Genomic DNA, 72089 nt, shown 5'->3' with positions numbered 1-72089 from the left:
CAACCTGCTCCTGAATGACTACTTGATAAATAACAAAATTAAGGCAGAAATAAATAAGTTTTTTGAAACCAATTAGAACAAAGACACAATGTATGAGAATATCTGAGATACAGCTAAAGCAGTGTTTAGAGGGAAATTTAGAGCAGTAAATGCCCAGAGGGGAAAGCAGAAAAAGATCTGAAATCAACACCCTAACATCACAATTAGAAGAACAACAAGAAAAACAAATTCAAAAGCTAGCAGAAGACAAGAAATAACTAAAATCAGAGCAGAATTGAAGGAGATAGATACACAAAAAACCCTTCAAAAAATCAAGGAATCAAGAAGCTGGTGTTTTGAAAAAATTAAAAAAATAGATACACTGCTAATCAGACTAATAAAGAAAAAAAGAGAGAAGAATCAAATAGACACAATAAAAAATCATAAAACGGATGTCACTACTGATCCCACAGAAATATAAAACTACCATCAGAGAATACTATCAACATCTCTATGCAAATAAACTAGAAAATCTAGGAGAAATGGATGAATTCTTGGACACATACGCCCTCCCAAGACTAAGCCAGCATGAAGTCAAATCCCTGAATAGACAAATAACAAGTTCTGGAATTGAGGCAGTAATTAATAGCCTACCAATAAAAAACCCCAAAACCAGATGGATTCACAGCTGAATTCTACCAGAGGTACAAAAAGGAGCTGGTATCATTCCTTCTGAAACTATTCCAGACAATAGAAAAGGAGAGACTACTCCCTAACTAATTTAATGAGGCCAGCATCATCCCCATACCATAACCTGGCAGAGGCAAAACAAAAAATAAAATTTCAGGCCAATACCCCTGATGAACATCGATGTAAAAATCCTCAATAAAATACTGGCAAACCGAATCCAGCAACACATCAAAAAGCTTATTCACCACAATCAAGTTGGCTTCATCCCTGGGATGCAAGGATGGTTAAACATACACAAATCAGTAAACATAATCCACTACATAAGCAGAATCAATGACAAAAAAGACGTAATTATCTCAATAGATGCAGAAAAGTCCTTTGATAAAATTCAACACAACTTCATGCTAAAAACTCAATAAATGAGGTATTGATGAAAAATATTTCAAAATAATAAGAGCTATTTATGACAAACCCACAGCCAATATCATACTGAATGGGCAAAAACTGGAAGAATTCCCTTTGAAAACTGGCACAAAACAAGGAAGCCTTCTCTCACCACTCCTATTCAACATAATATTGGAAATTCTGACTAAGGCAATTAGGCAAGAGAAAGAAATAAAGAGTATTCAAATAGGAAGAGACGAAGTCAAATTGTCTCACTTTGCAGATGACATGATTGTATATTTAGAAAACCCCATTGCCTCAGCCCAAAATCTTCCAAAGCTGATAAGCAACTTCATCAAAGTCACAGGATACAAAATCAATGTGCAAAAATCACAGGAATTCCTAAACACAAATAATAGAAAAACAGAGAGCCAAATCATGAGTTACCTCCCATTCAAAATTGCTACAAAGAGAATAAAATACCTAGGAATATAACTTACAAGGGATGTAAAGGACGTCTTCAAGGAGAACTACAAACGACTGCTCAAGGAAATAAAAGATGACACAAACAAATGGGAAAACATTCCATGCTCATGGATAAGAAGAATCAGTATCGTGAAAATGGCCATACTATCCAAAGTAATTTATAGATTCAGTGCTATCCCCATCAAGCTACCATTGACTTTCTTCACAGAATTAGAAAAAAACTACCTTAAGTTACATATGGAATCAAAAAGGAGCCCATATAGCCAAGAAAACCATAAACGAAAAAAACGAAGCTGAAGACATTATGCTACCTGACCTCAAACTATAATAGAAGGCTACAGTAACCGAAACACCATGGTACTGGTACCAAAACAGATATATAGACCAATGGAACAGAACAGAGGCCTCAGAAATAGTGCCACACATACACAACAATCTGGTTTTTGACAAACCTGACTGAAACAATCAATAGGTAAAGGATTCCCTATTTAATGAATGGTGTTGGGAAAACTGGCTAGCCATATGCAAAACACAGAAACTGGACCTTTTCCTTGCACCTTATACAAAAATAAATTCAAGATGGATTAAAGACTTAGATGCAAGTCCTACAACCATAAAAACCCTAGAAGAAAACCTAGGCAATACCATTCAGAACATAAGCATGTGCAAAGACTTCATGATTAAAACACCAAAAGCAATGTCAACAAAGCCAAAATTGACAAATTGGAACTAATTAAACTAAAGAGCTTCAGCACAGCAAGAGAAACTACCATCAGAGTGAACAGGCAATTGGGTCTCGCTTGTTTATCTAAACTGTCACTTTGTGCTATTTAATTTGAGCATTTAGTCTGTTTACATTCAAGATTAATATTGATATGTATGCTTTGATTTGATTCTGTCATTGTGTTATGAACTAGTTATTATGAAGACTTGATCGTGTGGTTGCTTTATGCTGTCAGTGGTCTATGTATTGAAGTATGTTTATGTGGTGGTCAGTTATGGTTTTTTTCTTTCCATATTCAGCACTCCCTTAAGCACCTCTTTTAAGGAAGGTCTGTTGATAACAAATTTCCTTAACATTTGCATATCATAAAAGTATCATATTTCTCCTTTTTTAATGAAGATTAGTTGTGCTAATTGTTGGAATTTCTTTTTCTTTAAAGATGCTGAATTTGGTCCCCCAAGCTCTTCTGGATTGTAGAGTTACTGCTGAAAAATCCACTGTTATTCTGATGGGTTTCCCTTGGTAGGTGACATGTCCCTTCTTCTGGCTGTCTTTAACATTTTTTCTTTTATTTTGACCTTGTAAAACTTGATGGGTGTGTCTTGTGAATGGTCCTCTTGTATCTTCCAGGGGTTCTCATTTCTTGGATTTAAATATTGGCCTCTCTAGAAAGGTTGGAATCATTTCCAACGATGATAGCTTCAAATATGTTTTCCAAGTTGCTTGCTTTCTCTTCCTCTCTTTCAGGGATGCCAGCAAGTCATAGATTTAGTTTCTTTACATAATGCCATATTTTGTGGAAGGGATTGTTCATTCTTCTTTTCTTTTCTTTTTATTTATTTTAATAGTTTTTGAGGAACAGATGGTGTTTGGCTAAATGAATAAGTTCTTTAGTGGTGATTTCTGACATTTTGGTGTACCTATCACTCAAGCAGTGTACACTGTACCCAATGTGTAGTATTTTATTCCTCACGCCCCTCCTAACCTTCCCATCCAGGCTCCAGAGTTCATTATATCATTCTTATGCCTTTGTGTTCTCTTAGCTTATCTCCCACTTATTAGAGTACATATGATGTTAGATTTTCCATTCCCGAGTTAGAATAATGGTCTCCAACTCCAACCCCAACAAGGTTGCTGAAAATGCCATCACTTTGTTTCTTTTATGGCTGAATAGTATATTTATGTATATATATAGCTACCTTGGAATGTTTTAAAATGACATTTCTTCCTTTTGTCTCTTAGATTTTTGTATTGTATTCCTAATATTACTTCGGTTGGATTTTAATTTTATACTGAATATCAACTATCTTTGTTTCTATCCATATTCTGAATTACATCTTTGTCATTTCAACCATTTAACCCTGGTTAAGAATTATTTCTGGAAAACCAGTGCAGTCATTTGGAGGTAAGAAGCCACTATGGGTTTTTGAGTTGCCAGAGCTCTTGTGCTATATCTTTTTCATCTTTGTGGGTGTATGTTCCTTCAATCTTTGATGTTGCTCTACTTCGCATGGAGTTTTTTTCTTTTTCTTTTTTTCTGGTTTTTTTTTTTTTTTTTTTTTTTTTTTTTGCTTTTATCTTCTTTGATTCGTTGAGTTTGATTGTGGTAAAAACTTTGTTCAGTCAACTGGCTTTGATTCTGGAATATTTCAGATGGCTAAAACTCAGCTTAACACTCTTGGGATGTGTGTTTTAACTCTTGGGATTTAATACTTGGACCTCGTTTTTGTTCTCTGATCTCTTGTGCTGGAAGGGCCAAGGTGTCAAAGGGAAAGACATCAGCACTTCCATGGAGATACTGGCCAAAGAACTTCCTTGGGGAGGTAGCAGTGGGATCCATGCTTACCTGCACATACCAGCAGTCTCAGAAGTACAGCAGGGTGCAGGTGTGTGCTACACTCCTATGTTGGCTGGAGTGAGGCACTGCTGAGAGCTTTTGCTTTAGTTTTCAAAGGTTCTATACATTGGCAAAATATTTTGTTGTATTTGGGGCTACAATCCAGTAGGTGGTACTTAAGAGTGTTAGCCCGCATATAGGCTTTTGCTGTACTACATGGTTCTTTTGTGTTTTTTGCAGTTAGGAATACTGTTCTTTGGTGAGGACAGAGAAGACCCTATCAGCTAATACACTAATGGTTCATGAAGAATCCCCCTCCAATTACTGGTTTCATGCTCACATTTCTTTTGTTGGGTGTTCTCTCAGGAAGGGCCCACATTTGACAGACAGACCATATTCTTGCCAGGTCAGCCATGTGGAGGGAGGCACATCCTGCTTCTCTACCATTCTGTGAAACTGGGATTCTCAACTCTCTCTGTGGTCTGAGAATTAGGGTTTTTCCCTGCTTGGACATTGCCCAATCCAACAATTCTCACTTGGCTAGGAGATGTGAGGTTAAGTAGAGTCACCTAATCTAGTGTTCAAGTGTTTCTTAGAGGAGCATGTGGTTGTGTCAGCCCACAGAGGTCAGCCAGAAGTGAGACTACTGGGCCAGAAGCCCTAGCAGGTGTTGCCTATCTGGCTTCCAGAGGTGGATGTGGGTGGTATTACCCACCTTACTCTTAGAGTGTTTCCCAGAACAACAGGAAGATGCACCTGCTGTCTGAGTTTACACGTAAGTGGGACTACTGGCCCAAATGCTCTAGCAGGCATTTCCCACCTAGCTGCCAGTGATGGCGGTAGGTGGAGTCACCTACCCTGCTTTCTGTGTGCTTCCTGGAAAAACAGAAGGCTGTGCCCACAGGCCACATTCACACAGAAGTGGGACTGTTGTGCTGGAAGCTCTGGCAGGCATGACCTGCCTGGCTACCAGTGATGGAGGTGGGCAGAGCCACCCTCCTTGCCATCTAGGTGCTCCCCAATATAACAGGAGGCTGCACTTACTGGCTAAGTTTACACAAAGGCAAGACTGTTGGGCTGAAGCTTTTACAGGTGTTGCTCACCTGGCTACCAGTGCCAGAGCTGGGTGGGGCCAGTCACTCTGCCATATGGCTTCTTTCTGGGACAGCAGGAGGCTGTGCCCACCAGCTTAGTTCAGGCAGAAGTGTCACTACTGGGCTGGAAGTGCAAGCAGACATTGCCTAACTGGCTACCAGTGGTAGGAGTGGATGGGGTAACCTACTCTGCCATCCAGGTCCCTCTCAGGGCAACGGGATGGTGCAGTTGCTGTCTGACTTCAACCAGAAGCAGGACCACTAGACCACAAGCTTGTGCTGACACTTGTCTGATGAGGGGAGATGGAGTAATCTTACTGTTTCCTGGCACCATGACTGCAGCTTCCAATGGGACTATGGAACTGATACTGGTCTGTTCCAGGACCCAAGGCTTGTAGAGGTGCTCATGAACTTGAAAATTGCCTCAGCAAAATATCTGGGTGGCTTTCTGCCTCAGTTTAAAAGTGTAGTGGATAGATGTTGGATGGTCAGGAGGGATTTTCTTGTTTCCAGTCTTGCACAAGTCCTTATGGAAAGCATAAATTTTCCAGGGAGCTCTCACTCACCTTTTTTCACATTGGAATGCTTTACTTTGCTCTGTGATGAACCCAGACAGGCTAGTACCCAGCCTTGTTCCTCTCTTCTCTCTGTGTACCCCTGCTTCCTTGATGGATTCTGACCTAATTTCTTAGATGATTGGCATGCATCATCAGTGTTCACCAGTTCTTTCATTTTCTCTCTGGGATAACAGCACACATGAGGTGCTTCTAGTCCACCATCTTGACAAAACCTTCTGAATCTTGTTTCTTGATCCATTTAATTACTCTATGTTTCTTATTGGAACATTTAGTCCATTTACAGCCACAATAGTTATTTGTAGGTAATTACTTCCTACTCACATTTTGTAATTTGTTTTGTGTGTTTTGTGGATTCTTTATTGCCTTCTTTCTTGCTTGCTGTATTCTTGTGTAAATTCATATTCTTTAGTGGTATGCTTTGAATTATTTCTTTTGATATTTTTCACAACCACTATTGGTATTTGTTTATGCTTATCGTGAAGCTTATATAAAGCTTCTTGTACTTATAATAAGCTACTTTAAAACACTAACAAATTGACTTTAATCACTTAAAAAATTGCACTTTTAGACCTGCCCACCTTTTCATAATTTTAACATCAAAATTTGTGTCTTTTAAAATTCACATCCTTTAATCATCTATTGCTGCTATTATTTTAAAATAACTCTGTCTTAAAACTCATAATTTAGAGGTAAAATGACTTTACACACACCATTTCAGTGTTAGAGTAATCTGAACATGACTATGTATTACTTTATGTCATTTTTTTTTATAGTGAACTCCCAGCAGAAACCTTGCAGGAAAGAAGCAAATGAGATGATGTGTTTAAAATTCTCTTAGAAGAAAACACTGTCTACCAAGAATACTAGATCTCATAAAACAACCCTTCAAAAATGAATGATAACTTAAGAATCTTTCAGGTAAACAAACACTGAAGAAGGTATTCATGAATATAATTGATCTAGAATATGCAATATAAAGAACATCCATCAAGGCAAAATGTAACGATTGTGGACATCAATACTAAAACATACTGAAATATAAGGTGATCCAGAAAAGATAAATACAAGGACAAATATGTAGTAAACTATGCTTTAAAATTTTTGATACATGGATTTTTATTTAAAAACATTAGCGATAATAATTGGATATTATAGTAAATACAATATGTAAAGATTTAGTTTGTGGCATTGGTAACAAAAGTATTAGTTGCAAAGGAGTTCAAGATCTCTTTGTATGTGATCGATTTAAAATTGTTATCACATTAAGGGAATGCTAAACATTGAAGTATTTTGTAGAATTGCAATAGTAACCACAAAGAAAGTGTCTTCAGAATTCACAAAATAGAAATAAGAAAGAAATTAAAACATATTCCTATAAAATGAATGAAACACAAAACAAGGTAATAAAAGAGAAAATAAAAAAACATTACATTACTAAATAAACAGAAAATAGTTCACAAAATAGCAACAGTAAACCCTTCCTTATTAGTAAATAATTTACATATAAATTGAGTGAAATCTACAATCAAAAACATATATTGGGCTAATGTTTTAACAAACAGAATTCAAATACATGTTGCCTACAACAGATTTTCTCTCTAGATATATACACACTATATATAGAATATAACAAATGATAGCAAAGCCTATATATGTGAAACAAAGCCTATATGCACACACCGTAAATATATATATAATATATATACACACACATTATATATATATATATATGTGTGTGTGTGTTTTGTTATCATTTAAGTGTTCCTTCTTTAAAGTATTATCTTGAAACATAACCATTATTATAATAGTATTCAGATTTGGGGACTTTAGGAAGTAATTTAATGATGAGATGAGAGTTCTCATGAATCAGATTAGAGACCTTAAAAAAGTGCAGAAGGAACCTAGTGTTTCTTTCCTTTTCCTTCTCTACCTTTATTATATGAAGACACAGTGTTCATTCCCTCTGGAGGAGATACCAATGAAAGCCATATTGAAAGCAGAAAGTGGAGCTTTCAGGAGACACTAAATCTTCTGGAAACTTGATCTGGAACTTCTCAGCCTTCAAAGCTGTGACAAGTAAATTTTTATTGTTTGTAAATTATCTGGCCTGTAGTATTTTGTTGTTGCAGCACAAATGCATCAAGCAGGCTCAAACAACAAGGCTTTCCAAACTTCTGAAGGCCAGAATTCCAAGACTAAGGTATAAGCATCGTTGGTTTAATGTTGAAGTTATTTATCTTTATGACGTGTAGATTGCTGCTGTCTTCTCTCTACAGTTTTACATTGTATAACAGTCACATTTTATATCAAAGGAAACAGAGACTTAAAGTGAAAGCATGGAAAAAATTTTTGCATTCAAATGGAAACCAAAACACCGAAGCATAACTAAACGAATAACAGACAAAGTAGACTTATAGTAAAAACCTGTTTGAATAGACAATGAAGGGCACTATACAATGGTAAAAGTGTCAATTCACCAAGAAGATTTAGCAATTATAATGATTTATGAACCAAACTAGAGACCTCATAAATATATGAAAGAAACATTGACATAATAAAAAAGAAAAAGAGACAGAAATTAATTAATATTAAGATATATCAACATCTCTGATTTATTTATTAATTTTGGATTAGCCAATTCATAAACACAGATGGCTACTTTAATGACCTGTTGATTATAGAATGACCTTTGTGTGTTAAATGGTGCTGTCGGGGGCTCTTATTTGAGCACTAGTTATTGTTTATCTTGAGAACTCATATGCAATGGATTAGATCTGCTTCACTATACAAAATAATAATATTTATTCCTGTCTTTGCATTCCCTTAGCAGATTATCTGTGATGAACATCACATTCTGTTTTGATACCTATTCAGTTATAAAAGTTGTTTTCTTTTACTTCTACATTTGCAGAGAGGTTTTCTAGGTTTGGAGTAACTTTTATTTTTAATTATATTTACTCAACAGCATTTATGCCATAAAAAGGGAAAATTCAAACGTTTCTCATTTGATGTAGACAAATGTTTCTCATCTGATGTAGACATCTTAAGTGTTATATAGTGAATGTAATTTAAAACTGTATCTTATTCGTGTTTAATTCTTAGATCTTGCTCTTAGTAAAAATATTTTGCAGAAAAAAAAAAAAAGATATATCAACATCTCAATTCCCGTATTAGATAGGGCATAACAGATGAGTGAGAAAAGAGAAGACTTGAAATACAGTGTAAAATAATTGGACCTAATAAAAAGATACAGGAATGCTATCCTCCAATGTCTGAATATTTATTGTTCTCAAGTGCATATGATATATTCTCTGGATGACACCACGTTAGTGTATAAACAATTTTTAATAAATTCAAGATTATTGAAATTGTAGTATCTTTTTCTATTTCTCTGGAATAAAAAATGTATCAATACCAAAATTAACACTACAGAGTCCACAGATATGTGGAAAAAAGTCTAATTTAACCAATTAATTAATGAAGAAATTGCAATTAAGAAATATTATGAGACAAATCAAAATAAAAATATAACATACCAAAATATATGAGATGTAGCAAAAGCAGACCTTAAAAAGTTTATAGCTGCAAATGCTTACATTTAATAGAATAAAGCCTGCTGGGAGTGGTGGCTCACTCCTGTAGTCATAGCATATTGGAAGGCTAAGGTGTGCGAATAACTTAAGGCCAAAAATTCAAGACCAGCCTAGCCAGCATAGAGGAAACCCTTTCTTTACTAAAAAATACAAAAATTAGCCAGATGTGCACACCCGTAGTCCCAGCTACTCAGGAGGCTGAGGCACGAGAATTGCTTGAGCTTGGGAAGTGGAGGTTGCAGTGAGCTAAAATTGCACCACTGCACTGTAGCCTGGGCAACAGAGTGAGAAAAAACACCCTCAAACCTACAACTTTACACCTCAAATAACTGGAAAAAGAAGCAGAAATGGAATAAAAAAGAGCAGAGGAATTAAATAACAAATAATATACCAGTGATGAATAAAATAGAGAATAGAAAAACACTACCAAAACTCAATAAAACTAAAAGTTGATTTTAAAAATTTTGCAAAATTAGCAAACCACTGGCTATACTAATTAAGAAAAAAAAAGAAATAGAGTCCTCAAATAAGAAATAGAAACTAGGAAAAGAAAATATGGGTCATTGTTACCAATGCCACAGAACTAAAAACATAGTAAGTTAACATGAACATTTCTATTTAAAAAAAATTTATAACTTAGAAAATATAGATATACTTCTAAAAACACACAATCTACCAAGAATGAATTATGCACAAATAGAAAATCTGAATGGGCAAGTAAATATTTAAAATATACTGATTCAGTTATCAAAGAACTTTCAGCAAAGAAAAGCCAAAAACCACATGGTTTAACTGAATAATCCCACCAAAATTTAAAGAACTACCACAAACACCCCCAAACCTTTCAAAAAATTAGGGAAGGGAACATTTTTGAGCTTTGCTTTTGAGTCTAGCCAGCACTACATTAATATCAAAGGCAGAAAATAAAGCTACAAGAAAACTAGAGAAAAAATATTACTGATTACTATTAAGGCAAATATTCTCAATGAGATAGTAAAAAATTAATTTCACAGCACATTGGGAGGATTATACATTATGACCAAGTAGAATTTGTTACTAAAATGCACAGATAATTCAACATGTAAAAATCAACCTGATGTACCACATTAACAGAATGAGGGACAAAAAACAGATAATACTTTCAACAGATGTGTTACAAGCATGTGGTCTTATTTAACATCCTTTTGTAATTAAAAAATCACTCAGCAAACTGTGACTAGAAGTAAATTACATTAACATAATAAAGTTATATTAAAAGCTTATTGTTAATATACTCAATGGTGAAAGTCTGAAAGCTTTCCTTTAATATTTAGCTCCAGAACATGACCAACATACCTCCTGTCCTTTTTTAAGACAATTTTTTTAGACAATTTTTTTTTAACTTTAAGTTGTGTGATACAAGTGCTGAACATGCAGGTTTGTTACATAGTTATGCATGTGCTATGGTGGTTTGCTGCAACTATCAACCCAACATCTAGGTTTTAAGCCCTGCATGCATTACATATTTGTCCTAATGCTCTCCCTCCCCTTTCCCTCACCCGCAACAGGCCCTAGTGTGTGATGTTCCCCTCCTTGTGTCCATGTGTTCTCATTGTTCAATTCCCACTTATGAGTGAGAACATGCGATGTTTGGTTTTCTGATCATGTATTAGTTTGCTGAGAATGATGGTTTCCAGCTTTGTCCATGTCCCTGTAAAGGACATGAACGCATTCTTTTTTATGGCTGCATAGTATTCCATGGTGTATATGTGCCACATTTTCTTTATCCAGTCTATCATTGATGAGCATTTGGACTGGTTCCAAAGTTTGCTATTGTAAATAGTGCTGCAATAAACATAAGTGTGCATGTATCTTTATAATAGAATGATTTATAATCATTCGGGTTATACCCAGTAATGGGATTGCTGGGTCAAATGGTATTTTGGTTCTACTTCCTTGAGGAATCACCACACTGTCTTCAACCATGGGTGAATTAATTTACATTCCCACCAACAGTGTAAAAGCATTCCTATTTCTGCACATCCTTGCCAGAATTTGTCATTTACTGACTTTTTAATTATTGCCATTCTAACTGGAGTGAGATGGTATCTCATTGTGATTTTGATTTCCATTTCTCTAATGACCAGTGATGATGAGCATTTTTTCATATGTTTATTGGCCACATAAATAGCTTCTTTTGAGAAGTGTCTGTTCATATCCCTCACCCACTTTTTGATGGGGTTGTTTGTTTTTTTCTGGTAACTTTGCTTAAGTTCCTCGTAGATTCTGGTTATTAGACCATAGTTAGATGGATAGATTGCAAGAATTTTCTTCCATTCTGTAGATTGCCTGTGCATTCTGATGATAGTTTCTTTTGCTGTGCAGAAGCTCTTTAGTTTAATTGGATCCCATTTGTTAATTTTGGCTTTTGTTGCCATTGCTTTTGTTGCTTTAGTCATAAAGTCTTTGCCGATGCCTACGTCCTGAATGATATTGCCTTTTTCTTCCAGTGTTTTTATGGTTTTAGGTTTTATGTTTAAGTCTTTAATTCATCTTGAGTTAATTTTTTATAAGGTGTAAGGAAGGGGATCAGTTTCTGTTTGCAAATGGGTAGCCAGTTTTCCCAGCACCATTTATTAGATAGGAAATCCTTTCCCCATTACTTGTGTTTGTCAAGTTTGTCAAAGATCAGATGATGGTAGATGTGTAGCATCATTTCTGAGGCCTCTGTTCTGTTCTGTTGGTCTATATGTCTGTTTTGACACCAGTATCATGCTGTTTTGTTTACTGTAGCCTTGTAGTATAGTTTGAAGACAGGTAGTGTGATGTCTCCAGCTTTATTCTTTTTGCTATACCAGTTCCTTTTTGGTTTAATGTGAAATTTAAAGTAGATTTTTTGAGTTCTGTGAAGAAAGTCAATGGTAGCTTGATGGCAATAGGTTTGAATCTATAGATTACTTTGGGCAGTATGGCAATTTTCACAATATTGATTCTTCCTATCCATAAGCATGGAATTTTTTTCCATTTGTTTGTGTCCTGTCTAGTTTCCTTTAGCAGTGGCTTGTAGTTCTCCTTGGAGAGGTCCTTCATGTACCCTGTAAATTGTATTCCTAGGTATTTTATTTTCTTTGTACCAATTGTGATTGGGAGTTCACTTATTATTTGGATCTCTGCTTCTCTATTATTTGTGTATAAGAATGCTTGATTTTTGCACATTGATTTTGTGTCCTGAGAGTTTGATGAAGTTGTTTATGAGCATAAGGAGATTTGGGGCTGAGACGATGGGGTTTTCTAAATGTACAATCATGTCGTCTGCAAACGGAGACAATTTTACTTCCTCTCTTCTTATTTGAATATACTTTGTTTTCTTCTCCTGCCTGAGTGCTCTGGCTAGAACTTCCAATACTATGTTGAATAAGAGTGGTAAGAGAGGGGCATCCTTGTCTTGTGCTGGTTTTCAAAGGAAATGCTTCCAGTTTTTGTCCATTCTGTATGATATTCGCTATGACCTTGTCATAAATAGCTCTTATTACTGAGATATGTTCCATCAGTACTTAGTTTATTGAGAGTTTTTAGCATGAAGGGGTGTTGAATTTTATCATAGGCCTTTTTTGCATCTATAGAGATAATCATGTGGCTTTTGTCAGTAGTTCTGTTTATATATTAGTTTACATTTATTTATTTGTGTATGTTGAATCAGTCTTGCATCCCAGGGATGAAGTCGACTTGATCAAGGTGGATAAGCTTTTTGATGTGCTGCTGGATTTGGTTTGCCCGTATTTTATGGAGAATTTTCGCATTGATGTTCATCAGGGATATTGGCCGGCCTGAATTTTGTTGTTGTTGTTGTTGTTGTGTCTCTGCCAGGTTTTGGTATCAGGATGATACTGACCTCATAAAATAAGTTAGGGAGGAGTCCCTCGTTTTCTTTTGTTTGGAATAGTTTTAAAAGGAATGGTACCAGCTCTCATTGTATCTCTCATATAATTCAGCTGCAAATCCATCTGGTCCTGGGATTTTTTTCGTTGGTAAGCTATTAATCACTGCTTCAATTTCAGAACTTGTTATTAGTCTACTCAGGGATTCGACTTCTTCCTGTTTTAGTCTTGAGAGGGTGCACAGGAATTTATTTATTTATTCTGTATTTTTTAGTTTAGTTGTGTAAAGGTTTTTACAATATTCTCTGATGGTAGTTTGAATTTCTGTGTGATCAGTGGTGATATCCCCTTTATTATTTTTTATTGTGTCTATTTGATTCTTCTCTCTTTTCCTCTTTATTAGTCTGGCTAGTGGTGTATCTATTATGTTATTCTTTTCAAAAAACCAGCTCCAGGATTCATTAATTTTTTGAAGGGTTTTTCATGTCTCTATCTCCCTCAGTTCTGCTCTGACATTAGTTATATCTTGTCTTCTGATAGCTTTTGACTTTGTTTGCTCTTTCTGCTCTACTTCTTCTAATTGTGATGTTAGTGTGTGGATTTTAGATATTTTCCACTTTCCAAAGTGGGCATTTAGCGCTATAAATTTCCCTCTAAACACTACTTTAGTTGTGTCCCAGAGATTATTGTATGCTGTCTCTTTGTTCTCATTGGTTTCAAGAACTTTGTTTTTTTCCGCCTTAATTTAGTTATTTACCCAGTAGTCATTCAGGATCTTGTTGTTCGGTTTCCATGTAGTTGTGCAGTTTTGAGTTAGTTTATTAATCTTGAGTTCTAATTTGATTGCACTGTGGCCTGAGAAGCTGTTTGTTAGGATTTCTATTCTTTTGCATTTTCCAAGGAGTGTTTTACTTCCCATTATGTGGACAATTTTAGAATAAGTGCTATGTGGTGCTGATAATGTATATTGTGTGAATTGTGGTGGAGACTTCTGTAGATATCTATTAGGTCCGCTTGGTCCAGAACTGAGTTCAAGTCCTGAATATCCTTGTTAATTTTTTGTCTCATTGATCTGTCTAATATTGATAGTGGGGTGTTAAAGTCTTCTACTGTTATTGTGTGGGAGTCTAAGTCTCTTTGTAGGTCTCTCAGAACTTGTTTTTGAATCTGGGTGCTCCTGTATTGGGTGCACATATATTTAGAATAGTTAGCTCTTATCATTGCATTGATCCCTTTACCATTATGTAATGCCATTCATTTTTTTAAATCTTTGTTTGTTTAAAGTCTGTTTTATCATAGACTAGGATTGCAAGCCCTGTTTATTTTGCTTTCCATTTGCTTGGTAAGCACTCCTCCATTTCTTTATTTTGAGCCTATGTGTGTCTTTGCATGTGAGATGGGTCTCCTGAATACAGCACACTGATGGGTCTTGATTCTTTACCTAATTTGCCAGACTGTGTCTTTTAATTTGGGCATTTAGCCCATTTACATTTAAAGCTAATGTTGTTATGTGTGAATTTGATCTTGACATCATGATGATAACTGGTCATTTTGCACATTAGTTGATACAGTTTCTTCATAGTGTTAGTAGCCTTTATATTTTATGTGTTTTTGCAGTGGTTGTTACTGGCTTTTTCTTTCCATATTTAGTACTTCCTTCAGGAGCTCTTGTGAGGCAGGTCTGGTGGTGACAAAATCTCTCAGGATTTGCTTCTCTGTAAAGAATTTTATTTCTCCTTTGCTTATGAAACCTAGTTTGGCTGGATATGAAATTCTGGGTATAAAATTCTTTTCTTTAAGAAGGTTGAATATTGGCCCCCACTCTCTTCTGACTTGTAGGTTTCTGCAGAGAGATCCACTGTTAGTCTAATGAGATTCCCCTTGTAGGTAACCTGACCTTTCTCTCTGGCTGCCCTTAACGTTTTTTCTTTTGTTTCAAACTTGGAGTATCTGACAATTAGGTATCTTGGGGTTGCTCTTCTCCAGGAATATCTTAGTGGTCTTCTCTGCATTTCCTGAATTTCAATATTGGCCTGTCTTGCTACATTGGGAAAGTTCTCCTGGATAATATCCTGAAGTGTGCTTTTCAACTGTTTCCATTGTTCCCATCACTTTCAGGGACCCCAATCAACTGTAGGTTTGGCCTTTTCATATAGTCCTATATTTCTTGAAGGCTTTGTTTATTCCCTTTTTTCCCTCTAATCTTGTCTTCATTCCTTATTTCAGTAAGCTGATCTTCAACCTCTGATATCCTTTCTTCTGCTTGATTGCTTCAGCTATTGATACTTGTGTGTGCTTCACAAAGTTCTTGTGCTGTTTTTCAGCTCCATCAGGTTATTTATGTTCTTCTCTAAACTGGTTATTTTAGGTAGCAGTTCCTGGCACCTTTTGTCAATGTTCTTAGCTTTCTTGCTTTGGGTTAGAACATGCCCCTGTAGCTCAGAGGAGTTTGTTATTACCCACCTTCTCAAGCCCATTTCTGTGAATTCATCAGACTCATTCTCTTTCCAGTTTTGTGCCCTTGCTGGAGAGGAGTTGTGATCACTTGGAGGAGAATAAATATTCTCGTTTTGGAATTTTTGCCCTGGTTATTCCACATCTTCATGGATTTACCTACCTTTGATCTTTGATGATGATAACTTTTATATGGGATTTTTGTTTGGGATGATCCTTTGTGTTGACATTGATATTATTGCTTTATGTTTGTTTGTTTTTCTTCTAACAGTCAGACCCCTCTTCTGCAAGTCTGCTGCAGTGTGCTGGAGATCCACTCCAGACCCTATTTGCCTGGGTATCACCAGCAAGGGCTGCAGGACAACAAAGATTGCTGCCTGCTCCTTCCTCTGGAATCTTCATCCCAGAGGATCACTGGCCTGATGCCACCCAGGGCTCCCCCATATGAGGTGTCTGTCAACCACCGTTGGGAGGTCTCTTCCAGTCAGGATGCACGGGAGTCAGGGACCCACTTGTGGAGGCAGTCTGTCCTTTAGCAGAGCCTGAGTGCTGTTCTGGGAGAACCCTCCTTGTCAGGGTTTGCTGCTCTCTTCCAAGCTGGTGGGCAAGAACGTTTAAGTCCACTTAAGCTGCAACCACAGACACCACATCCTCCAGGTGCTCTGTCCCTCGGAGATGGGAGTTTTATCTTTAAGCCACTGACTGGGACTGCTGTCTTTCTTTCAGAGCAGCCCTGCCCAGCAAAGAGGAATCTAGAGGCAGTCTCGCCACAGCTGCTTTGCTGCACTGTGTTGAGGTCCACCCAGTCCTTAGCACTATCATGGGAAACCTGCTTATTCAAGCCTCAGTAATTGTGGATGCCCCTTCCCCCACCAAGCTCAAAAGTCCCAGGTCTACTTCAGACTGCAGTGCTGGCAGCAAGAATTTCAAGCCAGTGGTTCTTAGCTTGCTGGGGTAAATGGGAGCGGGACCCACTGAAGGAGATGACTTGTCTCCCTGGCTTCAGCCCCCTTTCCAGAGGGGTGAACAGTTCTGTCTCTCTGGAGTTCCAGGTACCACTGCAGTATGGGGAAAAAAAAAAAGTCTTGCAGCTAGCTTGTTGTCTACTGGAACAGCTGCCCAGTTTTCTCCTTGAAACCCAGGGTGCTGGTGGTATAGGCACAGGAGGGAATCTCCTGGTCTGCAGATGGCAAAAACTGTGGGAAAAGCATAGTATCTGGGCTGGATAGCACAGTCCATCAAGGCTTCTCTTGGCTGGGAAAGGGAGGCCTCTGCTCCTTGCACTTCCCAGATGAGACAATGCCCTACCTTCCTTCTGCTCACCCTCCATGGGCTGCACCCACTGCATAACCAGTTCCAATGAGATGAACAGTGTACTCCAGTTGGAAATAAAGGAATCACATGCCTTCTGCATTGATCTCACTGGAAGCTGCAGACTGGAGCTCTTCGTATTTGGCCATCTTGCCAGATCCCCTGGATACCTGTTCTTGAGCCCTCTCTTTAACAAACTACTGAAAGTCCTAACAAGAGTAATTAAGTAGCAAAAATAGTATACAGATTGAGAAATAATAAATGAAATTATATTCAGAGATGAAATAATCTTGTCTTTAGAACAGCGCAAATGTTTCACTAAGAAATCCGACAGAAAGTTAGCACTAATAATCAAATTCAGCAAAGTTTCAGAGTACAAAATCAGCAATCAAAAGGCAGTTGTATTTTGAAAAAGTGGCATCCCTTAAATGGTAGAATAGGAGCAATCTGTTTCCACTCTTCTTCACAGAAAACAAAAACAACAATTTTTTGCCAAGATTATCACCAGGAATATTCCAGATCTTAAACCAGGCTATGAGAATTACTAAGGCCATAGAGAAGTAAAAGAGCCAGAGCATAAGGTAAAAGGAACTAACTCCTCTAACTGTGATTTCCTTCAACAAGCTGAAAGGCACCACATAGATGAGTCTCTGTACTCATTTTCTACATTGAAAAAGGTAAAATGGAGATAGACAGCCAGCATCCCCACTGTCTGAATATATTTCACAAGAAAACCAATTTTTCCTCAACCCACAGGAAGCATCATGAATGCCTGTAAGCTGAAAATTCCTGAGGGCAGCTAGAAACAATGGATAGAGGGGAAACTACAACACTCAGTACATGAAACTCAATTTTTTTTTTATTCAACTAAATTACACAACAAATAAGAGAGGATACTCTTCAGTAACACAATGAAAGAGGCATGCTCTCTGCATCCTTCGGCCATGAACGTCTATTCAGCCTTCTCCAACAGTGTGGGGGTATCCCCTTTGGGAAATCCAATATGAAATAAATAGCACTCTAAACTCTGGTGGAAGTAAAGGCAAATTTGAGCATAGGGCATTTTCTAGTGTCAAAATAAGGCAACAATCTCAGCAAAGGAAAAGCAACAGTCATTCTACAAAGGACCTGTAGACAGACATTTTCTAGAAAGACCAAAACAAGGAGACAGTGAAGACTGGAATAAATAACTAATCCCTCAATGCAAATACATAGACACACAGTCATAAAAAAGCAAATGGGGATCTCAACCCACAAAAATGGAAAAAAAGAAGCGTTACTGACAAACTCAATGACATAGTGGTTTGTCAGCTCTAAAATCAAGAATTCAAAACAGCAGTTTAACACACAATAGAAGGTAGCAATGAAAAGATACTCGGAAATTTATCAGAAAAACTCAACAAAGAGATTTAAATCATTTTTAAAAAGTTGAACAGAAGTCCTGGAGCTAGAAAATACAATGACTCAAATTTTTTTTAAAAAAAATGCATTAATGGTCCTCAACAGCAGAACCAATCAAGCATAAAAGAGAATTACTGAGCTAGATGAGGGTATTTGAAAATGCATAATAAGATAATAAAAATAAAATAGAATAAAAAGGAACAAATAATGCATATGAGATGTACAGAAAGTTATTTTCCTTCAAAAAAAAAAACTTAAGAAAGAGGAAGTTAAATAAACCTTAGTCAAACAAAGAACTTGCCACATTCACAGAAAGATATAAATATTCAAGGAGAGAAAGGTCAAAGATTACTAAACAGATAAAAACTCAAGAAATATAATAATCAAACTATCAAAGGTCAAAAAATATCAATTCTAAAAGCCACAAAAGAAAAGAAGATAATAACATGTAAAGAAGCTCTTATCCATGTGGCAATAGACTTCTCAGGAAACACCTGTAAGTCAAAAGGGAATGGAATAACATACCAAAACTGCTGAAGAAATTTTTTTAGAAAACACACCAACTGAAAATACTGCATCAAGGACAGCTAACTATTATTTTATTTTATTTTGTTTTGTTTATTTATTTTTTATTATACTTTAAGTTCTATGGTACATGTGCATAACGTGCGGGTTTCTTACATATGTATACATGTGCCATGTTGGTGTGCTGTACCCATTAACTCGTCATTTACATCAGGTATATCTCCTAATGCTATCCCTCCCCTCTATCCCCTCCCCACAATAGGACCCATTGTGTGATGCTCCCCTTCCTGTGTCCAAGTGATCTCATTGTTCAGTTCCCACCTATGAGTGAGAACATGCGGTATTTGGTTTTCTGTTATTGCGACAGTTTGATGAGAATGATGGTTTCCAGCTGCATCCATGACCCTACGATGGACACGAACTCATCCACTGTTATGGATGCATAGTATTCCATGGTGTACATGTGCCACATTTTCTTAATCCAGTCTGTCACTGATGGACATTTGGGTTGATTCCAAGACTTTGCTATTGTGAATAGTGCCACAAGAAACATAGATGTGCATGTGTCTTTATAGCAGCATGACTTCTAATCCTTTGGGTATATCTCCAGTAATGGGATGGCTGGGTCAAATGATATTTCTAGTTCTAGATCCTTGAGGAATCACCACACTGTTTTCCATAATGGTTGAACTAGTTTGCAGTCCCACCAACAGTGCAAAAGTGTTCCTATTTCTCCACATCCTCTCCAGCACCTGTTGTTTCCTGACTTTTGAATGATTGTCATTCTAATTTGTGTGAGATGATATCTCATTGTGGTTTTGATTTGCATTTCTCTGATGGTAAGTGATGATGAGCATTTTTTCATGTGTCTGTTGGCTGCATGATTGTCTTCTTTTGAGAAGTGTCTGTTCGTATCCTTTGCCCACTTTTTGATGGGGTGTTTGATTTTTTCTTGTAAATTTGGTTGAGATCTTTATAGGTTCTGGATATTAGCCCTTTGTCAGATGAGTAGATTGCAAAAATTTTCTCCCATTCTGTAGGTTGCCTGTTCACTCTGATGGTAGTTTCTTTTGCTGTGCAGAAACTCTTTAGTTTAATTAGATCCGATTTGTCAACTTTGGCTTTGGTTGCCGTTGCTTTTGGTGTTTTAGACATGGAGTCCTTGCCCGTGCCTATATCCTGAATGGTATTACCTAGGTTTCCTTCTAGGGTTTTTATGGTTTTAGGTCTAACATTTAAGTGTCTAAACCATCTTGAATTAATTTTCGTATAAGGAGTAAGGAAAGGATCCAGTTTCAGCTTTCTACTTATGGCTAGCCAATTTTCCCAGCACCATTTATTAAATAGGGAATCCTTTACCCATTTCTTGTTTTTCTGAGGTTTGTCAAAGATCAGATGACTGTAGATGTGTGGTATTATTTCTGAGGACTCTGTTCTGTTCCATTGGTCTATATCTCTGTTTTGGTACCAGTACCATGCTCTTTTGGTTACTGTAGCCTTGTAGTATAGTTTGAAGTCAGGTAGTGTGATGCCTCCAGCTTTGTTCTTTTGACTTAGGATTGTCTTGGCAATGCGGGCTCTTTTGTGGGTCCATATGAACTTTAAAGCAGATTTTTCCAATTCTGTGAAGAAACTCATTGGTAGCTTGATGGGGATGGCATTGAATTCATGAATTACCTTGGGCAGTATGGCCATTTTCACAATATTGATTCTTCCTATCCATGAGCATGGTATGCTCTTCCATTTGTTTGTGTCCTCTTTGATTTCACTGAGCAGTGGTTTGTAGTTCTCCTTGAAGAGGTCCTTTACATCCCTTGTCAGTTGGATTCCTAGGTATTTTCTTCTCTTTGAAGCAATTGTGAATGGAAGTTCATTCATGATTTGGCTCTCTGCTTGTCTGTTTCAGGTGTATAGGAATGCTTGTGATTTTTGCACGTTAATTTTGTATCCTGAGACTTTGCTGAAGTTGCTTATCAGCTTAAGGAGATTTTGGGCTGAGACAATAGGGTTTTCTAAATATACTATCATGTCATCTGCAAACAGGGACCATTTGACTTCTTCTTTTCCTAACTGAATACCATTGATTTCTTTCTCTTGCCTGATTGCCCTAACCAGAACTTCCAACACTATGTTGAATAGGAGTGATGAGAGAGGGCATCCCTGTCTTGTGCCAGGTTTCAAAGGGAATGCTTCCAGTTTGTGCCCATTCAGTATGATATTGACTGTGGGTTTGTCATAAATAGCTCTTATGATTTTGAGAAGTGTTCCATCAATACTGAATTTATTGAGAGTTTTTAGCATGAAGGGCTGTTGAATTTTGTCAAAAGCCTTTTCTGCATCTATTGAGATAATCATGTGTTTTTGTCTTTGGTTCTGTTTATATGCTAGATTACATTTATTTATTTGCGTATGTTGAACTAGACTTGCATCCCAGGGATGAAGCCCACTTGATCATGGTGGATAAGCTTTTTGATGTGCTGCTGCATTCGGTTTGCCAGTATTTTATTGAGGATTTTTGCATCGATGCTCATCAGGGGTATTGGTCTAAAATTCTCTTTTTTGTTGTTGTATCTCTCTCAGGCTTTGGTAACAGGATGATGTTGGCCTCGCAAAATGAGTCAGGGAGGATTCCCTCTTTCTCTCTTGATTGGAATAGTTTCAGAAGGACGATACCAGCTCCTCCTTCTACCTATGGTAGAATTTGGCTGTGAATCCCTCTGGTCCTGGACTTTTTTGGTTGGTAGGCTATTAATTATTGCCTCAATTTCAAAGCCTGCTAATGGTCTATTCAGAGATTAAACTTCTTCCTGGCTTAGTCTTGGGAGAGTGTAAGTGTCCAGGAAATTATCCATTTCTTATAGGTTTTCGAGTTTACTTGCATCGAGGTGTTTATAGTATTCTCTGATGATAGTTTGTATTTCTGTGGGGTCGGTGGTGATATCCCCTTTATCATTTTTTATGGCGTGCATTTGATTCTTCTCTCTTTTCTTTTTTAGTCTTGCTAGTGGTCTATCAATTTTGTTTCTCTTTTCAGAAAACCAGCTCCTGGTTTCATTGATTTTTTGGAGGGTTTTTTGTGTCTCTCTCTCCTTCAGTTATGCTCTGATCTTAGTTATTTCTTGCCTTCTGCTAGCTTTTGAATGTGTTTGCTCTTGCTTCTCTGGTTCTTTTAATTGTGATGTTAGAGTGTCAATTTGAGATCTTTCCTGCTTTCTCTTGTGGTATGTTGTATCTTTGTTCTCATTGGTTTCAAAGAACATCTTTATTTCTGCCTTCATTTCGTTATGTACCCAGTAGTCATTCAGGAGCAGGTTGCTCAGTTTCCATGTAATTGAGAGGTTTTGATTGAGTTTCCTAATCCTGAGTTCTAGTTTAATTGCACTGTGGTCTGAGAGACAGTTTGTTATAATTTCAGTTCTTGTACATTTGCTGAGGAGTGCTTTACTTCCAACTATGTGGTCAATTTTGTAATAAGTGCAGTATCGTGCTGAGACGAATGTATATTCTGTTGATTTGGGGTGGAGAGTTCTGTAGATGTCTATTAGGTCCACTTGGTGCTGAGTTGAGTTCAATTCCTGGATATCCTTGTTAACTTTCTGTCTTGTTGATCTGTCTAATGTCAACGGTGGGGTGTTAAAGTCTCCCATTATTATTGTATGGGTGTCTTAGTCTCTTTGTATGTCTCTAAGGAGTTGCTTTATGAATCTGGGTGCTCTTGTGTTGGGTGCATATATATTAAGGATAGTTAACTCTTCCTTTTGAATTGATCCCTTTACCATTATGTAATGGCCTTCTTTGTCTCTTTTGATCTTTGATGGTTTAAAGTCTGTTTTATCAGAGACTAGGATTGCAACACCTGCTTTGTTTTGTTTTCCATTTGCTTGGTAGATCTTCCTCCATCCATTTATTTTGTGCCCATGTGTGTCTCTGCATGTGAGATGGGTCTCCTGCATACAGCAAACTGATGCGTCTTGACCCTTTATCCAATTTGCCAGTCTGTATCTTTTAATTGGAGCATTGAGTCCATTTACATTTAAGGTTAATATTGTTATGTGTGAACTTGCTCCTGTCATTATGATATTAACTGGTTATTTTGCTCGTTAGTTGATGCAGTTGCTTCCTAGCATCGATGGACTTTACATTTTGACATGTTTTTGCAATGGCTGGTCCTGGTGTTCCTTTCCATGTTTAGTGCTTCCTTCAGGATATCTTGTAGGGCAGGTCTGGTGGTGACAAAATCCCTAAGCACTTGCTTGTCTGTAAAGTATTTTATTTCTCCTTTTCTTATGAAACTTAGTTTGGCTGGATATGAAATTCTGGGTTGAATACTCTTTTCTTTATGAACGTTGAATATTGGCCCACAGTCTCTCCTGGTTTGGAGAATTTCTGCCAAGAGATCTGCTGTTAGTCTGATGGGCTTCCCTTTGTGTGTAACCCGACCTTTCTCTCTGGCTGCCCTTAACACTTTTTCCTTCTTTTCAACTCTGTTGAAGCTGACAATTATGTGTTGGAGTTGCTCTTCTCAAGGACGTTCTCTGTATTTCCTGAATTTGAATGTTGGCCTACCGTACTAGGTTGGGGAAGTTCTCCTGGATGATATCCTGCAGAATGTTTTCCAACTTGGTTCCATTTTCCTCGTCAATTTCAGGCACACCAATCAGATGTAGATTTGGTCTTTTCACATAATCCCATACTTGTTGGAGGCTTTTTTTATATCTTTTTACTCTTTTTTCTCCACACTTGTATTCTCACTTAATTTCGTTCATTTGATCTTCAATCGCTGATACTCTTTCTTCCAGTTGGTCGAGTCAGTTACTGAAGCTTGTGCATTTGTCACGTAGTTCTCGTGTTATGGTTTTCATCTCTGTCAGTTATTTTAAGGTCTTCTCTGCATTGGTTATTCTAGCTATCCATTCATTCGTCCTTTTTTCAAGGTTTTTAGTTTTTTTTTGTGTGCCGGTTACGTAGTTCCTCCTTTAGCTCTGAGAAGTTTGATTGACTGAAGTCTTCTTCTGTCAACTGGTCAAAGTCATTCTCCATCCAGCTTTGTTCCATTGCTGGCAATGAGCTGCGTTCCTTTGGAGGGGGAGATGCACTCTGATTTTTCAAATTTCTAGCTTCTCTGCACTGCTTTTTCCCCATCTTTGTGGTTTTATCTGCCTTTGGTCTTTGATCATGGTTAGATACTGAGGGGGTTCGGTGTGGGTGTCCTTTCTGTTTGTTAGTTTTCCTTCTAACAGTCAGGACCCTCAGCTGTAGGTCTGTTGGAGTTTGCTTGAGGTCCACTCCAGACCCTGTTTGCCTGGGTATCAGCAGTGGAGGCTGCAGAAGATAGAATATTGCTGAAGAGTGAGTGTTGCTGTCTGATTCTTGCTCCAGAAGCTTCGTCTCGGGGTGTACCCTGAAAATAAGACAAAGCCTTTCCTAGAGGAATAAAACTGAGAGAAGTAGTCACCACAAGATATGACTTACAAGAAATGGTAAAGTGAGTCTTTCAATCTCAAACAAGAAGGATGCTAACATGCAGTGAGAAAACATCTGAAGTTGAAAACTTAACTAGAGAATTAATTACAGGGTAAATTCAAAATACTGCACTACTGTAATTGCGGTTTGTAAACCACTCTAAATTTTGTATGAATATTACAGGAAAAACTATCAAAAAAGAATAATTCATATACAATTTTTTGAGAGATATAAAATATAAATAGATGTAATGAGACAACAAAAAGTTATAATGGGTGGAACAAATTTAAAGTTTAGAGTTCTTTAATTTTTCTTTTTTAAATTTGAGCAAAGTTAGATCATCATCAGTATAAAACTAAAAGCCGTCTACAACAGTCCCACAGCCAACATTATACTGAATGGGTAAAAGTTGAAAACACTACCCTGAGAACTAGAACAAGACAAGGATGTCCACTTTCAACACTTTGATTGAATATAGCACTTTAAGTCTTAGAGCTATTAGACAAGAAAAATAAATAAACGGCTGCCAAATAGGTAAAGTGGAGTCAAACTCTCACCGTTTGTCAATGATAAAATCACATAACTAGAAAACCCTAAAGACTCTTCCAAAAAGCTCCTAAATCTGATAAATGAATTCAGCAAAGTTTCAGGACACAAAATCAGTGTACGTAAATCAGTAGCACTGCTGTACACCAAGAGTGATTGAGCTGAGAATCAAATCAAGAACTCAATTCCTTTTACAACAGTTGCAAATATATATATATATATATATATATATATATATACACATATATATACACATATATATATATGTAGGAATATACCAAACCAAGGAGGTGAAAGATTTCTACAAGAAAAGCTACAAAACACTGGTAAAAGAAATCACAGATGACACAAACAAATGGAAACACATCCCATGCTCATGGATGGGTAGAATTAATGTAGTGAACATGATCATACTATCAATAGCAATCTATAAATTCAATGCAATTCCCATCTAAATACTACCATCATTCTTCACAGAAATGAAAAAAAGAATCCTAAAATCCACATGGAACCAAAAAAGAGCCTGCATAGCCAAAGTAAGACTAAGCAAAAAGAACACATCTGGAAGCATCACACATTGCTCGATTTTAAACTGTACTACAAGGCTATAGTTTCCAAAACAACATTGTTCTGGTGTAAAAATATGCACATAGACAAATGGAACGAAATACAGAACCCCAAAATAAAGCCAAATGCTTATAGCCAACTGATTTTCAACAAAGTAAAGAAAGACAAAGTAGAGAAAGGACACCCTATTCAACAAATGGTTCTGGAATGATTGGCAAGCCACATGTAGAAGAATGGAGCCGGATTTTCGTCTCTTGCCTTACACAAAAATAAACTACTGATGGATCAAATACTTAAACCAAGACCTGAAATCATAAAAATTCTAGAAGATAACATCAGAGCAACTCTTCTAGACATTGGCTTAGGCAAACAGTTCATAACCAAGAACCCAAAAGCAAATGCAACAATAAACAAACAAACAAAAAAAGATGGAACTTAGTTAAAATAAAAAGCTTCCGCACAGCAAAAGAAATAATCAGCAGAGTAAACAGGTAACCAACAAAGTGAAGAAAATGTAAGCAAACTATGCATCCGACAAGGGACTAATATTCAGAATCTATAAAAAACTTAAACAAATCAACAAGAGAAAAACAAATAATGTCATCAATTGTGGGCTAAGGACATGGATAGACAATTCTCAAAAGAAGATATACAAATGACCAATATACAGGAAATAATGCTAAATGTCACTGATTATCAGGAAAATGTATATCAAAATCACAATGAGATACCACCTACCTCTGCAAGAATGGCCGTAATTAAAAAAAAAAAAAAACATGTTGGTGTGATGTGGTGAAATGGGAACAATTTTTACATGGCTGGTGGGATAGTAAACCACTATAAAAAACAGTATGGAGATTCCTTAAAGAACTAACTGTAGAACTGCCATGTGATCCAGCAATCCCACCACTGGGTGTACACCCAAAGGAAAATAAATCATTATATGGAAAAAACAGTTGCCCTCCCATGTTTACAGCAGCACAATTCGCAATTGCAAAAATATAGAATCAGCCTAAATACCCCTCAACCAAAGAGTGGAAAAAGAAAAATGGTATATGATAAAGAAAAATGTATACATATATACACACACACATATTCATATATATATGCATTGTGTATATATACATGTGTATATACACACATACATATACATATATACCATGGAATATCACTGAGTCATAAAAAGGAACAAAATAATGGCATTTGCAGCAACCTGGATGGAGTTGAAGACACTTCTAAGTGAAGTAACTTAGGAATGGAAAACCAAACATTATATTTTCTCGGTTATAAGTGGGAGTTCTCAGTTATAAGTGGGAGTTAAGCTATGAGGATGCAAAGGCATAAGAATGATATGATGGACTCTGGGGCCTCTGGGGCAAGGTTTGGAGAGAGGTGAGAAATAAAATACCACACATTAGGTACAGTGTACACTGCCCGAGTGATGGGTACACCAAAGTCTCAGAAATCACCACTAAAGAACTTACCCATGTAACCAAATACTACCTGTTCCCCAAAAACTATTGAAATGAAACTTTTTAAAAAAACTTTTGTTATTAACATATTTCTGGTAAGCTTCAGAGTAATTCCAAAGCAAAAGACTGTAATTGATATATTAAAAATAAACAGCAGAAAATTAAACACATTACCAAGGAAAATCACTTTACTACAAAGGAAGAACTTGAGAAATGAAAAAAGAGTACTTAAAAACAACCAGAACACAAGTAACAAAATGGCGGGAGTAACACTTATATATCAATAATAACACTGAATGTAAATTGTCCAACTTCTCCAATGAAAAAACGAAAAGTGGCTGAAAAATATTAAAAGTAAGACAAAATTAAAAGATAAACGTATACTAAAAGTGAAATGTTGGAAAAATGTATTCTATGCAAATGGAAATCAAAAACAGAGTAGAAGAAGCGGCACTTAGATTAAATAGTCTTTACATCAAAACTATTTGTGGCATAGGGCTAATGAGTATGGTTGGATGTAAATAGAGAAGAACGTCCAATGATTATGCTGTTCCATTTTGTGTGATAAGAAGGGTTTTTTTTATATTTTTGAAATTGTTTTATTTTTATGGATTCAAGGGGTGCATGTGCATGTGTGGTATGTGAATATGTTGTGTAATGGTGAGGTGTAAAATTCTAGTGTGTCCAGCACCCAAATAGTGAACATTGTACTTGATAGGTAGTTATTCGAGTCTCACATCCATTCTACCCTCTTCACTTTTGAAGTTTCCATTATCTATTGCTTGCCACTGTATGTCCATATATACCCATTGTTTAGCACTCATTTATAAGTGAGAAAATATGGTATTTGATTTTCTCTTTCTCCTTTATTTTACTTAAGATACTGCCCTCCAGATCCATCTATGTTGCTACAAAAAAAGCATAATTTTGTTCCTTTTCATTGCTGCATAATATTTTATGGTGCATTGTAATTTATACTTATTCTATTCAATTATCTATTGATGAACACTTAGGGTGATTCATGATGCTTTATAATGAATAACGCTGTGATCTGTGATAAACATATGAGTACAAGTGTCTTTTAGATGTAATAATATTTTTTCCTTTGTGTAGACACCTGTACTGATATGTTTAAGTTCCATCTTTATCATCTTTTTTTGAGAAATCTCTGCTCTATTGTCCATAGAAGTTGCAATAACGTGCATTTCTACCAAACGTGTATAAGCATTCCCTTTCCTCCACATCCTCAATAACAGCTATTGGTTTTGACTTTGTAATAGTAGTCATCTGACTAATGTGAGACGGTATCTCGTTGTGGTTTTCATTTGCATTTCTGTGATGATTAGGAATTTTGAACATCTTTTCATGTCTATTCCCTGCTTCTGTGTTCTCTTTTGAGAAGTGTCTGTTCGTGTTTTTTCCCATTCTTTGATGGGTTGTATGTTTTTGCCTTGTTGAGTACATTGTAGGTGCTAGGTGAGAATCCTTTGTCAGATGCATAGTTTGCAAATATTTTCTCTCATTATGTGCTTTGCTTATTTTTCCATTGGTCATTTCTAGGATACATGTGCACAGCCCACAGGTTTGTTACATATGTATACACATTCCATGTTGGTGTGCTGCACCCATTAACACGTCATTTACATTAGGTATTATTTTTATCTGTTGATGGACACTTAGGTTGTTTCCAAATCTTTGATAGTGTGAATACTACTGCAATAAACATAGAAGTGCAGATATCTCTTTGATATACTAATTTTCGTTATTTTGAATATATCTCTATAAGTCAGAATGTTGGATTTTATAGTATCTCTATTTTTAGTTTTTTGAGGAACCTTCAAGCTGTTCTTCATAATGGTTGTACTAGTTTAAATTCTCACCAAAAGGATAAAAGCATTATTTTTTCTTCACATCCTCTCCAGCATTTGTTCTTGCCTGACTTTTGGAAAAGCCATTTTAACTGGGATGAGATGACATCTCATTGCACTTTGAATTTACATTTCTCTGATGATCAGTGATGTTTAGCACCCTTTCATATACCTGTTCACCATTTGTGTGTCTTCTTTTGAGAAATGTCTATGCAATTCTTTGCCCACTGTAAAATCAGATTAGATTTATTTCTATAGAGTTGTTTGAATTTCTTATATATTCTGGATATTAATCTCTTGTCAAGTTGGTAGTTCACAAGTATTTTCTCATATTCTATGAGTTGACACTTTAGTTATTGTTTGCTTTGTTATGCAGAAGCATTTTAACTTGATGTGATCTAATCTGTTAATTTTTGTCTGGTCGCCAGTGCTTGTGGGGTTTTGTTCAATTAATCTTTACCCTCTTCAATGGCCTGGAGAATTTTCCCAATGTTTTCTTTTAGTAGTTTCATAGTTTGAAGTCTTAGACTAAAGTCTTTATCCATTTGGATTTATTTTTGCATGTGGTGAGAGATGGCGGTCTAGTTTCATAATTCTACATATAGGTTTCCAGGTTTTCCAGCACCATTTTTGAAGAAACTAAACTTGCCCCCAATAAATGTTCCAATATGTTCTTGGAACAGTTTTTGGAAATTAGTTCACTGTAGATTTATGGGTTTATTTCTGTGTTCTCTATTCTGTTTAATTAGTCAGTGTGTTTGTTTTTATGCCAGTACCATACCATTTGGTTACTATAGCTCTGTAGCATAATTTGGAGTCAGGTAATATTATTCTTTCATTTTTGTTCTTTTTGTTTAGAAGAGCTTTGGCTATTCTGGATCTTTTTTGTTTTCATATAAATGTTAGCATTGTATTTTCTATTTCTGTGAAGAATGTTATTGGTATTTCAGCAGAGATTCTATTGAATCTGTAGATTGCTTAGGATAGTGTAAACATTTTAGCAATATTTATTTTTCCAATCAAAGAACATAGGATACCTTTTCATTATTTTGTGCCCTATTCAATTACTCACTTCAGTGTTTTATAGTTTTCATTGTAGAGATCTTATACTTTTTGGTAAAGTTAATTCCTAAGTATTTTATTTTTAGCTATTGTAAAGGAGATAACTTTGTTTATTTCTTATTCATATTCCTAACTGTTGGCATATAGAAATGCTATAATGTTTGTATGTTAATTTTGTATCCTGCAACTTTACTCGATTTATCAGTGTTAATAGTTTTCTGGCGGAGTCTTTAGGTTCTTCCAAATATAGGATTATATCATCTGCAAACAAGGATAATTTGACTTCTTCCTTTTCAATTTAGATGAACTTTATGTCTTTCTCTTATCTGATTTCACTAGCCAGGGCTTCCAGTACTATGTTGAGTAACTGAGGTGACAGGAGACATTCTTGTAGTGTTCCAGGTATTAGAGAAAAGGCTTTCAATTTTTATTCACTCAGTATAATACTAGCTGTGGATCTGTCATATATAGCTATTATTATGTTTAGGTATGATTCTTTTATACCAACAGTTTCGAGGATTTTTATTATGCAGAAATGTTGAATTTTATCAGATGCTTTTTTGGTATGAATTGAAACAATTATATGGTTTTTGTCTTATGTTCTGTTGATAAGACGTTTCACATTGATTGGTTTTCATATATTGAACCATCCTTGCATCTGTAGGATGAATCCCACTTGGTCATGATGAATGATATTTCTATGTGTTGTTAAATTTTGTGTACAAATGTTTTGTTGAAGATTTTGGCTTAAATATTCTTCAGTGATATTGGTCTATAGATTTTTTCTTGGTGTGTCTTCATCTGTTTTTGGTATCAGGGTAATACTGAACTTGTAGAATGAGTTTGGGAATACTCCCTGCTTGACATGTTTTGGTGCTGCGTACCCACCTAAATCTCATGTTGAACTGTCAAATCCCCAAATGTTGGGGGAGGGACATAATGGGAGGTGATTAGGCCAAGGGGACAGTTTCCCCCGTGCTGTTCTCATGACAGTGAGTGAGTTCTCATTAGATCTGAGGGTTTAAAAATATGTGTCAGTTCCCCCCACCTTGCTTCCTCTCTCTTTCCTGCTCTACCATGGTAAGATGTACCTGCTTTCTCTTCACCTTCTGCCATGATTGTAAGTTTTCTGAGGCCTCCCAGTCATGCTTCCTGTTAAGCCTGCAGATCTGTCAATCAATTGGACGTTATTTTCAAAAATTGCCCATTCTCAGGTAGTTCTGGATAGCAGTATGAAAATTTACTAATACACTGTTTATCTTCTATTGTTCAGAATAGTTTAAGTGGCATTCATATTAGTTTTTTAAGTGCTTGGTAGAATTTAGCAGTGAAGCCATTGGTTCCTGGGATTTTCTTTGTTGGAATCCTGTATTTTGTTTGTTTCTTTGGTCTGGATCTGATTACTTGTTATTGGTCTGTTTGAATTTTGGATTTCTTCCTGTTTCAGTCTTGGTAGGTTGTGTGTGTTTAGGAATTGATCAATTTTTCCAGATTTTTTAATTTATTGAAAAATAGTTGCTCATCGTAGCAACTAATGATCCTTTGAATTTTGGTGGTATAAGTTATAATGTTCACTTTTTTATCTCTGATTTTCTTTGTTTGGGTCTTCTCTCTCATTTTTTTTTTTTTTTTGGTCTAGCCAGAAGTTTGTCCATTTTGTTTAACTTTCAAAAGTACCAACTATTTGTTTCATTGATCTTTTGTATTGTTTTATTTCAATATTATTTATTTTTGCTATGATCTTTATGATTTATTTTCTTCTAATTTTGAGTTTAGTTTGCTTTTGTAGTCCTTCAATATGCATCATTAAATTTATTATTTCATTTTTTTTCTCTTTGATGTAGGAACTTATAGCTATAAACTTATCAAGTAGTACTGCTTTCACTGCATTTTGTAGAATTTGATATATTATACTGCCCTTATAATGTGCTTCAATAAAATTTTCAATTTTCTTCCTAATTTCTTTATTGATCACCAGCCATTCAGGAGCATATTGTTTAATTTCCATATATTTGTATATTTTCCAAAATTGCTGTTGTTATTGATTTCAAGTTTTATTACTATCAGAGGTGTTCATTATTTTCTCAAATTTTTAATGTTTTAAGACTGTTATGTAACCTAATACATTGTCCTTGATAATGATCCATGCATTGAGAAAAAAAATGTGTTTACTGCAGCTTCTGAATGACACGTTCCCTAAATATCTATTAGATCCATGTGTTGTACAGTGTATAGTGTAGATTAAGTCTGAGGGCTTAAATTCAGTGTTGAAGTCTCTAGTTATTACTGTATTTGGGTCTATCTCTCTATAGATAGCTTTAATAACGTTTATTTTATATATCTGGGTGCTCCAATAGTGGATGCATGCATATTTACTTTTTAAAAATATCTTCTTGCTGAATGGACCCCTTCACCATTTCATAGTGACATTCTTTGTCTCTCTAAATATTTTCTGCTTGAAATCTGTTTTGTCTTATATAAGTATAGCTATTTCTGATACTTTGGTTTTTGTTGTCATGGAATACCTTTTTCCATTCATTTGTTTTCAATCTATATGTGTCTTTATAGGTAAACTATGTTTCTAATAGGCAACAGATCATTTGGGTTTATTTTGCTTGTTTTGTGGTCTTCTCTCTTTTTCTTTTTTTTTTTCCTTATTCTACTTTTTAGTGAAGGTGAAATTCTCTGGTGATGGCTTAATTTTTTGCTTTTTACTTTGTGTGTACCTGTTGTATGCTTCTTGATTTGAAGTTAACATAAGGCTTGCAAATACTGTCTTATAACCCATTATACTAACTGGCTAGCAAGTTAACATTTTTTGCATAAATAAAAGAACAAGCAAAAAACCTTATAAAAACACTCATTTGTCCTTATATATTTTAATATTTGTTCTATTTATACTTTATCATTCTGTATATTTCCTGAAAAGTATGTTAGTTGTTATTTTTGACTAGCTCTTCATTTAGTGCTTCTACTTAATATAAAAGTAGTTAACACACCAGAGATACAGTGTTATAATATTTTTTCTTCTGTACTTCTGTACTGCCAGTGAGTTTTGTTCCTTCAGATGATTTCTTATTGCTCATTAATGTTATTTTTTCTGATCAAAGTACACTTTTAGCATTTCTTGTAGGATTGACTGGTTTTCATTGAATCCTTCAGCTTTTGTTTGTGAAAGTTTTTATCTATTTATAAATTCAAGTTATATTTTCATCAGATATACTATTCCAGGGTAAAATGTTTTGTTTCTTCAACACTTAAATATGTCATGTCACTCTTTGCTGGCCTGTGAGGTTTCCAGAGAAATATCTAATGCTAGAAATATTGGAGCTACTTTGCATATTAGTTTCTTTTATCTTGTTGCTTTTAGTATCTTTTCCTTATTTTTGACCTTTAAAAATTTAATGATTAAGTTCCTTGAGGTAGTGTTCTTTGGGTTAAATCTGCTTGGTGTTCTACAACCTTTTTGTACTTGGATATTGATACCTTTCTCTAGGTTTGAGAGGTTCTCTGTTGTTACCTCTTTGGATACACTTTCTACGCTGATTTCTTTCTCTACTTTCTCTTTAAGGGTAGTCACTCCTAAATTTTCCCTATTGAGGCTATTTCCTACAGCTTGTAAATGTGCTTCAACATTTTTCTCTTTCCTTCTCTCTTCTGACATTGTGTTTTCAAATACCCGTTCTTTTTTTTTTTTTTTTTAATTATACTTTAAGTTCTAGGGTACATGTGCATAACGTGCAGGTTGTTACATATGTATACTTGTGCCATGTTGGTGTGCTGCAGCCATCAACTCGTCAGCACCCATCAACTCGTCATTTATATCACGTATAACTCCCAGTGCAATCCCTCCCCCATTTCCCCTCCCCATGATAGGCCCCGGGGTGTGATGTTCCCCTTCCCGAGTCCAAGTGATCTCATTGTTCAGTTCTCACCTATGAGTGAGAACATGCGGTGTTTGGTTTTCTATTCTTGCGATAGTTTGTGAGAATGATGGTTTCCAGTTGCATCCATGCCCCTACAAAGGACACAAACTCATCTTTTTTTATGGATGCATAGTATTCCATGGTGTATATGTGCCACTTTTTCTTAATCCAGTCTGTCACTGATGGACATTTTGGTTGATTCCAAGTCTTTGCTATTGTGAATAGTGCCACAATGAACATACGTGTGCATGTGTCTTTATAACAGCATGATTTATAATCCTTTGAGTAAATACTCAGTAATGAGATGGCTGGGTCATATGGTACTTCTAGTTCTAGATCCTTGAGGAATCGCCATACTGTTTTCCATAATGGTTGAACTAGTTTACAATCCCACCAACAGTGTAAAAGTGTTCCTATTTCTCCACATCCTCTCCAGCACCTGTTGTTTCCTGACTTTTGAATGATTGCCATTCTAACTGGTGTGAGATGGTAACTCATTGTGGTTTTGATTTGCATTTCTCTGATGGCCAGTGATGATGAGCATTTTTTCATGTGTCTGTTGGCTGTATGAATGTCTTCTTTTGAGAAATGTCTGTTCATATCCTTTGCCCACCTTTTGATGGGGTTGTTTGTGTTTTTCTTGTAAATTCGTTTCAGTTCTTTGTAGGTTCTGGATATTAGCCCTTTGTCAGATGAGTAGATTGCAAAAATTTTCTCCCATTCTGTAGGTTGCCTGTTCACTCTGATGGTAGTTTCTTTTGCTGTGCAGAAGCTCTTTAGTTTAATTAGATACCATTTGTCAATTTTGGCTGTTGTTGTCGTTGTTTTTGGTGTTTTAGACATGAAGTCTTTGCCCATGCCTATGTCCTGAATGGTATTACCTAGGTTGTCTTTTAGGGTTTTTATGGTTTTAGGTCTAACATTTAAGTCTCTAATCCATCTTGAATTAATTTTCGTATAAGGAGTAAGGAAAGGATCCAGTTTCAGCTTTCTACTTATGGCTAGCCAATTTTCCCAGCACCATATATTAAATAGAGAATCCTTTCTTCATTTCTAGTTTTTGTCAGGTTTGTCAAAGATCAGATGGCTGTAGATGTGTGGTATTATTTCTGAGGACTCTGTTCTGTTCCAGTGGTCTATACCTCTGTTTTGGTACCAGTAGCATGCTGTTTTGATTACTGTAGCCTTGTAGTATAGTTTGAAGTCCAGTAGTGTGATGCCTCCAGCTTTGTTCTTTTGACTTAGGATTGTCTTGGCAATGCGGGCTCTTTTGTGGGTCCATATGAACTTTAAAGCAGATTTTTCCAATTCTGTGAAGAAAGTCATTGGTAGCTTGATGGGGATGGCATTGAATCTATAAATTACCTTGGGCAGTATGGCCATTTTCACAATATTGATTCTTCCTATCCATGAGCATGGTATGCTCTACCATTTGTTTGTGTCCTCTTTTATTTCACTGAGCAGTGGTTTGTAGTTCTCCTTGAAGAGGTCCTTTACATCCCTTGTAGGTTGGATTCCTAGGTATTTTATTCTCTTTGAAGCAATTGTGAATGGAAGTTCATTCCTGATTTGGCTCTCTGTTTGTCTGTTACTGGTGTATAAGAATGCTTGTGATTTTTGCACATTAATTTTGTATCCTGAGACTTTGCTGAAGTGGCTTATCAGCTTAAGGAGATTTTGGGCTGAGATAATGGGGTTTTCTAAATATACTATCATGTCATCTGCAAATAGGGACCATTTGACTCCTTCTTTTCTTAACCGAATACCCTTTATTTCCTTCTCTTGCCTGATTGCCCTAGCCAGAACTTCCAACACTATGTTGAATAGGAGTGGTGAGAGAGGACATCCCTGTCTTGTGCCAGTTTTCAAAGGGAATTTTTCCAGTTTTTGCCCATTCAGTATGATATTGGCTGTGGGTGTGTCATAAATAGCTCTTATGATTTTGAGATACGTTCCATCAATACAGAATTTATTGAGCGTTTTTAGCATGAAGGGCTGTTGAATTTTGTCAAAGGCCTTTTCTGCATCTATTGAGATAATCATGTGTTTTTGTCTTTGGTTCTGTTTATATGCTGGATTACGTTTATTGATTTGCATATGTTGAACCAGCGTTGCATCCCAGCGATGAAGCCCACTTGATCATGATGGATAAGCTTTTTGATGTGCTGCTGAATCCGGTTTACCAGTATTTTATTGAGGATTTTTGCATCGATGTTCATCAGGGATATTGGTCTAAAATTCTCTTTTTTTGTTGTGTCTCTGCCAGGCTTTGGTATCAGGATGATGTTGGCCTCATAAAATGAGTTAGGGAGGATTCCCTCTTTTTCTATTGATTGGAATAGTTTCAGAAGGAATGGTACCAGCTCCCCCTTGTACCTCTGGTAGATTTCAGTCGTGAATCCAACTGTTCCTGGACTTTTTTGGGTTGGTAGGCTATTAATTATTGGCTCAATTTCAGAGCCTGCTATTGGTCTATTCAGGAATACAACTTCTTCCTTGTTTAGTCTTGGGAGAGTGTAAGTGTCCAGGAAATTATCCATTTCTCATAGGTTTTCTAGTTGATTTGCATAGAGTTGTTTATAGTATTCTCTGATGGTAGTTTGTATTTCTGTGGGGTCGGTGGTGATATCCCCTTTATCAATTTTTTTTTGCGTCTATTTGATTCTTCTCTCTTTTCTTCTTTATTAGTCCCGCTAGCAGTCTATCAATTTTGTTGATCTTTTCAAAAAACCAACTCCTGGATTCATTGATTTTTTTTGGAGGGTTTTTTGTGTCTCTGTCTCCTTCAGTTCTGCTCTGATCTTAGTTATTTCTTGCCTTCTGCTAGCTTTTGAATGTGTTTGCTCTTGCTTCTCTAGTTCTTTTAATTGTGATGTGAGAGTGTCAATTTTAGATTTTTCCAGCTTTCTCTTGTGGGCATTTAGTGCTATAAATTTCCCTCTACACACTGCTTTAAAAATTTCACAGAGATTCTGGTATGTTGTATCTTCATTCTCATTTGTTTCAAAGAACATCATTATTTCTGCCTTCATTTCATTATATACTCAGTAGTCATTCTGGAACAGGTTGTTTACTTTCCATCTAGTCGAGTGGTTTTGATTGAGTTTCTTAGTCCTGAGATCTAGTTTGATTGCACTGTGGTCTAAGAGACAGTTTGTTATAATTTCAGTTCTTGTACTTTTGCTGAAGAGTGCTTCACTTCCAATTATGTGGTCAATTTTGGAATAAGTGTGATATGGTGCTCAGAAGAATGTATATTCTGTTCATTTGAGGTGGGGAGTTCTGTAGATATCTATTAGGTCTGCTTGCTGCAGAGATTAGTTCAATTTCTGGATATCCTTGTTAACTTTCTGTCTCGCAGATCGTCTAATGTTGAGAGTGGGGTGTTGAAGTCTCCCATTATTATTGTATGGGAGTCTAAGTCTCTTTGTAAGTCTCTCAGGACTTGCTTTATGAATCTGGGTCCTCCTGTATTGGGTGCATATATATTTAGGATAGTTAGCTCTTCCTATTGAATTGATCAATTTACCATTACATAATGGCCTTCTTTGTCTCTTCTGATCTTTGATGGTTTAAAGTCTGCTTTATCAGAGACTAGTATTGCAACCTCTGCTTTTTTTTCTTCTCCATTTGCTTGGTAGATCTTCCTCCATCCCTTTATTTTTAGCCTATGTATGTCTCTGCATGTGAGAAGGGTCTCCTGAATACAGCAGACTGATGGCTTTTGTCTCTTTATCCAGTTTGCGAGTCTGTGTCTCTTAATTGGACCATTGAGTCCATTTACATTTAAGGTTAATATTGTTATATGTGAACTTGATTCTGCCATTATTATATTAACTGGTTATTTTGCTCGTTAGTTGATGCAGTTTCTTCCTAGCCTCGATGGTCTTTACATTTTGGCATGTTTTTGCAATGGCTGGTACCGGTTGTTCCTTTCCATGTTTGGTGCTTCCTTCAGGGTCTCTTGTAAGGCAGGCCTGGTGGTGACAAAATCTCTAAGCATTTGCTTATCTGTAAAGGATTTTATTTCTCCTTCACTTATGAAACTTAGTTTGGCTGGATATGAAATTCTGGGTTGAAAATTCTTTTCTTTAAGAATGTTGTATATTGGCCCCCACTCTCTTCTGGCTTGGAGAGTTTCTGCCGACAGATCTTCTGTTAGTCTGATGGGCTTCCCTTTGTGTGTAACCCAACCTTTCTCTCTGGCTGCCCTTAAGATTTTTTCCTTCATTTCAACTTTGCTGAATCTGGCAATTATGTGTCTTGGAGTTGCTCTTCTCGAGGAGTATCTTTGTGGCATTCTCTGTATTTCCTGAATTTGAATGTTGGCCTGCCCTACTAGGTAGGGGAAGTTCTCCTGGATGATGTCCTGAAGAGTGTTTTCCAACTTGGTTCCATTTTCCTCCTCATTTTCAGGCACCCCAATCAGACATAGATTTGGTCTTTTTACATAATCCCATACTTCTTGCCGGCTTTGTTCATTTCTTTTTCTTCTTTTTTCTTTAGATTTCTCTTCTCACTGCATTTCATTCATTTGATCCTCAATCGCTGATACTCTTTCTTCCAGTTGATCGAGTCAGTTACTGAAGCATGTGCATTTCTCACGTATTTCTTGTGTCATGGTTTTCATCTCTGTCGGTTCAGTTATGGCCTTCTCTGCATTAATTATTCTAGTTATCAATTCTTCCACTCTTTTTTCAAGTTTTTAGTTTCTTTGTGCTGCGTATGTAATTCCTCCTTTAGCTCTGAGAAGTTTGATGGACTGAAGCCTTCTTCTCTCATCTCGTCAAAGTCATTCTCCATCCAGCTTTGATGCGTTGCTGGCGATTAGCTGCATTCTTTTGCAGGGGGAGATGTGCTGTTATTTTTTAAATTTCCAGCTTTTCTGCCCTGCTTTTTCCCCATCTTTGTGGTTTTATCTGCCGGTAGTCTTTGATGATGGTGACGTACTGATGGGATTTTGGTGTAGGTGTCCTTTCTGTTTGTTAGTTTTCCTTCTAACAGTCAGGACTCTCACCTGTAGGTCTGTTGGAAATTGCTTGAGGTCCACTCCAGATGCTGTTTGCCTTAGTATCAGCAGCAGAGGCTGCAGAGGATAGAATATTGCTGAACAGCAAGTGTACCTGTCTGATTCTTGCTTTGGAAGCTTCCTCTCAGGGGTGTACTCCACCATGTGAAGTGTGGGGTGTCCGTCTGCCCCTAGTGGGGGATGTCTCCCAGTTAGGCTACTCAGGGGTCAGGGACTCACTTGAGCAGGCAGTCTGTCCGTTCTGAGATCTCAACCTCAGTGTTGGGAGATCCACTGCTGTCTTCAAAGCTGTCAGACAGAGTCGTTTGCATCTGCAGAGGTTTCTGCTGTTTTTCTTGTTGTTGTTGTTGTTGTTGTTGTTGTTTAGCTGTGCCCTGTCCCCAGAGGTGGAGTCTACAGATACAGGCAGGCCTCCTTGGGCTGCTGTGAGCTCCACCCAGTTCGAGCTTCCCAGCAGCTCTGTTTACCTACTTAAGCCTCAGCAATGACGGGCGTCCCTCCCCCAGCCTAGCTGCTCCCTTGCCAGTAGATCACAGACTGCTGTGCTAGCAATGAGGGAGGCTCTGTGGGCGTGGGACCATCCCGGCCAGGTGTGGGATATAATCTCCTGTTTGCGCATTTACTAAGACCCTTCGTAAAGCGCAGTATTGGTGTCGGAGTTACCCGATTTTCCAGGTGTTGTGTGTCTCCGTTCCCCTGGCTAGGAAAAGGGATTCCCTTCCCCCTTGCACTTCGCAGGTGAGGCGATGCCTCTCCCTGCTTCAGCTCTCGCTGGTCGGGCTGCAGCAGCTGACCAGCACCAATTGTCCAGCACTCCCTATTGAGATGAACCCAGTACCTCAGTTGAAAATGCAGAAATCACCTGTCTTCTGTGTAGCTTGCCCTGGGAGCTGGAGACTGGAGCTGTTCCTATTTGTCCATCTTTCTCCACCCCTCCAAATAGCCGTTCTTAAAGCTCAGTAATTCTTTTTCCTGCTTGATCAATTATTTAGGAATTCAGGGTCAATTCTCCAATTGAGACTCTTGATGCTTTCTTTAATATGTCAATTGAATTTGCTCTAGGATATCTGCATGATTGTTTTTATTTATTTTTAACCTCATTGTTAAATTTATCTGATAATTCTGAATTGTTTTTCTGTTATTTTGAATTACTTTGAAAGTTTCCTCAAAACACTTATTTCAGTTTAATTTGGTCCCATCTATTTATTTTTTGTTTTGGTCGCATTTGCTTTTGGGTTCCTGGTCATGAACTCTTTGCATAAATCAATGTCTACAAGAGTTTTTCTGATGTCATCTTCTAGAATTTTTATGATTTCAGGTCTTAGGTTTAAGTTTTTGATCCATTTTGAGTTGGTTTTGTATAAAGTGACAGATGAGAAACCAGTTTTATTCTTCTACACTCAACTTGCCAATTATCCAAGCACCATTTGTTGAATGAGGTGTAGTTTTTCCACTTTATGTTTTTGTTTGCTTTGTTGAAGATCAGTTGGCTGTACATATTTGGCTTTATTTCTGGATTCAGTTTCTCTTCCATTGGTTTACCTGTCTATTTTTATACCAGTACATGCTGTATTTGTAAATGTAAGCTTGTAGTATAGTTTGAAGTCAGGTAAGGTGATGCCTCCAGATTTATCTTTTTGCTTAGTCTTGCTTTGCTTATGTGGGATATTCTTTGGTTCCATACAAATTTTAAGGTTTTTTTTTCCAGTTCCATGAAGAATAACGAGAGTATTTTGATGGAAAATGCATGGAATCTGTAAACTACTTTTGGCAGTGTGGTAATTTTCACAATATTGTTTCTACCTATCCACAAGTATGGGATGTGTTTCAATTTGTTTAGGTCTTCTGTGATTTCTTTCAGCAGTGTTTTGTAGCTTTCCTTGTAAACACATTTTAACTTTTTGGTTAGGTGTATTTCTAAGTATTTTTTTGCAGCTGTTGTAAAAGGGTTGAATTTTTTATTTCATTTTCAGCTTGGTTGCTGTTGGTGTATAGCAGTGCTACTGATCTGTGTATATCGATTTTGTATCCTGAAACTTTACTGAATTCATTTATCAGATCTAAAAGACTTTGCATGAGTCTTTACAGTTTTGTAGGTATACAGAAGCTTTTGAAAGCAAAAGAAATAATCAGTAAGGTAAAAAGACTACCACAGGGTGGAAGAAAATATTTGCAAACTACATATCCAACAAGGGACTCATATCCAGAATCTACAAGGAACTCAGACAAATCAGCAAGAGAAAAACAAATAATGCCCTCCAAACATAGGCTAAGAACATGAGTAGACAATTCTCAAAAGAAGATATACAAATGGCCAACAAACATTTAAAACGTGCTCAACATCATTAATTATCAAGAAAATGCAAATTAAAACCACAATGAGATACCACCACCTTACTCTCGCAAGAATGGACATAATAAAAAATAAAAATAATGATACATGCTGGCATGGTTTGGTGAAAAGAGAACACTTTTACACTGCTGGTGGGAATGTAAATTAGTGCAACCACGTTAGAAAACAGCATGCAGATTCCTTAAAGAACTAAAAGTAGAACTGCCATTTGATCCAGCAATCTCACTACTGACTATATACCTAAAGGAAAAGAATTGAAAAAACACTTGCACGTGCATGCTTGTAGCAGCACAATTCACAGTTGCAAAAATATGGAACCAGCCTAAATGCCTATCAACCAACGAGTGCTTAAAGAAACCTTGGTATATATACACTATGGAATGCTACTTATAAAAATGAGTGAAATAATGGCATTCACAGCAACCTGGATGAAGTTGGAGACCATTATTCTAAGCTAAGTAACTCAGGAATGAAAGATCAAATATCATATTTTCTCACTTATAAGTGGGAGCTAAGTTATAGGAATGCAAAGGCATAATAATAACATAATGTGTGTTGGGGCATCGAGGGGAAGGATTTGAATTGGTGAGGAATAAAAGAGTATGAATTGGGTACAGTGTACACTGCCTGGGTGATGGTACACCAAAATAAACCACCACTAAAGAACTTATTCATGTAACCAAAACCATCTGTTCCTTCAAAACTATTGAAATAAAATAAAATGCAATTATTTTCAATTCTCTCTCTGAAAAATTATTGTTATGGTTTGGATCTGTGTCCCCTCCCAAATGTCATGTTGAATTGTAATCCCCAGTGTTGGAGCTGGGGCCTGTGAGGAGGTGATTTTATCATTGGGGTGGATTTTTTCCTTGGTGCTCTGTTGCAGTAGTGAAAGTGTTCTCACAAGATCTGGTTTCTTAAAAAGTGTGTACCACCTCCCTTCTCGCTTTCTAACTCCTGCCATTTCCAGGTAAAATGGTCCTGCTTTTTCTTTGGCATCGGATATGATTAAAAATTTCTTGAGGCCTCCCCAGAAGCACATACTTCCAGGCTTCCTGTCCAGCCTGCAGAACCATGAACCAATTAAACCACTGTTTTTTTTTTTTTTTATAAATTACCCAGTCTCAAGTATTTCTTTATATCAGTGTGAGAACAGACTAATATAATCATATATCTATATTTCTCTAGGATTGGTCTCTTTTGTTACATTTGATTTATTTATTTATTTTTATTATTATACTTCAAGTTCTAGGGTACATGTGCATAACGTGCAGGTTTGTTACATATGTATACATGTGCCATGATGGTGGGCTGCACCCATTAACTTGTCAGCACCCATCAACTCATCATTTACATCAGGTATAACTCCCAATGCAATCCCTCCCCCCTCCCCCCTCCCCATGATAGGCCCCGGTGTGTGATGTTCCCCTTCCCGAGTCCAAGTGATCTCATTGTTCAGTTCCCACCTATGAGTGAGAACATGCGGTGTTTGGTTTTTTGTTCTTGGGAAAGTTTGCTGAGAATGATGGTTTCTGGCTGCATCCAAAAGCTCATCTTTTTTGATGGCTGCATAGTATCTCATGGTGTATATATGCCACATTTTCTTAATCCAGTCTGTCACTGATGGACATTTGGGTTGAATCCAAGTCTTTGCTATTGTGAATAGTGCCGCAATAAACATACGTGTGCATGTGTCTTTATAGCAGCATGATTTATAATCCTTTGGGTATAGACCCAGTAATGGGATGGCTGGGTCATACGGTACTTCTAGTTCTAGATCCTTGAGGAATCGCCATACTGTTTTCCATAATGGTTGAACTAGTTTACAATCCCATCAACAGTGTAAAAGTGTTCCTATTTCCCCACATCCTCTCCAGCACCTGTTGTTTCCTGACTTTTGAATGATTGCCATTCTAACTGATGTGACATGATATCTCATTGTGGTTCTGATTTGCATTTCTCTGATGGCCAGTGATGACGAGCATTTTTTCATGTGTCTGTTGGCTGTATGCATGTCTTCTTTTGAGAAATGTCTATTCATATCCCTTGCCCACTTTTGGATGGGGTTGTTTGTTTTTTTCTTGTAAATTTGTTTGAGTTCTTTGTAGGTTCTGGATATTAGCCCTTTGTCAGATGAGCAGAATGCAAAAATGTTCTCCCATTCTGTAGGTTTCCTGTTCACTCTGATGGTAGTTTCTTTTGCTGTGCAGAAGCTCTTTAGTTTAATTAGATACCATTTGTCAATTTTGGCTTTGGTTGCCATTGCTTTTGGTGTTTTAGACATGAAGTCCTTGCCCATGCCTATGTCCTGAATGGTATTACCTATGTTTTCTTCTAGGGTTTTTATGGTATTAGGTCTAACATTTAAGTCTCTAATCCATCTTGAATTAATTTTCGTATAAGGAGTAAGGAAAGGATCCAGTTTCAGCTTTCTACTTATGGCTAGCCAATTTTCCCAGCACCATTTATTAAATAGGGAATCCTTTCCCCATTTCTTGTTTCTCTCAGGTTTGTCAAAGATCAGATGGCTGTAGATGTGTGGTATTATTTCTGAGGACTCTGTTCTGTTCCATTGGTCTATATCTCTGTTTTGGTACCAGTACCATGCTGTTTTGGTTACTGTAGCCTTGTAGTATAGTTTGAAGTCAGGTAGCGTGATGCCTCCAGCTTTGTTCTTTTGACTTAGGATTGTCTTGGCAATGTGTGCTCTTTTTTGGTTCCATATGAACTTTAAAGCAGTTTTTTCCAATTCTGTGAAGAAACTCATTGGTAGCTTGATGGGGATGGCATTGAATCCATAAATTACCTTGGGCAGTATGGCCATTTTCACAATATTGATTCTTCCTATCCATGAGCATGGTATGCTCTTCCATTTGTTTGTATCCTCTTTTATTTCACTGAGCAGTGCTTTTTAGTTGAAGGACCTCCTTGAAGAGGTCCTTTACATCCCTTGTAAGTTGGATTCTTAGGTATTTTATTCGCTTTGAAGCTATTGTGAACCGAAATTCATTCATGATTTTGCTCTCTGCTTGTCTGTTACAGGTGTATAGGAATGCTTGTGATTTTTGCACGTTAATTTTGTATCCTGAGACTTTGCTGAAGTGGCTTATCAGCTTAAGGAGATTTGGGGCTGAGAAGATGGGGTTTTGTAAATATACAATCATGTCATCTGCAAACAGGGACCATTTGACTTCTTCTTTTCCTAACTGAATACCTTTGATTTCTGTCTCTTGTCTGATTGCCCTAACCAGAACTTCCAACACTATGTTGAATAGGAGTGGTCAGAGAGGGCATTCCTGTCTTGTGCCAATTTTCAAAGGGAATGCTTCCAGTTTGTGCCCATTCAGTATGGTATTGGTTGTGGGTTTGTCATAAATAGCTCTTATTAATTTGAGATACGTTCCATCAATACCGAGTTTATTGAGAGTTTTTAGCATGAAGGGCTGTTGAATTTTGTCAAAAGCCTTTTCTGCATCTATTGAGATAATCATGTTTTTGTCTTTGGTTCTGGGTATATACTGGATTATGTTTATTGATTTACATATGTTGAACCAGCCTTACATCCCAGGGATAAAGCCCACTTGATCACGGTGGATAAGCTTTTTGATGTGCTGCTGGATTTGGTTTACCAGTATTTTATTGAGGATTTTTGCATCGATGTTCATCAGGGATATTGGTCTAAATTCTCTTTTTTTGTTGTGTCTCTGCCAGGCTTTGGTATCAGGATGATGTTGGCCTCAAAAAATGAGTTAGGGAGAATTCCCTCTTTTTCTATTGATTGGAATAATTTCAGAAGGAATGGTACCAGCTCCTCCTTGTACCTCTGGTAGAATTCAGCTGTTAATCCATCTGGTCCAGGACTTTTTTGGTTGGTAGGCTATTAATTATTGCCTCAATTTCAGAGTCTGCTATTGGTCTATTCAGGGATTCACCCTCTTCCTGGTTTAATCGTGGGAGAGGGTAAGTGTCCAGTAAATTATCCATTTCTTCTAGGTTTTCTAGTTGATTTGTGTAGAGATGTTTATAATATTCTCTGATGGTAGTTTGTATTTCTGTGGGGTCGGTGGTGATATCCCCTTTATCATTTTTTATTGTGTCTATTTGATTCTTCTCTCTTTTCTTCTTTATTAGTCTTGCTAGCAGTCTATCAATTTTGTTGATCTTTTCAAAAAACCAGCTCCTGTATTCATTGATTTTTTACAGAGTTTTTTGTGTCTTTCTCTCCTTCAGTTCTGCTTTGATCTTAGTTATTTCTTGCCTTCTGCTAGCTTTTGAATCTGTTTGCTCTTGCTTCTCTGGTTCTTTTAATTGTGCTGTTAGATTGTTAATTTTAGATCTTTCCAGCTTTCTCTTGTGGGCATTTAGTGCTATAAATTTCCCTCTACACACTGCTTTAAATGTGTCCCAGAGATTCTGGTATGTTGCATCTTTGTTCTCATTGGTTTCAAAGAATATCTTTATTTCTGCTTTCATTTCGTTATGTACCCAGTAGTCATTCTGGAGCAAGTTGTTCAGTTTCCATGTAGTTGGGCGGTTTTGATTGAGTTTCTTAGTCCTGAGTTCTAGTTTGATTGCACTGTGGTCTAAGAGACAGTTTGTTATAATTGCTGTTCTTGTACATTTGCTGAGGAGTGCTTTACTTCCAATTATGTGGTCAATTTTGTAATAAGTGTGATGTGGTGCTCAGAAGAATGTATATTCTGTTGAATTGGGTTGGAGAGTTCTATAGATGTCTATTAGGTTCTCTTGGTGCAGAGCTGAATTCAATTCCTGGATATCCTTTTTAGCTTTCTGTCTTGTTGAAATGTCTAATGTTGACAGTGGGGTGTTGGAGTCTCCCATTATTATTGTATGGGAGTCTATGTCTCTTTGTAAGTCTCTAAGGACTTGCTTTATGAATCTGGGTACTCCTGTATTGGGTGCATATATTTTTGGGATTGTTAGCTCTTCCTGTTGAATTGATCCCTTTACCATTATGTAATGGCCTTCTTTGTCTCTTTTGATCTTTGATGGTTTAAAATCTGTTTTATCAGAGAGTAGGATTGCAACCCCTGCTTTTTTTTTTGTTCTCCATTTGCTTGGTAGATCTTCCTCCATCCCCTTATTTTGAGCCAAATTGTGTCTCTGCATGTGAGAAGGGTCTCCTGAATACAGCACACTGATGGGTCTTGACGCTTTATCCAGTTTGCCAATTTGTGTCTTTTAATTGGACCATTTAATCCATTTACAATTAAGATTAATATTTTTGTTTGTGAACTTGATCCTGTCATTATGATATTAACTGGTTTGCTCATTAGTTGATGCAGTTTCTTCCTAGCATCGATAGTCTTTACATTTTGGCATGTTTTTGCAATGGCTGGTTCTGGTTGCTCCTTTCCATGTTGATTGCTTCCTTCAGGGTCTCTTGTGAGGCAGGCCTGGTGGTGACAAAATCTCTAAGCATTTGGTTATCTGTAAAGGATTTTATTTTTCCTTCACTTATGAAACTTAGTTTGGCTGGATATGAAATTCTGGGTTGAAAATTCTTTTCTTTAAGAATGTTGAAATTGGCCCCCACTCTCTTCTGGCTTGTAGAGTTTCTGCCGAGAAATCTGCTCTTATTCTTATGGGCTTCCCTTTGTGGGTAACCCGATCTTTCTCTCTGGCTGCCCTTAAGATTTTTTCCTTCATTTCAACTTTGCTGAGCCTGACAATTATGTGTCTTGGAGTTGCTCTTCTCAAAGAGTATCTTTGTGGCATTCTCTGTATTTCCTGAACTTGAATGTTGGCCTGCCTTACCAGGTTGGGGAAGTTCTCCTGGATGATATCCTGAGGAGTGTTTTCCAACTTGCTTCCCTTTTCCCGCTCACTTTCAGGCACCCCAATCAGACGTAGATTTGGTCTTTTCACATTATTCCATACTTCTTGAAGGCTTTGTTCATTTCTTTTTCCTCTTTTTTCTTTAGACTTCTCTTCTCCCCTCATTTCATTCATTTGATCCTCAATCGCTGATACTCTTTCTTCTAGTCGATCAAGTCAGTTACTTAAGCTTGTGCATTTGTCACGTATTTCTCGTGTCATGGTTTTTATCTCTGTCAGTTCGTTTATGGCCTTCTCTGCATTGATTATTCTAGTTATCCATTCTTCCATTCTTTTTTCAAGATTTTTAGTTTCTTTGTGCTGGGTACGTAATTCCTCCTTTAGCTCTGAGAAGTTTGATGGACTGAAATCTTCTCTCAACTCGTCAAAGTCTTTCTCCGTCCAGCTTTGATCCGTTGCTGGCGATGAGCTGCATTCCTCAGTTGAAAATGCAGAAATTATCCGTCTTCTGTGTTACTCGCACTGGGAGCTAGTGACTGGAGCTGTTCCTATTTGACCATCTTGCTCTGCCCTCTTAATTTATTTTTTGAGGTCACATCTTCCTGAATGATTTTGATACTTGTAGATATTTGTCTGTTTGTCAGCATTGAAAACATATGTATTTATTGTAGTCTCTACAGTCTGAGCTTATTTGAACCTGTACTTCTTGGGAAAGCTTTCCAATTATTTAAAAGGACTTGTGTGTTGTAATCTAAACTATATGTGCAGTAGAGTGCACCCTAATCCCACCAATGCTATGGTTCTTGAAGACTCATAGAGGTACTTCCTGATAATCTTGGACAACATCTGGAAAAATTCTCTGAATTACCAAGCAGAGATTTTTGTTATGTTCTCTTTCTTTCACTCAAACTAATGAAGTCTTTCTGTATGTTCTTAGTCATTTGGATCTGGGGTGGAATGACATAAGCACGTATGTGTCCACCATCACTAGGACCACATTGCTTCAGACCTGAAGCCAGTACAGCTCTAGGTTTCACCCAATGTGTGCTTCAAACACTCCCTGACTCACACATGTGTTTGCTCAAGGCCCTGAGGCTCTACATTCAGCAGGTGGCAAACCCAGCCAGGCCTATGTCATTCCCTTCAGTGTGGTGAGTTCCCTCAAATCTCCTGGCATGTCCAGATGTTGCTTTTGAGAACAAGAAATTAGACTCAAAACATTTACAATTCATTCTGGTGTCATATGGTATTGTAGCGATGCTGGCACCTAAACCACAAAATGCAGTACTTCTCATTCTTCTATCACCTTTCCAAAGACAGAAGAACTTCAGTCCATGGTGATCAGCACCACAGTCCCATCGAGCATACTGCTACCTGTGACTGATGTCCCCTAAGGCACAGGGGCTCTTCAGTCAGCTTGTGTTGAACTCTGCCTGGCCTGGAAGTCACCCTTCAGAGAAGTGGGCTCCCCCAAATGTTCAAGATCCAATACCTGGAATCAAGGACCCAAAAAATCCCATATAATGCTCTAACTAACCCCTGTGGCTGAGCTGGTACCTAAGGTGCAATATGATGTCCCCTTTACTTTTTCATCCACTTTTCTCAACCAAAAGATGCCTCTCCCTATAACCAGCACATCTGGAAATTTGCTGAGTCTCATGTGAAGCCAGCACTTCTCAGAGTATATTAGTCCATTTTCACACTGCTATTAGAAATACCCAAGACTGGGTAATTTATAAAAGAAAGAAGTTTAATTGACTCACAGTTCCACATCACTGGGGAGACTTAGAATTATGGTAGAAGGTGAAAGGGAAACAAGTACCTTTACCTTATGGCAGGAGGAGAGAGGAGTGCAGAGTAAAGGGGAAGAGGCCCTTAATAAACCATCAGATCTCATGAGAACTCACTCAATAATGTGAGAACAGCCCCCATGATCCAATCTCCCACCAGATCTCTCTCTAGACACATGAGAATCGTGGGGATTACAGTTCAAGATGAGATTTGGGTGGGGACGCAGCCTAAACATATCACAGAATCCCACTCAAGCCTAATGACATACTGCCTGTGTATCACTACTGGTTATCCAGGACCCAAGAGCTCTTCAGTAAGCAGATGGTGAATAGTGTCAAAACTACGTCCTTTCCCTCAAGCAATGGGTTTCCTTGTGGCCCAAGTTGTGTCTATAAATCCCATTCATGAGGTAGAACCTTGAAAAGGGGCCTCACAACTTTGTCTGGTGTTCTAATTTGCTGTGGCTGAACTAGTATCCAAGAAGCAAGACAAAGTCCTCCCCACTTTGCCCTCTCCTTTACTTTAGTTGAAGGACAAGCTGTGCACCCTAGGGTTAGGGGTGCAGAGGCACCAGTACCTCTCTAGCCGTACCAACTTTTGTTTCTGTAGGTCACTTACCTCCTTCATTCACTGACTGTGAGCTTATTTCAACACTAAGACTCACCTAGGAATTGCAGTCCTTGTGGCCTAGACTGCTTTTCAAGTTAGTACAGAACTCCAGAGCTCTCCAGTCTGAGATGACAAGTCCTACTGGAACTCAAGTTCTGACTGCCAGGATAGGTGATTCCCCTCTGGCTAAGGTTGGCTTAAATACTCCCTCCATGGGTTTTTTGTCAGCTGAGTTTGCTCAAGTTTTCTGTCTGCTCTAACAGCGCAACAGTGAGTTCTATTACATGTCTCACAATTGCTGCACCCTCCCTCTCCCAAATACACATATTCTCTCTGCATGCTGTGTGGCTACTGCCTAGGGATTGGGGGTTGGTGTCAGCAATTTAAGACTGTTTTTTGTACCTCTTGATTGCCACTTCCAGTAATATGGAGTTAAAACTAGATACTGTGAGTGCTCACCCAATTTTTGTTTCTTATGAAGGTGCGTTCTTTTGTGTAGATAGTTGTAAAATTGATGCCCTTGCAGGGGGGATGATAGATGGAGCCTTTAATGGTGGTAAGAAATCTGCCTCGTTCTTGGTTGGCTGAGAAAAGTTTAATTTCTCAATTGCTTATAAAACTTAATTTGGCAAGTTATATTCTTGGTTGGAAATTCTTTTGTATAACAATGCTGAAAACAGGCTCCTAATTTTTTTCTAGCTTATTGGGTTTTGCTTAAGTTCTACTGCTAGCATGGACTGGAAGCTCTATCAGGTGTGTTCTACCTATCTAAAAGAGGTGGGGATGGGTAGAGTTGCCCACTCTTCTATTTGAGTGTTTCCTTCACTGTGCCCTACTGGCACAGGGAGCTTCTTGACTCTTCAAACTCAGCTGTGGGTTGACCTTGAGGGACCAGAGGACAAAGCTTGGCAAAAGGTTACAGTTCCTTATGGTTAGAGCATATAGCTCATGAATGTGAAACTGAGACTTGCCTTCTAGAAGCATACAGAAATGAAGCCATTTATTGCATCCTCAACTTGCACCACAGTCAAAGCATCAATGACAATGAAGATCATAAAACAAAAAGTCCAATTCAAAAGACAACAACTTCTAAAGATTAGAAAACATCAGCCCTCAGAAGTGAAACAGAACTAGTGCAGAAATCCTGAGAACTCTAAAAGTCAGACTGTCTTATTATTACCAGACAATTACACTAGCTCCCCAGCAAAGGATCCTAACCAGATTGAAATGGTTTGAATATAAAACATAGAATTCAAAAGCTCATCCAGATACAAGAGAAGCTCAAAACCTAATCTAAGACAAACAAGGAAACAATCAAAGAGTTGAAAGATGACATAAATGTCTTAAGAAAGAACAAAACTGCACTTCTGGAAATAAAAATTTAATGCAGAAATTTTAAAATAAATCTTGAATCATAAACAAAAAAATAATTTAAGCTGAGGAAACAATCCAAGAGCTTGCAAAAAACTCCACTGAAGCAACACAGGTAGACAAAAATTAAAAAAAAAAAGAAATAAAATATCTAGAGATAATATGATTAGATAAAAGTATGACTCATTGCCATCCCAGAATGAAAGGGAGAGACAGCAAACAACTTGGAAAATATACTTGAGGATACAGCCCAAGAAATGATTTTTCAATCTTGCTAGAGAGGCTGACATGCAAATTCAGTAAACTGAGACAAACCTCATGAGATACTGAGATGCATAATTGCCATTCTTAAGACACATAGGCATCATATGCTCTGAGGTCAATATGGAAGAAAAAATAATTTAAAGGCAGTTAGAGAAAAGTGTCATGTCACTTACAAAGTGAATCCCATTATGCTAACTTTGGACATCTTAGAAGAAATCTTACAAGCCAGAAAATATTGGTGGCCTATATTCAGCATTATTAAATAAATAAAGTTTTAACCAAAAATCTTATATACTGCCAAACTGAGCTTTGTAAGAGAAGGACAAATGTTTCTCAGAAAAGTAAAGGCTAAGGGTGCTCATTACCACTAGACCTTCCTTATAAGATCTTCTAAATGGAATATTAGACATAAAAATGAAAGAATGATACTTGCCACCACAAAACCACACTTAAGCATATATCCTGTTGACCCCATAAAACATCTATACAATCAAGTCAACAAAAAAAACCAGCCTACAACATTCTAACAGTATCAAAACCTCACACATCAATATTGTCCTTAAATGTAAATGGGTCAAATGTCCCACTTAAAAGGCATAGAGAGGCTACTTGGATGAAGAAGGAAGACCCAACTGTCTGCTGTCCTCGAGAGAGTGTTTATTCTTTTAAATATGTGGATCATTGTCTATGTTTAAGGTCAATTTTCTTAGAAGTTCTAGTTTTCTTCCACACTATTGTTAAATTTCATTCTCAGTAATATTTATTCCACCTTTGGTCAGAGTTGCAATCTTTATGATTACAACACAAGATAAAAACAAAAATTAAATGCAGTTAAGTGAAGAAAGAAAATAAAATATGAATGCTGTTCAAATCATACCATTTAATGATTTATTTAAAAATACATAGTCATATTCAGAATTCTCTAAAACTGTAAATGTGGTATATAAAATATTTTATTCCAATTATAAAACTAAAAAACCTATTAAAATCAAATTTAAATGCAATAAGTAATTAAGGTATACACATGTTAATGTGTAAATTCTGACATTAAAACCATAATAAATGGAGTACAAAGAGAAAATATTGAGTTTTGGATGCAGTTAAAGTTAAGTTATCAGCTTAAAGTAGCCTGTTAAATGTGTTTTATGTAAACCTTATAATAACCACAAACTATAGACATATGGTAGTTTCACAAAATGTAAAAGAAAATAATTCATAGTATACTACCACTGAAAACCATCAAACCACAAAGAGAACAGCAAAAGAAGAAGAGAGGAGCAAAAGAATTTCAAAAACTTGGGAAACAAATTATGAAATGGCAGTAGCAAGTTCTTACATATTAACAATTACCTTGAAAGTAAATTAATTCATTATAGAATCAGAAAACATATAGTGGAATATAAAATGATAGGATTCATGGTATACTAAAGCTGAAAACCATGAAAACACAAATGAAAACAGCAAAAGAAGAAGAGAAGAAGGAAAGACCTTCAAAACGTGAGGAAAAAATGTGAAATGGCAGTAGCAAGTTCTTACATACTATTACCTTGAAGGTAAATGAACTTATTATAGAATTAGAAAACTTCAAATGGCTGAAATCATTAACAAAAAAGATCTAACAATATGCTGCCTGCAAGAGACTCACTTTACTCTTAATAGTAAGGACACACATAGGCTGAAAGTGAAGGAATGGAAAAAGATATCCCATGCATACAGAAACCTAAAAAGAGAAAGGTAGCTATATTATACTAGACACGCTCTACTTTAAGTTCAAACATATAAAAAGAGGCAGAGAAGGTCATTACATAATGTTAAAGGTGTTAATTCAATCAGCCAAGAGCACACAACTTTAAATAAATATGCAGTCTACATGGGAGCACCTAAATGCATAAAGGAATTATTAAGTGATCCTAAAGGAGACATAGACTATACATTGTAATTGTAAGGAAATTCAGCAACCCAATTTCAACAATGAACAGATTATCTAAAGAGAACATAAAGAAGAAAATGCATTGTACTTGTATTACTCTCTAGATCAAATGAGTCTAAGAGACATCTACAGAAAATTCTACCCAGCAGCAGAAAAATAAAAAAAATAAAACATTTTCTCAAACACATGTAAAACATTATTCAGGTTAGATAATATGTTAGGCCCTACAATAAATCTTAACAAGTGTAAGAGTACTGAAATTACATATAGTATCTTGTTGCATCAAAATGACATAAAAATAGAAATCAATAGGAGGAGAAATCCTGTAAAATACATAAATATGTGGAAATTTAAAAACATGCTGTGAAACCACCAATGGCTCACAGATAAATTAATATAAAAATACCTTGAAATCCTGTCTATCACTGATGGACTGGGTGCTGACGAGTTGATGGGTGCAGCACGCCAACATCACACAAGTATACATATGTAACAAACCTTCACGTTATGCACATGTACCCTAGAACTTAAAGTATAATAATAAAATAAAATAAAATAAAAAATACCTTGAAATGAACAATAATTGATACAAAAAATACCAAAATGTATGGGATTTGGCCAAAGCAGTAACAGAGAAATTTTGTAGTGACAAATTCATGTATATAAAAAAGCAATAAAATCTCATATCAAAAATCTAACATTACACTGCCAAGAACTAAAAAAAAAAACAAAGTAAGCCCAAAGTTAAAAGAAGAATGCGACAACAATGGTGACAGCAGAAATATATGAAATAGAGACAAGAAAAGTAATATTAAAAATGAACAAAAATAACAGTTGATTTTTGAAAAAATTAACGTGGACACACCCTTAGCTAGAATCACTAGAAAATACAGGAGAGATTCATACAGCCAACAGACACATGAAAAAATGCTCATCATCACTGGCCATCAGATAAATGCAAATCAAAACCACAATGAGATACCATCTCACACCAGTTAGAATGGCGATCATTAAAAAGTAAGGAAACAACAGGTGCTGGAGAGGATGTGGAGAAACAGGAACACTTTTACACTGTTGGTGGGATTGTAAACTAGTTCAACCATTATGGAAAACAGTATGGCGATTCCTCAAGGATCTAGAACTAGATGTACCATACGACCCAGCCATCCCATTACTGGGGATATACCCAAAGGATTATAAATCATGCTGCTATAAAGACACATGCACACGTATGTTTATTGTGGCACTATTCACAATAGCAAAGACTTGGAATCAACCCAAATGTCCATCAGTGACAGATTGGATTAAGAAAATGTGGCACATATCCACCATGGAATACTATGCAGCCATCAAAAAGGATGAGTTTGTGTCCTTTGTAGGGACATGGATGCAGCTGGAAACCATCATTCTTAGCAAACTATCACAAGAACAGAAAACCAAATACCGCATATTCTCACTCATAGGTGGGAACTGAACAATGAGATCACTTGGACTCGGGAAGGGGAACATCACACACTGGGGCCTATCATGGGGAGGGGGGAGGGGAGAGGGATTGCATTGGGAGTTATACATGATGTAAATGACGAGTTGATGGGTGCTGATGAGTTGATGGCTGCAGCACACCAACATGGCACAAGTATACATATGTAACAAACCTGCACATTATGCACATGTACCCTAGAACTCAAAGTATAATAATAAAAATAAAAGAAAATACAGGAGAGGACAAAAATAAGATCAGACATGAAAGAGAAAACATTATGATGGGTAACTATTAGGAACAAAGGATCATAGGAAAATACAATAAGCAATAATACATCATCAAATCAAATAATCTGAAATAAATGAATGAATTTCTAGACACGGACAACCTGCAAGAGTTTCAATCATGAATTATGTAAAAGTAGATAATAATAAATGACAAGAAATGAGTAAGAAGATTAAATCGGTAATACAAAGTTTCCCATTCGTGAAAATCCATGACTAGATGGCTTTACAACTGAATTCTACCAAACATTTCAAGAGACATAATACTGTTTTTTTCAACCTTTTTCAAAACTCAAAGTGAAGGGAATGTTTCCAAGCTCATTTTACTAGGCCAGCATTACCCTAATACCAAAGCCAGACAAAGACACTACAGAAAAATGTGCAGGCCAATATTCGATGCAAAAATCCTCAGCAACATACTAGCCAGATGAGTTTAACAGTATTTTAAAATAATTATTTACTATAATAAAGTAGGATCCACTTCAGAGATGCAAAGATGTTTCATTACAAACAAATCACTAAATGTAATAACACACAATATTAAAAAATGAATGATAAAATTATTTTGTTGTTTCAATAGATGCAAAAAAAGCAGTTGACAAAATTTAACACCCTTTTATCATAAAACCTCTCCACATATCAGGTATAGAGGAAATATACCTTAATATAATAAAGGTCATCTATGACAAACCTACAGTGAATAGCATGCTCAAAATTGAAAAGTTAAAGACTTTTCCTCTAAGATACAAGACAAGACAAGGATGCCCATTATCACCACTTCTTTTCAACATAGTATTGGAATTTCTAGCCAGAGAGATTCATCAAGAAAGAAATAAAAGGAATCCTAATAGAAAAGGAAGAAGTATTTTTTTTCTGTTTGATTATGCCATAATTTAACATATGAAAGTCATAAGACTCCACCAAAAAAACCATTAGAACTTATAAACAAATTGAGTATAGCTTCAGAATAAGATCAACTCAGAGATATGTAGCATTTCCCAAAGGTAAGTTATCTGAAAAAGAAATTACAAAAGCAATTCCTTTTATAATACTATAAAAAATAAAATATAGGTATAAATTTCACAAAAAGGTGAAATATCTCTACAATAAAAATTATAAAACATTAATAAAAGAATTAAAGAGCACACACAAAACTGAAACATATCTTGTATACATAAATTAGAGAATTAATATTGTTAAAATATCTATAGTACCCAAGGCTATCTACAGACTCAATGCAATCTTTATAAATATACCAATGACATTCTCCCCAGAAATATAAAAAACAATTCTAAAGTTTGTATGGAGCCACATGATGCCCTGAAAGCCAAATAAATCTTGAGCAAAAACAACAAAGCTGGTGATATCACACTAATTAACTTCAAAACATACTGCAAAGTTACTAGCTGTTTTATTATTTTATTTAGAAGGTATGGTAGTGGTGTAAAAACAAACACATAGTCAAATGAAACAGAATAGAAAGCCCAGAAACAATCTCACACATCTACAGGCAACTTGTTTTTGACAATGGTGCCAAATACACACAACAGCCTCTTCATTAAATGGTGCTGATAAAACTAGATATCCATATACATAAGAATAAAGCTAGCTTCTTATCTTTCACCACATAAAAATTAACTCTAAATAGATTAAATACTTAAACTTAAGAGCCAAATCTGTGAAACTACTAGGAGGAAACAGCAATCTTTCTGACATTAATCTAGGTGTTTTTTAAATACACCCACAAAAGTACAGACAACAAAGGCAAACATAATCAAATGATATTACATCAAACTATAAACCTTCTGAAAAGCAAAGGAAACAACAGCAAAGAGATAGCATACTCTTTTTCCTCATACAACAGTGTGAAAAAATAAATTTGCAAATTATATATCTGATAAGGGGCTAAAGCTAATTTAGAAACTCAACAGAAAAACTACAAGAACAACAAAATAACTCAATTTAAAAATTCAATTTAAAATTCAATTTAAAAATATTCAATTCAATTCAATTTAATTCAAAATTCAATTTAAAATAACTCAATTTAAAATTCGGGTAAAATACACGAATAGACATTTTTCAAAAAAAGAGATGCAAATGACCAACAGAGACAGAAAAAAATTCTCAACATCATTAATCATAAAGAAAATGCAACTTAGAACTAAAATGAGTTATCATGTCACACTAGTCAAAATGGCTACTTTCAAAATATCAAAAGATTACAAACATTGATGAGGATGAAGAGAAAAGAAAACTCCTTTACATTGCTGTTTGAAATGCAAATTGGTACAGCATTTGTGAAAAGCAGTGTGGAGGTTCTTCAAATAATTCAAAAGAGAACTAGCATAGAATCTAGCGGTATTAGCAATAAATTTATATCCCGAGAAAATGAAATCAACATGTTGAAAAGATATTGGCACTTCTATGTTAATTGCAGCAGTATTCCCAGTAGCCAAGATTTGAATCAACCTAATATCAATTAATGGATAAATGAATAAATCCAATATTTATACACAATGAAATACTATTTACTGATAAGAAAGAGTAAAATCTTATTGTTTGAAGCAACGTGAATGATCTTGGAGGACATTAGGTGAATAAGGCCAGGCATGGAAAGAGAAATACCCCATGATTTCACTCATTTGAGCAATCTAAAAAGTTGTTCTCATAGAAGTAGAAAGTAGAATATTGATTACCAGAAGATAGGGAAAGTAAGGCTTAGGAGGGGATAGTTAGAAATTGGAAATGAATACAAAATTACAGTTAGGAGAAATAACATTTTTGGTTTGTGCAGTAAGATAGTAAGATGACTAAAGTTAATAATAATGTATTACAGGGCCGGGTGCTGTGGCCCACACCTGTAATCTCAGCACTTTGGAAGTCTGAGGTGGGCAGATCACGAGGTCAGGAGTTTGAGACCAGCCTGACCAACATGGTGAAACCCCATCTCTACTAAAAATACAAAAATTAGCCAGGCATGGTGGTGCAAGCCTGTAATCCCAGCTACTCATGAGACTGAGGCAGGAGAGTCATCTGAAGCTAGTAGGTGGAGGTTGCAGTGAGCCAAGATCATGCCACTGCACTCCAGCCTGGGCGACAGAGTGAGACTCTGTCACTAAATAAATAAATAAATTAAATAAAATGTATTACGTATTTCAAAATGGCTAGAAAATAGGTATTTGAATGGCCTCATAACAATAAATGATAATTGCTTAAGATGATAAATATGCTAATTACCCTGATTGGATCATTACATGATATGTACACATATCAAAATTTCCCATTTTACTCCATAAATATGTGCAATTATTATTTGTCAATCATAAATGTTTAAACATGAAACAAGCTCTGTATCATATCTGTATATTCGTAAGAAATTATCTGAAAAAACAAAAGTAACAAAAAATAAATACTTTGATGTAAAATTAGTCAATGTAAAAGACTTGTTTACTGAAAACTATAAAACACTGATAAAATAAATAAAATATAACACAATAAGTAAAACAATATTGTGTCTTTATGGATTGCAAGAATTGATACTGTGGAAATGTCTATCCTACCCAAAGTAATGTATAAGTTCAATATAATCCCTGTCAAAATTATAATGTAATTTTTCATGAAAATAGGAATTCAAAAGATTGATAAATTTATATGGAACCAGCAAAGAGCTCCAACAGCCAAAACAATCTTGGTTGAAAAGAACAGAGTTTGAAGCACAATACACCCTGAATCCAAATCATAATACAAAACAATAAGCGTGGTGCTGGTATAGAAACAGAGACAATGGCCAGTGGAACAGAACAGAAAATCCAGAAATAATTCTACACATTGGTAATCAATTGACATTTGACAAAGGTTTCAACAACACACAGTGGGAAAAGGAAAGTCTTTCCAATAATAAAAAACAATCTTGGGAGAACTAGATGTCTATGTGTACAAAAATAAAGTTAGATCATTATCTTACCCCAACAAAATAGGCTCAAAGTGGATTAACTACTTACATATAAGACCAGAACCCCTAAAATTAGTATTAAAATATAGGAAATAATCTCCATCAAATTAATCTAAATAGTTGTGGTTTTTTTTTTTTTTTTTTTTTTTTTTTTTGGCTATGACCCAAAAGCACAGGCAACGACAACAAAAAATAAACAAATTAGATAAAACTAAACTAATAGCTTCTGCACAGCAAAGGAAATAAAGTGAACAAAGTGAAGAGACGTTATATAGACTGGGAGAAAATATTTGCAAATCATACCTCTGATAAGAGGCTAATATTCAAATACATAAAGAAAGCAAACATCTCAATAGCAATAAAACTTATAACTTGATTAAAAATGGGCAAAGAACCTGAACAGAAATTTCTCAAGAAAAAGAAAAAATAAAAAACCTAAAACATACAAATGGCTAATAAATACATACAAATTTCTCAGAATCACTAATTATTGGGGTGATGCAAATGAAAAACGGCAATGAGATATGACCTCCCACATGTTAAAGTACGTTATCAAGAAGATAAAAAGATTTAAAAATGTTGGAGACACTGTGGAGAATATGGGAACTCTTATAAATTCTTGGTTGGAGGATGAATTATTAGATCAGCCATTATGGTATATGGTATAGAGGTTCCTTTAAAAAGTAAAAATATAGGCCGAGCTCAGTGGCTCATGTCTGTTATCCCAGCACTTTGGGAAGCCGAGGCGGGCGGATCACCTAAGGTCGGGAGTTCAAGACCAGCCTGACCAACATGGAGAAACCCTGTCTCTACTAAAAATACAAAATTAGCCGGGCGTGGTGGTGAATGCCTGTAATCCCAGATCCTGAGGAGGCTGAGGCAGGAGAATCGCTTGAACCTGGGAGGTGGAGGTTGTGGTGAGCCGAGATCATGCCATTGCACTCCAGCCTGAGTAACAAGTGTGAAACTCCATCTCAAAAAAACAAAAAACAAAAAACCTCTAAAAATATAGTTACCATATGATACAATAATCCCACATTTGAGCACACACCAAAATATGACCTGAAGTAAAGAACTGAAAAGAATAAATAAAAAGAAATGAAATAAATATTTTGGAATGCTAGCTGCATTCTTATGTTTATTTTAGCATTATTCACAATAACCAACATAAAATATTAGCGTAAATGTTCATCAAAGGATAAATTGATAAAGAAAATGTGATGTATTTACACAACGGAATACTATTCGGCCTTAAAAGGGACAGAAATCTTGTCATTTGCAAAAGTGTGGATGAATGTGGATATTAGATAAAGTAAAACAAGTCAGGCACAGAAAAATGAATACCGAATGATTTGACATATACATGGCATCTAATAAAGTTGAACTCACAGAAGCAGAAAGTAGAATGATGGTTATCAGAAAAGATATAGTGGGAAGGAAGGAAACATGGAGTTGTTGATCACAATATACAAAATTTCAGATAGACAGGAGAAATATGGTTTAAGATCTCTTGCATAGAATCATGACTATAATCAGCAATAATTTATTGTATATTTCAAAACAACAAACAGTAAATTTTAAATAACTAGTCACAAAAATTATAGGTAAGCTAAGTGCTTAATATGTAAGCTTTCTCTAGACATTCCACTTTGTACACATTTATCAAAACATGACTTTGTTTCTATAAATGTATACAATTATAACTTGTTTAACAAAATAATAATAACTTTTAAAAAAATAGGCAAGCCCATTGTCAAATTCTTTTGGAATCTCCAGGGACTCTAGAGATCAATAAAAACCTTGAAAAAGAGAGGGGCGGAGCAAGATGGCCGAATAGGAACAGCTCCAGTCTCCAACTCCCAGTGCGAGCAACACAGAAGACCGGTGATTTCTGCATTTTCAACTGAGGTACTGGGTTCATCTCACTGGGGAGTGCCGGATGATTGGTGCTGGTCAGCTGCTGCAGCCCGACCAGCGAGAGCAGAAGCAGGGCGAGGCATTGCCTCACCTGGGAAGTGCAAGGGGGAAGGGAATCCCTTTTCCTAGCCAGGGGAACTGAGACACACAACACCTGGAAAATCAGGTAACTGCCACCCCAATACTGCTCTTTAAGCAAACAGGCACACCAGGAGATCATATCCCATACCTGGCCAGGAGGGTCCCACACCCACGGAGCCTCCCTCATTGCTAGCACAGCAGTCTGTGATCTACCGGCAAGGCAGCAGCGAGGCTGGGGGAGGGGCGCCCGCCATTGCTGAGGCTTAAGTAGGTAAACAAAGCTGCTGGGAAGCTCAAACTGGGTGGAGCTCACAGCAGCTCAAGGAAACCTGCCTGTCTCTGTAGACTCCACCTCTGAGGACAGGGCAATAACAAACGCAGCCAAAACCTCTGCAGACGCAAACGACTCTGTCTGACAGGTTTGAAGAGAGCAGTGGATCTCCCAACACGGAGGTTGAGATCTGAGAAGGGACAGACTCCCTGCTCAAGTGGGTCCCTGACCCCTGAGTAGCCTAACTGGGAGACATCTCCCATTAGGGGCAGTCTGACACCCCACACCTCACAGGGTGGAGTACACCCCTGAGAGGAAGCTTCCAAAGCAAGAATCAGACAGGTACACTCGCTGTTCAGCAATATTCTATCTTCTGCAGCCTCTGCTGCTGATACCCAGGCAAACAGGGTCTGGAGTGGACCTCAAGCAATCTCCAACAGACCTACAGCTGAGGGTCCTGACTGTTAGAAGGAAAACTATCAAACAGGAAGGACACTTAAACCAAAACCCCATCAGTACATCACCATCATCAAAGACCAGAGGAAGATGAAACCACAAAGATGGGGAAAAAGCAGGGCAGAAAAGCTGGAAATTCAAAAAATAAGAGCGCATCTCCCCCGGCAAAGGAGCACAGCTCATTGCCAGCAACGGATCAAAGCTGGATGGAGAATGACTTTGACGAGATGAGAGAAGAAGGCTTCAGTCCATCAAATTTCTCAGAGCTAAAGGAGGAATTACGTACCCAGCGCAAAGAAACTAAAAATCTTGAAAAAAAAGTGGAAGAATTGATGGCTAGAGTAATTAATGCAGAGAAGGTCATAAATGAAATGAAAGAGATGAAAACCATGACACGAGAAATACGTGACAAAAGCACAAGCTTCAGTAACCGACTCGATCAACTGGAAGAAAGAGTATCTGCGATTGAGGATCAAATGAATGAAATGAAGCGAGAAGAGAAAACAAAAGAAAAAAGAAGAAAAAGAAATGAACAAAGCCTGCAAGAGGTATGGGATTATGTAAAAAGACCAAATCTACGTCTGATTGGGGTGCCTGAAAGTGAGGGGGAAAATGGAACCAAGTTGGAAAACACTCTTCAGGATATCATCCAGGAGAACTTCCCCAACCTAGTAGGGCAGGCCAACATTCAAATCCAGGAAATACAGAGAACGCCACAAAGATACTCCTCGAGAAGAGCAACTCCAAGACACATAATTGCCAGATTCAGCAAAGTTGAAATGAAGGAAAAAATCTTAAGGGCAGCCAGAGAGAAAGGTCGGGTTACCCACAAAGGGAAGCCCATCAGACTAACAGCAGATCTCTTGGCAGAAACTCTCCAAGCCAGAAGAGAGTGGGGGCCAATATTCAACATTCTTAAAGAGAAGAATTTTAAACCCAGAATTTCATATCCAGCCAAACTAAGTTTCATAAGTGAAGGAGAAATAAAATCCTTTACAGATAAGCAAATGCTTAGAGATTTTGTCACCACTAGGCATGCCTTACAAGAGACACTGAAGGAAGCAGTAAACATGGAAAGGAACAACCGATACCAGCCATTGCAAAAACATGCCAAAATGTAAAGACCATCGAGGCTAGGAAGAAACTGCATCAACTAACGAGCAAAATAACCAGTTAATATCATAATGGCAGGATCAAGTTCACACATACCAATCTTAACCTTAAATGTAAATGGACTAAATGCTCCAATTAAAAGACACAGACTGGCAAACTGGATAAAGAGTCAAGACCCATCAGTCTGCTGTATTCAGGAGACCCATCTCACACGCAGAGACATACATAGGCTCAAAATAAAGGGATGGAGGAAGATTTACCAAGCAAATGGAGAACAAAAAAAAGCGGGGGTTGCAATACTAGTCTCTGATAAAACAGACTTTAAACCATCAAAGATCAAAAGAGACAAAGAAGGCCATTACATAATGGTAAAGGGATCAATTCAACAGGAAGAGCTAACTATCCTAAATATATATGCACCGAATACAGGAGCACCCAGATTCATAAAGCAAGTCCTTAGAGACTTACAAAGAGACTTACACTCCCATACAATAATAATGGGAGACTTCAACACTCCACTGTCAACATTAGACAGATCAACGAGACAGAATGTTAACAAGGATATCCAGGAATTGAACTCATCTCTGCAGCAAGCAGACCTAATAGACATCTATAGAATTCTCCACCCCAAATCAACAGAATATACATTCTTCTCAGCACCATATCGTACTTACTCCAAAACCGACCACGTAATTGGAAGTAAAGCACTCCTCAGCAAATGTACAAGAACAGAAATTATAAGAAACTGTCTCTCAGACCACAGTGCAATGAAACTAGAACTCAGGACTAAGAAACTCAATCAAAACCGCTCAACTAAATGGAAACTGAACAACCTGCTCCTGAATGACTACTGGGTACATAACGAAATTAAGGCACAAATAAAGATGTTCTTTGAAACCAATGACAACAAAGATACAACATACCAGAATCTCTGGGACACATTTAAAGCAGTGTGTAGAGGGAAATTTATAGCACTAAATGCCCGCAAGAGAAAGCAGGAAAGATCTAAAATTGACACTCTAACATCGCAATTAAAAGAACTAGAGAAGCAAGAGCAAACACATTCGAAAGCTAGCAGAAGGCAAGAAATAACTAAGATCAGAGCAGAACTGAAGGAGATAGAGACACAAAAAAACTCTCCAAAAATTCAATGAATCCAGGAGTTGGTTTTTTGAAAAGATCAACAAAATTGACAGACCACTAGCAAGACTAATAAAGAAGAAAAGAGAGAAGAATCAAATCGATGCAATTAAAAATGATAAAGGGGATATCACCACCGACCCCACAGAAATACAAACTACCATCAGAGAATACTATAAACACCTCTATGCAAATAAACTGGAAAGTCTAGAAGAAATGGATAATTTCCTGGACACTTACACTCTTCCAAGACTAAACCAGGAAGAAGTTGAATCCCTGAATAGACCAATAGCAGGCTCTGAAATTGAGCCAATAATTAATAGCCTACCAACCAAAAAAAGTCCAGGACCAGATGGATTCACAGCTGAATTCTACCAGAGGTACAAGGAGGAGTTGGTACCATTCCTTCTGAAACTATTCCAATCCATAGAAAAAGAGGGAATCCTCCCTAACTCATTTTATGAGGCCAACATCATCCTGATACCAAAGCCTGGCAGAGACACAACACAAAAAGAGAATTTTAGATCAATATCCCTGATGAACATCGATGCAAAAATCCTCAATAAAATACTGGCAAACCGGATTCAGCAACACGTCAAAAAGCTTATCCACCATGATCAAGTGGGCTTCATCCCTGGGATGTAAGGCTGGTTCAACATTCGCAAATCAATAAACATAATCCAGCATATAAACAGAACCAAAGACAAGAACCACATGATTATCTCAATAGATGCAGAAAAGGCTTTTGACAAAATTCAACAGCCCTTCATGCTAAAAACGCTCAATAAATTCGGTATTGATGGAACGTACCTCAAAATAATAAGAGCTATTTATGACAAACCCACAGCCAATATCATACTGAATGGGCAAAAACTGGAAAAATTCTCTTTGAAAACTGGCACAAGACAGGGATGCCCTCTCTCACCACTCCTATTCAACATAGTGTTGGAAGTTCTGGCTAGGGCAAGTAGGCAAGAGAAAGAAATCAAGTATATTCAGTTAGGAAAAGAAGAAGTCAAATGGTCCCTGTTTGCAGATGACATGATTGTATATTTAGAAATCCCCATTGTCTCAGCCCAAAATCTCCTTAAGCTGATAAGCAACTTCAGCAAAGTCTCAGGATACAAAATTAATGTGCAAAAATCACAAGCATTCTTATACACCAGTAACGGACAAACAGAGAGCCAAATCAGGAATGAACTTCCATTCACAATTGCTTCAAAGAGAATAAAATACCTAGGAATCCATCTTACAAGGGATGTAAAGGACCTCTTCAAGGAGAAGAACTACAAACCACTGCTCAGTGAAATCAAAGAGGACACAAACAAATGGAAGAACATACCATGCTCATGGATAGGAAGAATCAGTATCATGAAAATGGCCATACTGCCCAAGGTAATTTATAGATTCAATGCCATCCCCATCAAGCTACCAATGAGTTTCTTCACAGAATTGGAAAAAACTGTTTTAAAGTTCATATGGAACCAAAAAAGAGCCCGCATCTCCAAGAGAATCCTAAGTCAAAAGAACAAAGCTGGAGGCATCACGCTACCTGACTTCAAACTATACTACAAGGCTACAGTAACCAAAACAGCATGGTACTGGTACCAAAACAGAGATATAGACCAATGGAACAGAACAGAGTCCTCAGAAATAATACCACACATCTACAGCCATCTGATCTTTGACAAACCTGAGAGAAACAAGAAATGGGGAAAGGATTCCCTATTTAATAAATGGTGCTGGGAAAATTGGCTAGCCATAAGTAGAAAGCTGAAACTGGATCCTTTCCTTACTCCTTATACGAAAATTAATTCAAGATGGATTAGAGACTTAAATGTTAGACCTAATACCATAAAAATCCTAGAGGAAAACCTAGGTAGTACCATTCAGGACATAGGCATGGGCAAAGACTTCATGTGTAAAACACCAAAAGTAACAGCAGCAAAAGCCAAAATTGACAAATGGGATCTCATTAAACTAAAGAGCTTCTGCACAGCAGAAGAAACTACCATCAGAGTGAACAGGCAACCTACAGAATGGGAGAAAATTTTTGCAATCTACTCATCTGACAAAGGGCTAATATCCAGAACCTACAAAGAACTCAAACAAATTTACAAGAAAAAAACAAACAACCCCATCAAAAAGTGGGCAAAGGATATGAACAGACAGTTCTCAAAAGAAGACATTCATACAGCCAACAGACACATGAAAAAATGCTCATCATCACTGGCCATCAGAGAAATGCAAATCAAACCACAATGAGATACCATCTCACACCAGTTAGATTGGCGATCATTAAAAAGTCAGGAAACAACACGTGCTGGAGAGGATGTGGAGAAATAGGAACACTTTTACACTGTTGGTGGGATTGTAAACTAGTTCAACCATTATGGAAAACAGTATGGCGATTCCTCAAGGATCTAGAACTAGATGTACCATATGACCCAGCCATCCCATTACTGGGTATATACCCAAAGGATTATAAATTATGCTGCTATAAAGACACATGCACACGTATGTTTATTGCAGCACTATTCACAATAGCAAAGACTTGGAATCAACCCAAATGTCCATCAGTGACAGATTGGATTAAGAAAATGTGGCACATATACACCATGGAATACTATGCAGCCATCAAAAAGGATGAGTTTGTGTCCTTTGTAGGGACATGGATGCAGCTGGAAACCATCATTCTTAGCAAACTATCACAAGAACAGAAAACCAAACACCGCATGTTCTCACTCATAGGTGGGAACTGAACAATGAGATCACTTGGACTCTGGGAGGGGAACATCACACCCCGGGGCCTATCATGGGGAGGGGGGAGGGGGGAGGGATTGCATTGGGAGTTATACCTGATGTAAATGACGAGTTGATGGTTGCAGCACACAACATGGCACAAGTATACATATGTAACAAACCTGAACGTTATGCACATGTACCCTACAACTTAAAGTATAATAATAATAAATAAATTAAAAAAAAAAACCTTGAAAAAGAACAAATTTGGATTACTCACACATTCTGATTTCAAACTTACCACCAAACTACACTAATCCAACCCTTGTGGTACTAGCATAAAGGCAAACATATAGGCCAATGGATACAATAGTGAGAAGAAAATAAGCTAAATATATTATGATCAAGTAATTTTTGAAAATGTTGTCATGATGATTCAGTGGAGAAAGAGCAGTTTATTCAAATAATGTTCCTGAGAAAACTTATCTACACCTGCAGAGAATTAGGTTGGACTTTTACCTTACACAATAAAAGAAAACCAAAACAAAAAATTGATCAAAGCCCTAAACACAAAAAGTAAAACTATCAAAATCTTACAAGGAATAATTGTGGAAAATTTTTGTCATGCTGGATGTGGCAATTTTTTTTTTTTTTTAGAAATAAAAGTAAAATCATAGGCAACAAAAGAAACATTAGATAAATTGGGCTTCATTAGTACTAAAATCTTATGTACATGAACACTGTCAATAGTGAAAACTCAAACTGCAGAATGAGAGAAAATATTTGGAAATCAAATATCTGATAATCAATTAATAGTCATAATATATAAACATCTGTTACAACTCAACAGCAACAAAACCCAGTTGAAATGTACGAATACTTGAATATACATTTCAAATGACTTGAATGAACATTTCTCTGTATATTACAGCTCAACAAACACATGAGCAGATGTTAAACATCAGTAATCATTGAGAAAATGCAGACCAAACTTCAAATCCCATACTATTTTACACCCACTAAGATGCCTACTTAAAAAAAGTATATAACAAAATTTGGCAAAGATGTAGAGAAATTAGACCTTGTGCACTGTTGATGAAAATGTAAAATTATACAGCCACAACGGAAAGCTATGTAAAAGCTCCGCAAAAATAAAAAAGATATAATTATCATATGATCAAAAAGTATGTGTTTATCTAAAAGATTGAAAACAAGGATGAACAGATTTTTTAAACCCATGTTCATAGCAACTTTATTCACAATAGACAAAAAACGTTAGAGCAACCAGTATCCATCAATGCTTGATTGAATAAATAAAAGGTGGTATATAAATACAATGGAATATTATTCATCCTTAAAAAGGAGTAACATTCCAAGGCATGCTACAATATGAATGAACCTTGAAAGAATTATGCCAAGTAAAAAGAGCCACCAACAAAAGGAAAATATTGCATGATTCCTTGTATTTGAGATTCGTAGAATATTAAAATAAATATAGATACAAAGTAGATACTGGTTATCAATGCCTGGGAATGGGAGTAGTTTGGAGTTATTGCTTAATGGGCACAAAATTTTATTTCAAAATGATAAAATTTCAGGAGTTGGATAGTAGTGATAATTACACAATAATGTGAATATTGTTAATACAACTAAACTGTATAATTAAAAATGGTTAAAGTGGTAAATTATACATTATGTGCATATTACCATGATATTTATGTCATTAAAAAAACGATTAGGACTTTTGGGTTCAGTTCAGACAGGTTAGAAGTTGAGAACAGAAGCTTTTACTTTTCAACAAGAAAAGAAGTAGACAAACAAAAAATTAACTATTTTTCCAGAACCTGCTGTGGTGAAATAGAATATTTTTAGACATCCTAATTTTTTGTATAAAGCCTTAGCCTTCAAATAGCTATTTACATATAATGAGACAGGTATCTAGCCATTTGCTAATGTCTATTGTATCACTTCCAGAGATGACAATAGAGTTATGTCCTGGACTACTTATCTAAATTGAGTTTTGAGGTGCTAGAGATTCTGAAGTGGCTACCTTTCTAGATATTCGAATTTCTAGGAAGAATAAACCCTTGATCTTTTACCCATCTATGGGTCATTAAAACTGAAAAACATGGGCCTGTGTGGCTCATGGAGATATTTTATTATATACCAACATATCAGCATTATCAGAAGGTCCTTTCAGGAGGGAATGAACGTAGCTATCACCTTTCCATTTGTAAGCAGAAAGGAATATTTTTTTCTTATTCATCTATGGAGTGTCTACTGATGTAGAACAATTGACTTGGTCATCATCATGTCTCCATGGGGGCCATGAATGGGCAAAAGGCAAGCCAACATACTTATTACATACTGTGACGTATAGTAAAAAAACTTATCTAATCTAGAACAGCTCATGTGTATACTCAGAATAAAATTAATAAACATGAATATTAAAACCTTAATTCTCAGAAGAAAATTGAAGCCAATGGAAATGTGACCATCTCAAAATCCTGAAGGCTCATGGAGGAAGACACATGAACCATTTGCTTTCCTGGAGGAAAAAGAAAAAATATTAACATCATTGATAGATGGTGTTAACTGATAGGAACATAAAATTAAAAATAACTATAAATTGCTGAAGGCTTAGTACAAGCTAGTTTGTCTGAAGCTCGTGGGGGCCACAGTGATATTGAGATTGATGTCCATTTGCACACTCCTTTTTCCCCCCCCTAGGAATTTCAACAGCATGTCAATGGGAAGAATAGATCAATTGGAAGACATCTCCCTCTGATGGTGCTAAGTCGAGAAGGTGGTAAATAATCACTGTGACATCTACATAGGCTTAAGTCCCTTGTGGAAAAACCAAGTTTAATTCTAGGAGAGAAGGATACCAGCAAAGGCCGTTAGTGAAATAGTATTAAAGTTGAAAGGAGGAAAATGTAATCAGCACTATAATCTTTGTCTCACTTAAGATAAAAGGTCTTAATTTGCCACAGGGAACTACTTAAATATATAGACTGTAAACATTGGAGGATACATTTTTATGGCTTAGAATGGAAATGGGAGAAAATACAAAATAGGCCTCCGAGAGAGGGAAAATGAAACACTTGAGACACATCCCTGTGAGATAAAGCTACTGGGCACTCTATAAGCCAAGTCTTAATTATAACATTAATGAACATCACTTCAATACATATTATGGACACACTAACAAGGCATGAGTGTAACAGAGAACTATCACTGGGAGAGTTGCAAGAGACAGACTCCTTGAAGAAAAGAAAAAGAAAGATACAAAGTAAAGAGGAGGAAAAGGGGGCAACAAAAAAAGGTCACTGAATAAATTTATAGCAAAAACAACAAAAAAAAATGTAAAATGCAGTTGAACTCCTAGCTACGTAAACATAAATTCCTACACTGTAGTCCTACTTGTCTCAGTCTTAATTTCCCCATGAAATACACCCAGTTTTCAACAACAACAACAAAGTATTAGGGAAAACACAGTATAAAGAGACAAGACAATAATTAAGACAATAATCAGATGTGACACAGACCTGAGAAAGAAAATGAATATCCAAATCCAAGAGGACCTAAGGATACAAAATTAAGTAACCTCCCAAAACTTCACACTGAAACATGTAAACACATTTTAAACAAAGAGATAATTTTGAAAGCAACAAGAAAAAGGTCTTGTGTCACAAACAACAGAATATCCATAAGAATATAAGAAGTTTTTCAGCTGAAATTTGAAGGGGCAGAAAAAAGTGAGGTGGTACATTCAAAGTTTTGGGAAAATAAAAACAGGCAATCAGAAACAGCAGACCTGGTAAAACTCTCCTTCCAAAATAAAAGTAATATCTAGACTTGTAGCAGAAAAATAAAAAATGATGGATTTGGTCATCATTAGACTTAGCCTAAAAGAAATGTTAAAGGGACCTCGGCGGAGCAAGATGGCCGAATAGGAACAGCTCCAGTCTCCAACTCCCAGCGCGAGCGACACAGAAGACCGATGATTTCTGCATTTTCAACTGAGGTACTGGGTTCATCTCACTGGGGAGTGCCGGACGATCGGTGCTGGTCAGCTGCTGCAGCCCGACCAGCGAGAGCTGAAGCAGGGCAAGGCATTGCCTCACCTGGGAAGCGCAAGGGGGAAGGGAATCCCTTTTCCTAGCCAGGGGAATTGAGACACAGAACACCTGGAAAATCGGGTAACTCCCACCCCAATATTGCGCTTTAAGCAAACAGGCAAAACAGGAGACCATACCCCACACCTGGCCGGGAGGGTCCCACACCCACGGAGCCTCCCTCATTGCTAGCACAGCAGTCTGTGATCTACCGGCAAGGCAGCAGCGAGGCTGGGGGAGGGGCGCCCGCCATTGCTGAGGCTTAAGTAGGTAAACAAAGCTGCTGGGAAGCTCAAACTGGGTGGAGCTCACAGCAGCTCAAGGAAACCTGCCTGTCTCTGTAGACTCCACCTCTGAGGACAGGGCAATAACAAACGCAGCCGAAACCTCTGCAGACGCAAACGACTCTGTCTGACAGGTTTGAAGAGAGCAGTGGATCTCCCAACACGGAGGTTGAGATCTGAGAAGAGACAGACTCCCTGCTCAAGTGGGTCCCTGACCCCTGAGTAGCCTAACTGGGAGACATCCCCCACTAGGGGCAGTCTGACACCACACACCTCACAGAGTGGAGTACACCCCTGAGAGGAAGCTTCCAAAGCAAGAATCAGACAGGTACACTCGCTGTTCAGCAATATTCTATCTTCTGCAGCCTCTGCTGCTGATACCCAGGCAAACAGGGTCTGGAGTGGACCTCAAGCAATCTCCAACAGACCTACAGCTGAGGTTCCTGACTGTTAGAAGGAAAACTATCAAACAGGAAGGACACCTAAACCAAAACCCCATCAGTACATCACCGTCATCAAAGACCAGAGGCAGATAAAACCAAAAAGATGGGGAAAAAGCAGGGCAGAAAAGCTGGAAATTCAAAAAAAAAGAGCGCATCTCCCCCGGAAAAGGAGCGCAGCTCATCGCCAGCAACGGATCAAAGCTGGACGGAGAATGACTTTGACGAGATGAGAGAAGAAGGCTTCAGTCCGTCAAATTTCTCAGAGCTAAAGGAGGAATTACGTACCCAGCGCAAAGAAACTAAAAATCTTGAAAAAAAAGTGGAAGAATTGATGGCTAGAGTAATTAATGCAGAGAAGGTCATAAATGAAATGAAAGAGATGAAAACCATGACACGAGAAATACGTGACAAATGCACAAGCTTCATTAACCGACTCAATCAACTGGAAGAAAGAGTATCAGCGATTGAGGATCAAATGAATGAAATGAAGCGAGAAGAGAAACCAAAAGAAAAAACAAGAAAAAGAAATGAACAAAGCCTGCAAAAAGTATGGGATTATGTAACAAGACCAAATCTACGTCTGATTGGGGTGCCTGAAAGTGAGGGGGAAAATGGAACCAAGTTGGAAAACACTCTTCAGGATATCATCCAGGAGAACTTCCCCAACCTAGTAGGGCAGGCCAACATTCAAATCCAGGAAATACAGAGAACGCCACAAAGATACTCCTTGAGAAGAGCAACTCCAAGACACATAATTGCCAGATTCAACAAAGTTGAAATGAAGGAAAAAATCTTAAGGGCAGCCAGAGAGAAAGGTCGGGTTACCCACAAAGGGAAGCCCA

The sequence above is a fragment of the Macaca nemestrina genome, chromosome X, assembly GCF_043159975.1.
Source record: "Macaca nemestrina isolate mMacNem1 chromosome X, mMacNem.hap1, whole genome shotgun sequence".
NCBI classification, from domain to species: domain Eukaryota; kingdom Metazoa; phylum Chordata; class Mammalia; order Primates; family Cercopithecidae; genus Macaca; species Macaca nemestrina.
This window is presented reverse-complemented; position numbering follows the sequence as displayed.